Source organism: Dama dama, chromosome 1 (genome assembly GCF_033118175.1).
Source record: "Dama dama isolate Ldn47 chromosome 1, ASM3311817v1, whole genome shotgun sequence".
Taxonomy (NCBI): Eukaryota; Metazoa; Chordata; class Mammalia; order Artiodactyla; family Cervidae; genus Dama; species Dama dama.
Window position 1 is genome coordinate 78,177,097 of NC_083681.1, and position 52,985 is coordinate 78,230,081.

General features: G+C 37.8%; 2 protein-coding genes and 2 pseudogenes across 2 annotated transcripts in view; all 4 read left to right on the top strand.

Annotated features, from left to right (window-relative positions):
• Positions 1 to 5,844: 5,844 nt before the first annotated feature.
• On the top strand, positions 5,845 to 24,266 carry LOC133067115 (uncharacterized; annotated as a pseudogene).
• Positions 24,267 to 28,291: 4,025 nt separating this feature from the next.
• LOC133056023 (olfactory receptor 5M5-like) lies at positions 28,292 to 29,164 on the top strand. The gene has a single exon (XM_061141111.1). The coding sequence runs from the start codon at positions 28,292 to 28,294 to the stop codon at positions 29,162 to 29,164; it is 873 nt and encodes a 290-aa protein (XP_060997094.1).
• Positions 29,165 to 34,926: 5,762 nt separating this feature from the next.
• Positions 34,927 to 42,947, top strand: LOC133067217 (olfactory receptor 5M11-like; annotated as a pseudogene).
• Positions 42,948 to 52,817: 9,870 nt separating this feature from the next.
• LOC133067327 (olfactory receptor 5M5-like) overlaps positions 52,818 to 52,985 on the top strand; it is a 957-nt gene continuing 789 nt past the window's right edge. Inside the window, exon 1 of the mRNA XM_061158486.1 lies at positions 52,818 to 52,985. This exon is cut by the window's right edge and continues 789 nt beyond it. Within this exon, the coding sequence (XP_061014469.1) occupies positions 52,818 to 52,985 (168 nt within the window).

The window sequence follows — 52,985 nt, forward strand, 5'->3', positions numbered from 1 at the left end:
AATAATACCACACATATATTAAGACACAAGACCAAACAGCATTGTCATTGCTCTATAAAATTAGCAAAAGGCAGATCATTCTGTCTACATTACCCATAGTCACCAAACATGTGAACTTGCTTGTTGGATTGTTTCTTTTGTATTTTTTATTCAAATTATATAGAAATGAAGATCTTTAGGAATCTCAGGTTATGGCTCCAAGCTATGTCTTTAGATAATAGTACTGGCCCAATAGAATCCTCATTCATAAGATTGTTGATGTAAATCCTAAATATCCTACAGAATATTTTCATTATATATTTTAAGTGTTTTAATCTACTTATATTCCTATCATAAACTAGTTTTGAGGTTTCGCTTTTTTGGTTTTGTTATGAACCATTTCCAGTACACATCCCAAATATAAAGCAACATAAAGACTGCCAGTGTCAGGAGAACTAGCAATTAATATACCACACAATGCCATGTTTTTCATCTTTTAGATTTTTATTTTCTCTTGGAGCGTAGTTGATTAGCACTGTTGTGTTAATTTCCGGCGCACAGCAAGGTGACTCGGTTACCTATGCATGGATCTACACTTTTCCCATTGCTTCCCCATTTAGATTACTGTAGAGTAGTGAACAGTCTTCCCTGTGCTATAACGGCAGGTCCCCCATTTCACTGTTTCAGAAACTCAGATCCTCACCTCTGCATGTCATGGACACCAGTGCTCACCTTTGGCATCGCCTCTTGAGGCGTATCTGGGGGAAAGGCTATGACACTGCTCAGGTCCCATCTCTTCTAAGCGTGCTTCAGTGTCAAAAGGACTCTGAAAATAAAAAAGTCAAAATAAACATACTGGACATAACCAGCAAAAAACAAACAAAAAATAAACAGCTAAATATATGTGAATATCAGACAAATCAAACTTTTAGACTTTACACATCATAGAAGGGATAGAAAGTATAAATGATAAAAGGAATAATACCAGTTCAGTACTTGATAAGACCTAAGAATATAGTCTCAATAGTTTTAAAAACTACAAATCTACATCATCTTTCTAGATTTTCATGTATGAAAATTCAAACATCTGTAAGGACACTGAAGATCTGATAAAAGAAAATTCACTGGTACTAATTAATACTAAGAACCTACACAATTTGTAAGTTTATCTGAGCTAATGATGTGTAGCTATTAAGCCTAAGGCTGGCACATATTGATTACTCAATGCCTATTGAGTGAGTGAGTGAGTGAGTGAAGTTGCTCAGTCGTCTCCGACTCTTTGCGACCCCATGTACTGTAGCCTACCAGGATCCTCCCTCCATGGGATTCTCCAAGCAAGAATACTGGAGTGGGTTGCCATTTCCTCCTCCAGGGGATCTTCCCAACTCAGGAATCGAACCTGGGTCCCCTGCATTGCAGGTAGACACACTGAGCCATCAGGGAAGCCTATAACTAATTACTCCCATCGTGTTTTCTTTCCTGTGACCTTTAAACAAGTTTGTCATTATTCCAAATCCTCTCTCTGTAGCCTTTCAGTTTGAGGGCTGAGATTATGCATTCAATGAAATGCAGATTTACCTGAGAGTGGGAAAACGAAGAGGTTTTACAGTCCTCAATAAATACACATTGCACACTCCTTGAAGTATTTAGGACACATTGATTCATAACTGTTATCTCCAGGGACCATGCTAGCTTTGGAAATGACACCTCTGCTCACAAAGGTTTGAATTCTAGCAGCGACACTAGAAACATAAGTGAGTAATGAAAGCAGAGTGTGTTAGTCAAGGGTAGAGCAGAGAGGTAGACAGCATGGTGAATGGCGGTCAAACTCTGTGGAGGCAAAACAAAATTATACTCATTAACAGAAGAGAATGTAATGGAAAGAATTTAACTTAATAAAGAGAACACAGACAGAGTTAGAGAAATCAATCCAAGTAGTTGAAGCACCTCGAGGCTAGGTTCAGAAGGTAAATAAATCCCAGTCCTGAAGCAGCCAACACAAAGGCCACTGTCAGAAGTCCAATGAAACTAGGTTCAGGAAGAACATCCCAGGCTGCCTCTCAGCACACGCCTCAGCAGGAATTTTCCTTGGAAGAATGCAGCCACCTTAGCCCTTCATTGTGAAACTGGGGGGAAATGAGAAAGACGTTTGGATACTTTTCTCTTATGCTCTCACCTCTGTTATGCTCCTGGTTTCTCCCACTGGCCAAACTTGGAAATTTGATACCAAAGGAGCTCTAGTGATGGAATCTAAGGATTAAATTTCAGGTGGGCAAAAAAAATGTAGAGAAAAAAGGCATTAGGTCTAGATGGGCTAGGCTGACAAAGGAAGAATCACCAGCCCATTTATATTATCTGTATTTCCACCATATTCTCTTTGCTAAATATTTATTATTATAACTGTTTAAAATATAAAGAACAAGGTTTAGAATCAGGATATAAGTAGTCCAACTAATTAAAGTTGCCTGATTTTCCAGTGGTTTTCCTATATCATGCACTCTTCTATCTTGCATGTTGAAAATTTAAACACAATAAAATGAACTGCTGAAGATTTGTGAATATCAGAAACAGCTTTTAGATTTTATGTATTAGAGAAGGGATAGAAACTATAAATTATATTAGGAAAAAAACTAGTTTATTGCTTCACATAATCTAATAATATAAAGTCAATGTTTAGATAACTACAGAAAGAAAGTGAAAAATCCCCAAACATCTCTCTTATGTTCTACATATGAAATAATAAAACATGTGTGGAGATATTGAAGATCTGAATAAAGCAGAACAATCAACTAGATTGATGTAACAGAACCATTTTCTACTCAACTCCCATATCTTCTGAGAGCTTCCCAACACTATAATCTTCCCCAGCCTCAGGAGGAGATGCCAAAGGTGAGCAATGGGGGCCAAGACAAGGAGAGATGTGCAACTGAGACAAAAGTGTCATTATGAGAAAACGTAAAGATGACTTGTTATGCTTAGACAAGTGCTTTTTAAGTTATTTTCTATTTCTGTCTGTGAGATGTTAACACTTCATGATAAAAAGTAATAAATGAAAGCAAAATATCACTTTTAAAGTGGGATGCATATTGGTAACAAAACCAAAAGAAATATTTTTTTAAAAATCTAAAGGAAACTTGGCATTTCTGTCAAAAGTTTTATGAATTAGGATACCATTGGACCAGTATGCATATCTAATTTAGTATAACTTAATATCTACACAATATGGAGAGCTTAATATATCCCCCAATCAGCTCAAAATATCAAGACATTTAGGCTTAAGTTAAACAAACAATGAGTCCCACTGCTTTACCATTTCAGGAGGTTTGATTCCCTGATGATATTGGAGTGTGGCATGAAGTCATGTCTGCAATGAACTTAAGATTTTAAAAAAACTGAAACACTCATGTTTGTTTATAGCCTAAATGGTTTTCTATGAAAAATAATTGAAACTTAGGGAGCTGGTCCGTGTGTGACATTCTGGTGTACACTTCTCAGGTTCTTCACATCAGTGCTGTCCCTGGGAAATCACTCTCCTCTCACAGGTAGGACTTGGTATTGTTAAAATATATTTGGGAAATTAGACATAGATACTTTAATCAATAAAAATAAAATTATGGCCTGAAATCTATTCTCATAAATTAGCAAATGCCTTTATAAACAATTCTAAAGTGAATCAATAAAAAAATCTGAGTTTGCATAAAAAAATAACAGCACATATTTAGAATAAGTACAATGTGAGAAACACTCTTCATTGAAAGTTGTATGAAAATCATTATTATTTTATAATTCAGGCAAAGTTCTTCTTTAACAGTCAGTTTTCTTCTCTTTCTCTGCAATGTGGGTAAAAAGCATTAGTGGTGCCTAGATCATCGGCTGAGTCATTGCTGTCACTGAGTCCTTGCTGCCATGAAAGCGGAAAAAGTGAGTGTGCTCGTCACTCAGTCATGTCCAACCTTCGCCTGGACCGTAGCTCACCAGGCTCCTCTGTCCATGGGCTTCTCGGGGTAAGAGTCCTGGAGTGGGTGGCCATTCCCTGCTCGGGAGAGTCTTCCCGAACCAGGGATTGAACCCATGTCTCCTGCATTGCAGGCATTTCTTAGCCATCTGGGCAACCAGTGAAGTCCACTTTCTCCTATATTGCCCCCTCTAATTGCCACCAACTCTCACCTGGTGCAAGTGATATGATATGTTTCCACCCACAAAAGTGGGTGGACTGCATAGTTCATTGGGTCACAAAGAGTTGGACACGACTGAGTGACTTTCACTTTCACCTGCATTTTACCACCCTGGCCAATAAATTCAAGTATCTCAGTAGGGTAATGAACTAGTGTGAATGGGTGAGAAAGCAGGGGTGGTTCTTCATTTACAAAGTGCTTTAAACGTGATCTGTGTCCATCCCAGCACTGTAGCTTTTAATGAGTCGCTGTAACAATGACGTACCTGGTCATTTCCTGCTATTGAACAAAAGTATAGATTTTTCCAGCATTGCCTTTATGGTCTCCTTTATCATTCACAAAAGTTGAGACGTGCACCTTATGATTTTTCACATAATATCAGTCTTATAGATAATATGATTTTTATTATCAGTGTGACCATTTACATGTTTTAGAGAACTTGAATCAAATTTCTATCATAGAGTTTATTCTTACCCTCTGCAAGAGTTAAAATGAGGGATAGTTTCAGCAAAATCGTTATGGTTTGGGGATGTGTCTGATAATCATTTTAAAATAAATGTCTCTTCCCCTAAGAGGAAACTTTTAATACATTATTTTTCCCTATTACTCCCTCCTTTAATATTTAATATCAATGATATATATGTGTGTGTTTGTATAAAAATATACACACATTTTTGTGTAATGTATGCTTATCTGTTTTTATAGAAAAAAGAATTGACTTAATTTTGTGTCCCATTAACCAATTTATGCCCTCAATAATTGGCTATAATATACAAAGCTAAGGATATCCTGAGATGTCTTAAAAGTGAAACAAGCTTTGGTGATGTGAGGGCCGCTTGAGGCAGGCAAGAATAGATAAAGTGAACAGGCATCACTTTCTGTTGTGATGGGAGGGATTAACTTAAAACGACCCTGAGGTTAGAGTGGCAGGTAGACAGACACTGGTTATGTAAGTATTCATCTGTTCTACTTCCTTAAGTCCATCCAGCTGAGAAAATGCATGAGCTTCATTGACTTTTTAGACACTGCACCAAAATTATACTGAAAACAAAGGATCATAATTTCAAAGAAAAGCAATGTTTAAAGGAAATGTCAATGACCAATTCATGAGAATGAATTGCAGAAGAGGTAAAATATTTTCATATAGGAAAAGACTTGTGGAAAAGCATTTGAAAATATGACTACTTTTATGTAAAGGAACTCTACATTAAGTTAGCTATTGAAAACACCAAATGCATGCTAGGATATTTCTGTGTGTGTGTGTGTGTGTGTGTGTGTGTGTGTGTTTTAAGAATTTTTCAATGTGGACAAATTTTAAAGTATTTACTAAATTTCTTATAATGTGGCTTCTGTTTTATATTTTGTTTTTTTGTCAATGAGTCATGTGGGATCTTAGCTTCTTATTAGGGGATCAAACCCTCACCCCTTGCATTGTAGAACCACTGGATTGCCAGAGAAGTCTCCTAGGTTATTTGTTTAAGTTAATTATTTTAATTGGATGCTAGTTATTTTACAATATTAGAGTGGTTTTTGCCATACGTTGACATGAATCAGCCCTTTATACAACATGTATTTACAAGTTTGAGAGAGGTAGGCATCAGATAACACCGTGTGAGTTGGGGGGGGGGGGAAGGACCAATTAATTTTTATTTCCTTTATTTTAGAAATCTTTGGAAGCTGAGCAAACACAATGTTAAAGGAAAACTACACAGAGGTGACTGAGTTTATTCTCCTGGAACTGACAGATTGAACTGAGTTGCAGCCTGTCCTTTTTGTGGTCTTCCTAGTCATCTACCTGATCACAGTCTTCGGCAATGTGAGCATGATTTTGTTAATCAGAGCTGACTCAAAGCTTCATATACCAATGTACTTCTTCCTCAGCCACCTCTCCTTTGTAGATCTCTGCTATGATACCACTGTCACTCTTCAGATGCTGGTCAATCTCTCATCTAAGGGAAAAAAAACATTTCCTTCCTTGATTGCTTTATACAGTTTGACTTTTTCATTTCCTTGAGGCTCACAGATAGATATATTCTCACAGCAATGGCTTATGACTGTTACATAGCCATCTGCAAACCCTTGGCAGCAAAATGTCCCAAGGTGTCTGCCTCTCTCGTTGCTACTTCTTATGTTTATGGCTTTACAAATGGTCTTACCTAGACCATCCTGATGCTCCATCTCTCCTACTGTGGACCCAATGAAATCAACCACTTTTACTATGTGGACCCACCTCTCTTAGTCCTAGCCTGCTCAGATACTTATGTCAGTGAAACTGCCATGTTTGTGGTGGCTGGTTCCAACCTCATATTTTCTCTCACCATCATCCGAATCTCCAACATTTTCATCTTTACAGCCATCCTGCAAATGTATTCTCCAGAAGGGAGGCACAAGGCCCTCTCTACCTGTGGGTCTCAACTAACAGTTGTCACCATGTTTTATGGGACACTGTTCTGGATGTATCTAAGGCCACCTTCAGTGGCATCTGTAGAGCAGACCAAAATTGCAGCTGTTTTTTATGTCTTTGTGAGTCCTATGCTAAACCCTTTGATCTACAGCCTTCAGAACAAAGATGTTAAAAGAGCAATAAGGAAAGTGTTTCAGGAGAAATCATTTGTCAAATTGGGTACATATTTAGTCAGAGGTATGTAATATAATTGTATCCTCTGACCAGTTAGAGAAAATTTTGAACTAATAAGTCACTTTTTCTCATTGACTTGTCCTTTTCTTCTGTAATTCACCTATGAGACTGGAAAGAATTTGTCCAGTCACTAGCCTGTGTTACTTTAGTGTATTTAAAATGACTACAACATTGGGTGGAGAAGGAAATGGCAACCCACTCCAGTATTCTTGCCTGGAGAATTGCATGGACAGAGGATCAGCACCAGTCCTTCCGATGAACACCCAGGACTTATCTCCTTCAGAATGGACTGGTTGGATCTCCTTGCAGTCCAAGGGTCTCTCAAGAGTCTTCTCCAACACCACAGTTCAAAAGCATCAATTTTTCAGCACTCAGCTTTCTTCACAGTCCAACTCTCACATCCATACATGACCACTGGAAAAACCATAGCCTTGATCAGACGGACTTTTGTTGGCAAAGTAATTTCTCTGCTTTTTAATATGCTATCTAGGTTGGTCATAACTTCCCTTCCAAGGAGTAAGTGTCTTTTAATTTCATGGCTGCACTCACCATCTGCAGTGATTTTGGAGCCCCAAAAAATAAAGTCTAACACTGTTTCCACTGTCTCCCCATCAATTTCCCACGAGTGATGGGACCAGATGCCATGATCTTAGTTTTCTGAATGTTGAACTTTAAGCCAACTTTTCACTCTCCTCCTTCACTTTCATCAAGAGGCTTTTTAGTTCCTCTTCACTTTCTGCCATAAGGGTGGTATCATCTGCATATCTGAGGTTATTGACATTTCTCCTGGCAATCTTGATTCCAGCTTGTGCTTCTTCCAGCCCAGCATTTCTGATAATGTACTCTGCATGTAAGTTAAATAAGCAGGGTGATGATATACAGCCCTGAGGTACTCCTTTTCCTATTTGGAACCAGTCTGTTGTTCCATGTCAGTTCTAACTGTTGCTTCCTGACCTGCATACAGGTTTCTCAAGAGGCAGATCAGGTGGTCTGGTATTCCCATCTCTTTCATAATTTTCCACAGTTTACTGTGATCCACACAGTCGAAGGCTTTGGCGTAGTCAATAAAGCAGAAATGGATGTTTTTCTGGAACTCTCTTGCTTTTTTGATGATCCAGCGGATATTGGCAATTTGATCTCTGGTTTCTCTGCCTTTTCTAAAACCAGCTTGAACATCTGGAAGTTCTTGGTTCATGTATTGCTGAAGCCTGGCTTGGAGAATTTTGAGCATTACTTTACTAGCGTGTGAGATGAGTGCAATTGTGCAGTAGTTTGAGCATTCTTTGGGATTGCCTTTCTTTGGGATTGGAATGAAAATGGACCTTTTCCAGTCCTGTGGCCACTGCTGAGTTTTCCAAATTTGCTGGCTTATGGAGTGCAGCACTTTCACAACATCATCTTTCAGGATTTGAAATAGCTCAACTGGAATTCCATCACATCCTCTAGGTTTGTTCGTAGTGATGCTTTCTAAGGCCCACTTGGCTTCACATTCCAGGATGTCTGGCTCTAGGTGAGTGACACACCATTGTGATTATCTGGGTCATGAAGATCTTTTTTTGTACACTTCTGTGTATTCTTGCCACCTCTTCTTAATATTTTCTGCTTCTGTTAGGTCCATACAATTTCTGTCCTGTATTGAGCCCATTTTTGCATGAAATGTTCCCTTACTCTCTCTAATTTTCTTGAAGAGATCTCTGGTCTTTCCCATTCTGTTGTTTTCCTCTATCTCTTTGCATTGATCACTGAGGAAGGCTTTCTTATCTCTCCTGGCTATTCTTTGGAACTCTGCATTCAAATCAGAATATCTTTCCTTTTCTCCTTGGCTTTTTGCTTCTCTTCTTTTCACAGCTATTTGTAAGGCCTCCTCAGACAACCATTTTGCCTTTTTGCATTTCTTTTCCATGGGGATGGTCTTGATCCCTGTCTCCTGTACAATGTCACGAACCTCTGTCCATAGTTCATCAGGCTATCTGTCTATCAGATCTAGTCCCTTAAATCTATTTCTCACTTCCACTGTCTATTCATAAGGGATTTGATTTAGGTCATACCTGAATGGTCTAGTGGTTATCCCTACTCTCTTCAGTTTAAGTCTGAATTTGGCAATAAGGAGTTCATGATCTGAGCCACAGTCAGCCCCAGGTCTTGTTTTTACTGACTTTATCGAGCTTCTCCATCTTTGACTGCAAAGAAGGAGAAATGGCTACCCATTTCAATATTCTTGCCAGTGAAATTTCTATGGACAGAGAAGCCTGCTGGCTACATCCATGGGGCTGCAAAGAGTGAGAATCAACTTAGTGAATGAGCACACATACTACACAAGTATTTAACACTTGATTTGGGGTGCAATTTTACTTTCTATTTTCCATTTAAAAAATAATTTTGTAGGTTTTAGGACACTTTCCTTTTTCCCTTCATACTTCATTGGCAGCTCTGCTTACACACTGTGTTGCAGAAATGGCAAGCTGCATGCAGATCCAACTTGTGCAGTTAGCATGCTTCTGTTCTCAGAAGCCCATTAATTACATTTCATGCTCTGCTCTCATTGTCTTGAAATGCTTGATAGCTTTTAAACAATGATTGAGAACATTTTCCTTTGTAGTGGATCTTGTCTATGGTGTACAATATCCTAGTTCTAAGTTTAATAATTTGTAGATTTCTAATTATACAGTGGAAGTGACAAATAGATTCAAGGGACAAGATCTGATAGGCAGAGTGTCTGGAGAATTATGGACAGAGGTTCCATAGTACAGGAGGCAGTTACTTTTTCTTTTTCCCCAAGAAAAAGAAATGCAACAAGGCAAAAGTTTTAGGAGGCTTTACAAATAGATCAGAAGAGAAGTGAAAGACAAAGGAGAAAAGGAACGATTTATCCATGTGAAAGTAGAGTTCCAGAGAACAGCAAGGAGAGATACGAAAGTCTTCCTAAGTACACAAGGCAGAGAAATAGAGGAAACCAATAGATTGGGAAAGACTAGAGAGAGCTTCAAGAAAATTAGAGACACCAAGGGGACATTTTATGCAAAGATGAGCACAAAAAAGGACAGAAATGTTAAGGACCTAACAGAATCAAAAGATTTGAAGAAGAGGTGCAAAATTACACAGAAGAACTCTACAGAAAAGGTCTTAATGACTCAGATAGCCATCATGGTGTGATCACTTACCTAGAGTTAGATCCTGGAGTGTGAAGTCAAGTGGGTCTTAGGAAGCATTACCATGAACAAAGCTAGTGGAGGTGAAGAAGCTCCAGCTGAACAGTCTCATTCCTAAGAGATGATATTCTTAAAATGCTGCACCTAAAAGGCCAGCAAATTTGGAAAACTCAGCAGTGGTCACAGGACTGGAAAAGGTCAGATTTAATTCCAATCCCAAAGACGGCCAATGCCAAGAAATGTTCAAACTGCCACACAATTACACTCATTTCACATGCTAGCAACCTATTGTTCAAAATCCTTCAAGCTAAGTTTCAGGAGTATAGGGACTGAGAACTTCTACAAGCACAAGCTGAATTTAGAAAAAGTAGAGGAACCAGAGATCGAATTGCCAACATCCATCAGATCATACAAAAACAAAAGCAATTCCAGAAAAACATACACTTCTGCTTCATTGACTATGCCAAAGCCTTTGACTGTGTAGTTACAACAAGCTGTTGAAAGCTTTCACAGAGATGAGAATACCAGAACAATACCAGAACACCTTACCTGCCTCCTGAGACATATGTATGCAGGTCAAGAAGCAACAGTTAGAACTGACATGGAACAGCAAACAGGTTCAACATTTGGAAAGGAGTATGATAAAGCTGTGATAAAGTTGTGTGTTGTCACCCTGCTTATTTAACTTATTTGTGGAGCATATCACGCAAAATGCTGGACTGGCTGAAGCACAAGCTGAAATCAGGATTGCCCAGAGAAATAACAATACCCTCAGATATGCAGGTGACACCACCCTTATGGCAGAAGGCAAAGAGAAACTGAAGACCTTCTTGATGAAGGTTAAAGAGAAAAGTGAAAAAACTGGCTTAAAACTCATATTCCAATAGCTAAGATCATGTGGTCGGGTCCCATCACTTCATAGCAAATAGATGGGGATAAAATAGAAATGATGACATCTTATTTTCTTGGGCTCCAAAACCACTGTTGACAGTGACTGTAGCCATGAAATTAAAAGATCCTTGTTCCTTGCAAGAAAAGGTTTGAGAAACCTAGACAACATATTTAAAAGCAGCAACATCACTTTGTCAACAAAGATCAATATTGACAATGCTATGGTTTCTCCAGTAGTCATTTACAGATGTTTGAGCTAGACCATAAAGAAGACTGAGTGCTTAAGAACTGATGCTTTTGAACTGTGGTGCTAGAGAACACTTTTGAAGAGTCCCTTGGACAGCCAGGAAATCAAACCAGTCAATCCTAAAAGAAATCAATCTTGGATATCCATTGGAAAGACTGATGTTGAACTGAAGGTTCTAAACTTCGGTCTCCTAATATAAAGACCCTGATGCTGGGAAAGATTGAGGTCAGGAAGAGAAGGGGGTGAGAAAGGATAAGATGGTTGGATGACGTTGCGGACTCAATGGACATGAGTTTGAGCAAAGTCAGGGAGATCGTGAAGGACAGGGAAGCCAGGCATGATGCAGTCCATGGGGTCACAGAGTCAGACGTGAATGAGCCACTGAATAACAACTATTTATACATGTAAACATTTTACGTTATGTCTTTTTATTATTTTTATTGGCTGAACCATTCTTTAAAATCCGTAGTGCTTTGAATTTTTCTAAAGGGTCATACACACGATTTTATATATGCTCATAACAACTTCTTTTTCCCCTAATGCTGTATTGCATTCCCCTGCTTTCTTCTCCCACTGGTAACCACTAATTGGATCTATATCTGTGACTCTGGTTCTTTTCTGTTTACTTCACAATATTGCTGTATTTTTTATATTCCACCTATTTGTGATATCATACAGCATTTCTTTTTGTCTCTTTCTGCCCTATTTTAGTAGCTCAATGCCCTCCAATACATCCATGTTGCCACAAACAGCAAAACTGCATTCACATACAATGGGTCCTTTACATGTGAACTTTCAAGTTGTGAACTTTCAAAGATGTGAATGTGTGTTCACAGGGCCAATCACAACTGACTCTGCTTTTGTGTACTCTGCTGTACTTACTGCAGAGAGTATACTGGTACTGTACCTTTCTTTATTTCAAGTCAAACACGCCTGGAAGCAACCATAAACACACTGGGACGTGAAGCACACTTCAGATACTCTCCACTTACACCTACTTACTTACAGGCGATGGGTAACAGTCAGACACCCTGTGTGGTCTTGGCTCTGGAAAGGGGAGGAGGGAGCAGTAGATATCTCAGTGCTCTGCTGTGCCTGGGTGATTCCAGTTGTCAAAATAAGGGGACAGAAAAACACTTCAAAGACACATTCTCAAATCCAATTTTATCTGTGATAATCCCAGTAATGTTAATCTCTGATTCCTGTGTTTAGTCTGCAAGTGATCCGTGATCCAGAAGGATGGTGATTCAATGGCCCTTTTAGGACCCAGCAATACTGAAGCCAGAAATGCATATTCTACTGCAGCATTTATTGAATAACTAGCGTCTGACACCCTGGTGTGGGTAAGGATGAGAGACAAAATTTTACTCAGATGTGTTAACTAAAGAGAATTTAATGGAAAAATTTATAAAGAGAATGCAGTCAGAGTTAAAGAAATCAGTCCAAGAAGCTGAAGTCTCTGGAGGCTAAGTCTAGAAAGCAATTTTCTTCCCAGACCTGATGAGGCCAACACAAGTGCTACTGTCAGGAGTCCAGTGAAACTAGATCCAGGAAGAACGCCCCAGCCCACCTTCTCAACCCACACCTCAGCAGGAATTTTCCTTGGATGGATGCAGCCACCCTAGCACTTTGTTATGAAACTGGGAGAAAAATGGAAAATAAATTTGGATACTTTCCTCTTACTCTCCCCTGTGTTATGCTCTTGATCTCTCCCATTGGCCAAACTCAGAACTAGTTACCCTAGGGGCTCTACTGATGGAATCTAAGGAATAAACTACAAGGGAACAACAGCTGCAGCAACAATGTAGAGAAAAAAGACAATAGATCTAGAAGGGCTGGTCTGACAAAGGAAGAATCAGCAGCACATTTATATTATGTCTACCCACAGAGTTCCCATCACTATGTGTTTATTATTATAGCTGTCTAAAATACTAAGAACAAGATTCAGAATCAGGAAATAGGTAGTCCAAATGCAACAAAAGTTGTCTGATCATCTCATGGTTTACCTATATCATGAACTCTTCCATCTTTCTTCTTGTAAACAGGATAACTTAACCTGTTCCCCAAATCAAGTCTCAAAATATCAAGACATTTAGGCATAAGTTAAAACAAATAATGGATCCCATTGCTTCACCATTTCAGGAGATTTTATTCCCTGATCATACTAGGGAGTGGCAAGAAGTTATGTCCTCAATGGACTTATTATTAAAAGAGTAAAACACTTGTTTATAGCCTAAATGATTTAAGGTGAGAAATAATTGAACCCTAAGGAATTGTTTCCTCTGTAACAATATTGGTATAAAATCCTAAGGTTCTTCATTTCCATGCTGTCACTGGGAAATCACTCTTCTTTCACAGGTAGGACTAGTTTTCATTAAAATAGTGTGGAATCTAGAAATAAATAATTTAATTAAAAAAATCATTGCCCGAAGCCTCTTCTCTTAAAATAGCAAATGCCTTTGTTGACAATTCTTAAATGAATTTTAATAAAATTTCTGCATTAACATAGAAAATAGCAATATATATTTAGAATAAATACAGTGGAAGAAACATTCTTCACTGAATTTTGCATGAAAGTCATTATTATTGTATAAACTAGGCAAAGTTCATTTAAAAGTTATTTTTCTTTATAAAGAACATTATATAGAACATTACAACATACTAACACATATATATGGAATTTAGAAAGATGGTAATGATAACCCTATATGCAAAACAGAAAAAGAGACACAGATGTACAGAACAGACTTTTGGACTCTGTGGGAGAAGGTGAGGGTGGGATATTTTAAGAGAACAGCATCAAAACATGTATATTATCTAGGGTGAAACAGATCACCAGCCCAGGTGGGATGCATGAGACAAGTGCTCGGGCCTGGTGCACTGGGAAGACCCAGAGGGATCGGGTAGTGAGGGAGGTGGGAGGGGGGATTGGGATGGGGAATACATGTAAATCCATGGCTGATTCATGTCAGTGTAAACCCACTACAATGTTGTGAAGTGATTGGCCTCCAGCTAGTGAGAATAAATGAAGGAAAAAAAAAAGTTGTTTTTCTTCTTTTTCTCTATAATGGACGTAAAAGAAGAACTAGCTGTGCCTGGATCATTAGCTAAGTAATTACTGCTTATTGAGTACTTTCTGCTGTGAAAATGAAAAACAAAGTGAAAGTGTTAGTCAGTCAGTCATGTTTAACCCTTTGCTAGCTCATGGACTGTCACCCACTCAACTCCTCTGTCTAAGGAATTCTCCAGGCCAGAATCCTGTAGTGCGTAGCCACTCCTTTCTGTAGAGGGTCTTCCCAACACAGGGATTGAACCTGTGTCTGCTGGTGCAGGTAAATTCTTTACCATCTGAACCACCAGGGAAGCCCCCTTTCTGCTACCCTGCCCTTCCTAATTGCTATCTTTCACCTGATGAAGGTGATATGTTCCCCACCCCCCCAAAAGAAAAAGGTTGTCATAAATGCATGCATCAACTATAAGACACAATTCAAGTCTGTGAAATGCTATCAGTTCAGTTCAGTTCAGTTCAGTCATTCAGTCTTGTCTGACCCTTTGTGACCCCATGGACTGCAGCACACCAGGCCACCCTGTCCATCACCAACTCCCAGAGTTTACTCAAACTCATGTCCATTGAGTAAGTGATGCCATCTCCATTGGTGCCATTTCAGTTGGTGAAACGCTATAATGTAACTCAAATTCAGGCCTCATTTCTAAGTACTGGGCTAGGTGTTTTGAACAGTTGCCTCATGGACAGGTAAGTGCAAAATCTCATTAGGTGAAAATTGCCACCCTCATGAACATACACATGCAAAAAACTGAACAGGTTTATATTCTGGCACTTTTCTACTACTAAAAATATTTATAAATATACTGTGGAGTAGCATCTTAATGGTAAAAACATATCAACGGTCACATCATGACACAGCCTCAGAGCGAGGGTGATTGTCGAGAGTACAGAGATTGCCATTCCTCAAAGCCATTTCTTCCACTTCTGTCTGAGTTTTTCTTGCCCAGTCTTCTAAGATCCTGTGTTCTGTGTTTGAAAATAAAGGTCATGACCATAAAGTACTCAGGTAAATAATCTGGAATGTTCATTGCTTGCACTGTCTCATTTCTGCACAGTGAAAATTGAATGGAGATGCTAATTATTTGCAGTTTTGACTGAGGAGTCAATAAATACATAATAAAGACACAATCCTTACCCTAAAATATGTTTATTTACTACAAGAAGAACTATAATGTTCAGTTCAGTAGCTCAGTCGTGTCTGACACTTTGCACCCTTGGACTGCAGCACACCAGGCTTTCGTGTCCATTATCAGCTCCCGGAGTTTACTCAAACTCATGTCTATCAAGTTGGTGATGCCATCCAACCGTCTCATTCTCTGTCATCCCCTTCTCCTCCTGCCTTCAGTTTTTCCCAGAATCAGGGTCTTTTCCAATGAGTCAGTTCTTTGCATCAGGTGGCCAAAGGAGTGGAGTTTCTGTTTCAGCATCAGTCCTTCCAATGAATAACTATAATCTTAGAAACTTATAAAAGGAAAACCAAATGATTGTCATCTTAATTGATTTAGATGACTTCTCTTTCATTTTCCAACCCTAGTCAATAAGTTCACATATCTCAGGAGGGTAGTGAAATAGTGTAAATGGCAAAAAAGGAGGGCTGGTTCATGTACAAAGTGATTTAAATGTGACCCATATCCATTCTTGGCACTGGAGCTATTAATAAGTGTCATTATAACAATGACATACCTGGTTATGTGCTATTGAAAGAAAGTGCAGATTTTTTAGCATGGACTTCATGGTCTCCCTTAGCATGCATAAATTTTGAGAAATGTACTTTATGCTTTCTTACATACTTTCTCAATTTTATGGGCAATATAATTATTATTATCAGTGTTATCTTTTACATGTTTAAAGAACTTAGAATTCCTATTGTAGAGTATATCCTTATTCTCTGAAAGAGTTAAAATGAGGTGGAGTTGCGATAAAATCATTACAGGTTGGGGATGTGTCTGTCAATCACCTTATAATAATTGTCTCTTCTCCTAAGAGGAAACTTTTCATGCATTACTTTCCCCCAATAATACATTTAATGCATTATTACTTCTCCAACAATATGTTTAATGCATTTAATATGTTATTGATCCCCAAATAATATGTTTAATACATTATTACTCCCTCATTTAATACCACTGATACATGTGCATGTATAAAAATATACACATATCATTTATGTACTATATGCTCACCTGCTTTTACACAAAAAAACTGGCTTATCTGTGCCCCAGGAACCAACTTTTGCCCTCGATAATTGGCTGTAATATAGTTCAGTTCAGTTCAGTTCTGTCGCTCAGTCGTGTCTGACTCTTTGCGACCCCATGAACCGCAGCACACTGTAATAGAGAAAGACAACGATATCCTGAGATGTTTTAAAAGTTAAGTGAGATTTGGTGAGGGCCACCAGAGAGAGGCAAGAGTGGATAAAATGAACATACATCGCAAGGTTGAGGGACTATTTCTAAAATGACCCTGAGGTTAGAGTGGCAGGTAGACAGACACTGGTCCTTTAAAGATATGTCTATTCCACTTACTTAAGCCCATTCAGCTGTTAAACAAATGAGTTTCACGTACTGATGCTTTAGATACCATATCAAAATTATACTAAAAACAAGGGATCATAATTTCAAAGGGAAACAATATTTAAAGGAATTATCAGTGGTCAATTCACGCTAATGTTTTGCAGAAAAGTTAAAAGCTTTTCAACTAGGAAAAGAATAGCACAGATCATTTGAAAATGATTACCTTTCTTTTTTTTTCATTTATTTTTATTAGTTGGAGGCTAATTACTTTACAATATTGTAGTGGTTTTTGTCATACATTGACATGAATTAGCCGTGGATTTACATGTATTCCCCATCCTGATCCCCCCTCCCACCTCCTTCTCTACCTGATCCCTCTGGATCTTCCCAGGGCACCAGGCCCGATTGCCTTTCTGTAAAGAAACTGAATTAAGTTAGATATCAAAAATACATAGTTCATGCTTATTAGCTTATTTCTGTCTTTAATTTCTGATGTGGCCCATTTATAAAATCTTTACTGAATTTATTATTAGTAAGTATATAGTTCTATGTTTTGGTTTTTTGGCCATGAGGCATCTGGGATCTTAGCTGGGAATGAAACACACATGGACTGCATTAGAAGGTGAGATTGTAACCACTGGATCACCAGGGAAGTCCCCTAAGTTATTTCTTTATACCACATGTATTTACGAGGTATAGGCAGCAGATGACATGATGTAAGGAATGGAGAAATGACAAAAGACCAATTCATTTTTATTTCCTTTTCTTTAGACATCACTGGAAGCTGAGCAACACGATGTTCAAGGAAAACTACACAGAGGTGACTGAGTTTATCCTCCTGGGACTGACAGATCGAGCTGAGTTGCAGCCTGTCCTTTTTGTGGTCTTCCTAGTCATCTACCTGACCACAGTCTTCGGCAATGTGAGCATGATTTTGTTAATCAGAGCTGACTCAAAGCTTCAGACTCCGATGTACTTCTTCCTCAGCCACCTCTCCTTTGTAGATCTCTGTTCTGCCACCAATGTCACTCCTCAGATACTGGTTCATTTCTTATCTGAGAGAAAAACTATTTCCTTCCTTGGTTGCTTTATACAGTTTGACTTTTCCATGTCCTTGGGGATCACAGGTGGCTATATTCTTACAGTGATGGCTTATGACCGCTACGTGGCCATCAGCAAACCCCTGTTATATGGCAGCGAAATGTCCCGAGGTGTCTGTATCTCCCTTGTTGCTGCTCCTTATATTTACGGCTTTGCATATGGTCTTGCTCAGACCATCCTGATGCTCCACCTCTCCTTCTGTGGACCCAAGGAAATCAACCACTTTTACTGTGCGGACCCACCGCTCCTAGTCCTGGCCTGCTCAGACACTTATGTCAAAGAGACTTCCATGCTCATTGTGGCTGGATCCAACCTCACGTGTTCTCTCACCATCATCCTCATCTCCTACATTTTCATCTTTCGAGCCATTCTGCATATCCGCTCTGTAGAAGAGAGGTGCAAAGCCTTCTCCACCTGTGGGTCTCACCTGACCACTGTCTTTGTATCTTATGGGACACGGTTTTGCCTGTATGTGAGGCCCCCTTCCAAGACCTCTGTAGAACAGGGTAAAATTATAGCTGTTTTTGCTGTTTTTGTGAGTCCTATGCTAAACCCTTTCATCTACAGCCTTCGGAACAAAGATGTTAAAAGAGTAATAAAGAAAGTGATTCAAGAGAAATTGTTGGTCAATTCGGGTACACATTTGATCAATGGTATGTAATATTTTGTATTCTCTGAAAATTGGAATATTAAATTAATAAGTCACTTTTTGTCATTGGCTCATTTTCTTTTGTAAATCACTTACAAGACTTGAAAGAAAGTGTAAGGTCATTACCTTGTATTTCACTGTATTTAAAATGAATATCACATAGATATTCAATGATAAGACCAGACAGCATTGTTATTGCTCTGTAAAGTTAATAAAGGCCAGATAATTCTACCCACAGTATTTATAAGAGTTAAAAGTTACAAAAGTCAGAATAACCAAATGATGCTAAGGCAATAATTTGTTAGACATGGGAGGCTTAATAATTTCCAAACTATTTTTCAAAACTTGTCATATCAGGAGGAAAAGTTTTTTCTTGTTTCTTTGTTTGATTGTTTCTTTCCTTAGTGTACATTATACATCAGTTAAAATCTTTGAGTATCTTAAGGTACTTCTATAAGAAATATATTTAGGTATTAGTACTGACCTATTTCTGGTGAAGGAAATGGCAATCCACTCGTGTTCCTGCCTGGAGAATCCCATGGCCAAAAGAGCCTGGTGAGCCCCAGTCCATGAGGTCACAAAAAGTCAAACATGACTGAGCACTAAAACACACACGCACTGGTCTCTTTGGGCTTCCCTGTGGCTCAGACGGTAAAGAATCTGCCTGCAAAGCAGGAGACCTGGGTTCTATCTCTGAGTTGGGAAATTCCCCTGGAGGAGGGCATGGCAATGCACTCCAGTATTCTTCCCTGGAGATCACCTTGGACAGAGGAGCCTAGTGGGCTACAGTCCATGGTGTCCCAAAGAGTCGGACATGACTAAGCAACTAACCCCACAGTGGGATTCTCATTCATAAAACTTTTGACAGAAATCTCCATTAATCAGTAAGTCTACTTTGTAATGAAATAACAGAAGGATCTTAGAATACATTCTGCTTCTAACTTATGTGACATCATTTGGAAGTATAAACTTGATTCTTGACAATACCTTTTATTTATGAATGAACTTTAAATATTATTATTATATATGAATGTAATTATCATTATATTAAATGCTTATTTAATATCAATATTCCTTTAACTTTAGTGAACTTTGTCAATGTATCTCTCACTTTTCTCTTTTCTTCCACACTTCAGGTTTAGTTTTCTTTTGTATAATATATACCCTTATATTCAATTATTTCAGTGAGAATTTGCATGAGACTAATTCTCCTCTTGTATTTATCTGAAAATTTCTTGCTTTAACTTTTTTTCATTTATTTTTATTAGTTGAAGGCTAATTACTTTACAATATTGAAGTGGGTTTTTCTTGCTTTAAGTGTAACTCTCAAAGAATGTATTTGGATATAAAGGTAGATACACAAAAACTTTCTTTTCAGCCCTGAAAATATTCCATCATTTGTCTTCCATTAGTTTTAGTAATATAGACGGTAGCACTATCAGATAATCTGTATTTCTCTGTAGGTAAAATATTGTATTTTTATAATTTGCTAATTTTCAGTTTCAGCATTTGTCTTTGTTGGGATTTAGTTATATTTATCTTCTTACATTTTAATTGCCTCCTTGGCTGATCTTTCCAAGCCATATCCTCTTAGTATATGCTCTCAAAATATCATATAACTTTAGATGATTGAAGTTTTCACAATTGCAATTTTAACAGTATTTCTGTGATTGGTTTAGTGTATTTTATCCCCAGGATTGTCATCTTCAAGTTGACTTAGGTCCATGTTTGACTTTGCTCACTAATTTAAAGTCCGTATATATCCCAAAACCTAGAATACAGGTGGTTCAGTAAATATCATTTGATTTCATAAACTCACTATGCCTTTTGCATTATAACTGAGTATTTCAAGCTCTAATCTCTTCAACTTTCTAGCATGATTTTCAGTGAAAGTGAAAGTTAGCTGCACAGTCTTGTCCTACTCTTTGCGATCCCATGGATTGTATCCTACTGGGCTCCCCTGTCCATGGAATTCTCCAGGCAAGGAATGGGTTGCCATTTCCTTCTCCAGGGGATCTTCATGACCCATGGATTGAACCCAGGTCTCCTTTATTGCAGGCAGATTCTTTACCAACTGAGTCACTAAGGAAATCCTCTAATTCTTAATAATTTAAAACCCTATTGTAAACTGTAAGGCTTCATCCCTCCCACCATAAAGAAGACATGCTTAAAGGACACAAAATATCTTTTGACTTTCTCTTAGACACTCTTCATTAAGCATATGGTGACAAATAGAATACTCTCCCTGGATATTTGTTAGTTATGTGGATGAAGGAATGAATGAATTGATGGATAAATAAATGCCACAATATCCAGAGGATGTGAATATTTTGTAACCTTGTCACACTTCTTTCCTAAATTGCTTGATTAAAAAACAAACAAACAAACAAACAAACAAAAACAAAACACACAAAAAACCTATCTATTAGCCTGTTTGAATCCCAGTCTCACAATTCATTAGTTATCTCGCCCAGAGAAAGTTAGTTATACTCTACTAACCTCAGTTTCTAATCTGAAAAATGAAGACAGTAGTACGAATGGCCCGTGGATTTGTGAGGATTAATTAAGCTGATCCGTGTAAAGTGGTAAGCCTGCTGCTGGCATATGCTAAGGATTCAGTGCCTATGATCTATACAAGCAATTACTCCAATTATGTTTTCTTTCCTATAATATTTAAACAAGAGAGTCACTTATCCCAAATTATCTCCCTATAGAGTTTCAGTTTCGAGGGATAAGGATGTCTTCAAAGAATTCATAATTACCTGAGAGCGAAAAGCCAAGATTTTTTGTACAGTCATTGAATTAAATGCACACTGCACTTTCCTTAAATTATTCAGCATATATTTGCTCTTCAATTATTATCTCCAAAACCTTACTAGCTGTGGGTATCAGATTCTTGTTGAAAGTGTTTGCAGGCTATTAGTAGCAACAGAAATATTAGTAGGTAGTGGAAGCAGTATGTAAGCCAAGGATATGGCCAAGTGGTAATATAGCACGCAGTATGGAGGTTAATGGATTCAAGGGATTAGATCTGATAGAGTGCATGGAGAACTATGGTCCAGGGTTTGTGACATTGCAGAGGAGGTGGTGATCAAAACCATCCCCAAGAAGAAGTGCAAAAAGGCAAAATGGTTGTCTGAGGAGGCCTTACAAATAGCTGAGGAAAGGAGGGAAGTAAAAGGCAAAGGTGACTAGGAAAGATATATCCATCTTAATACAGAGTTCTGAAGAATAGCAAGGAAAGATAAGAAAACATTCCTAAGGATCAGTGCAGAGAAATAGAGGAAAACAGTAGAATGGGAAAGACTAGAAATCTCCTCAAGAAAATTAGATACCAAGGAAACATTTGATGCAATGATGGGCACAATAAAGGACAGAAATAGTAAGGATCTAACTGAATTAGAAGAGATTAAGAAGAAGTGGCAAAAATACACAGAAGAACTGTACAGAAAAGGTCTTAATGACTCAGATACCCATCATGGTGTGATCACTCACCTAGAGTTAGACATCCTGGAGTGTGAAGTCTAGTAGGCCTTAGGAAGCATTACTATGAACAAAGCTAGAGGAGGTGAAGAAATTCCAGGTGAGCTATTTCAAATCCTGAAAGATGATGTCGTTAAAATGCTGTCCTTAAAAGGCCAGCAAATTTGGAAAACTCAGCAGTGGCTACAAGACTGGAAAAGGTCAGTTTTCATTCCAATGCCAAAGATGGCCAATGCCAAAAAATGTTCAAACTGCCACACAATTACACTCATTTCACATGCTAGCAAATTAATGTTCAAAATCACTCAAGCTAAGTTTCAAGAGTATGGGAACTGAGAACTTCCACATGTAAAGCTGAATTTAGAAAAGATAGAGGAACCAGAGATCAAATTGACAACATCCATTGGATCAGAGAGTAAGCTAGGCAATTGCAGAAAAACGTATACTTCTGCTTCACTGACTATGCCAAAGCCTTTGACTGTGTAGTCACAGCAAACTGTGGAAAACTTTCAAAGAGATGAGAATACCAGAACAATACCAGAACACCTTACCTGCCTCCTGAGAAATATGCATGCAGATCAAGGAACAACAGTTAGAACCAGACATGGAATAGCAAACAGGTTCAGCATTTGGAAAGGAGTATGATAAAGCTATATATTGTCACCCTGCTTATTTAACTCATTTGCGGAGTACATCATGCAACATGCTGGACTGGCTGAAGCACCAGCTGAAATCAAGATTGCCCAGAGAAATAACAATACCCTCAGACATGCAGGTGACACCACCCTTATGGCAGAAGGCAAAGAGAAACTGAGGACCTTCTTGATGAAGGTTAAAGAGAAGAGTGAAACAAAATGGCTTAAAACTCATATTTCAAAAGCTAAGATCATGTCGTCGGGTCCCATCACTTCAGAGCAAATAAATGGGGAAAAAATAGAAACGATGACAGATTTTATTTTCTTGGGCTCTAAAATCACTGTTGACTGTGACTGTAGTCATGAAATTAAACGATCCTTGCTCCTTGCAAGAAAAGGTTTGACATATCTAGACGATATATTAAAAAGCAGAAACATCAGTTTGTCAACAAAGATTAATATTGACGATGCTATGGTTTCCCCAATAGTCATTTATGGATGTTTGAGCTAGACCATAAACAAGACTGAGTGCTGAAGAACTGATGCTTTTGAACTGTGGTGCTACAGAACACTATTGAAGAGTCCCTTGGACAGCCAGGAGATCAAACCAATCAATCCTAAAAGAAATCAATCTTGGATATCCATTGGAAGGACTGATGTTGAAGCTGAAGGTCCAAAGCTTTGGTCACCTGATGTGAAGACCCTGATGCTGGGAAAGATTGAGGTCAGGAATGAAGGGGGTGACAGAGGATAAGATGGTTGGATGACTTTGCGGACTCAATGGACATGAGTTTGAACAAACTCAGGGAGAGAGTGAAGGACAGGGAAGCCAGGCATGCTGCAGTCCATGGGGTCACAGAGTCAGACATGAATGAGCAACTGAACAACTGTTTATACATATATAAGTTTTATGTTATGTTATTCTATTATTTTTACTGACTGAACCATTCTTTAAAATCCATAGTGCTTTGAAACTTTCAAAAGGGTCATACACATGATTTTATATTTTCTCATAACAACTTCTTTTTCACCTAATGCTGTATTGCATTCCTCTGCTTCCCTCTCCCCACTGGTAACCACTAGTTGGCTCTGTATCTGTGACTCTGGTTCTTTTTTGATCACTTCACCATATTGTTGTATTTTTATGTTCCACCTATTTGTGATATCATGCAGCATTTCTTTTTGTCTCTTTCTGCCCTATTTTAGTAGCTCAATGCCCTCCAATACATCCATGTTGCCACAAACAGCAGAACTGCATTCACATACAATGGGTCCTTTACATGTGAACTTTCAAGTTGTGAACCTTCAAAGATGTGCATGTGTGTTCACAGGGCCAGTCACGTAAGTCAGCTCACACGGCTGGCCTACGTTACCTGCGTGCGTCCTCCACCACTGACTGCTTCTGTGTGCTCTGCTGCCCGGTGCTGCGGACAGTGCGCCGGTGCCGCATGTTTATTCCAAGTCAAACACGCCTGGAAGCAACCATAAACACACTGGGACATGAAGCACACTTCAGATGCTCTCCACTGACGCCTACTTACTTACAGGCGATGGGTAACAGTCAGACACCCCGCGTGGTCTTGGCTCTGGAAAGGGGAGGAGGGAGCAGTAGATATCTCACTGCTCTGCTGTGCCTGGGTGATTCCAGTTGTCAAAAAAAAGGAGACAGAAAAACACGTCAAAGACACATTCTCAAATCCAATTTTATCTGTGATAATCCCAGTAATGTTAATCTCTGATTCCTGTGTTTAGTCTGCAAGTGATCCGTGATCCAGAAGGATGGTGATTCAAGGACCCCTTTAGCATCCAGCAATACTGAAGCCAGAAATGCATATTCTACTGCAGCATTTATTGAATAACTAACGTGTGACACCCTGGTGTGGATAAGGATGAGAGACAAAATTCTACACAGATATGTTAATTAAAGAGAATTTAATGGAACAAATTTATAAAGAGAATGCAGTCAGAGTTAAAGAAATCAGTCCAAGAAGTTGAAGTCTCTGGAGGCTAAGTCTAGAAAGCAATTTTCTTCCCAGATCTGACGAGGCCAACACAAGTGCTACTGTCAGGAGTCCAGTGAAACTAGATCCAGGAAGAATGCCCCAGCCCACCTTCTCAACCCACACCTCAGCAGGAATTTTCCTTGGAAGGATGCAGCCACCCTAGCACTTCATTATAAAACTGGGAGAAAAATGGAAAATAAATTTGGATACTTTCCTCTTACTCTCCCCTGTGTTATGCTCTTGATCTCTCCCATTGGCCAAACTCAGAACTAGTTACCCTAGGGGCTCTACTGATGGAATCTAAGGAATAAACTACAAGGGAACAACAGCTGCAGCAACAATGTAGAGAAAAAAGACAATAGATCTAGAAGGGCTGGTCTGACAAAGAAAGAATCAGCAGCACATTTATATTATGTCTACCCACAGAGTTCCCATCACTATGTGTTTATTATTATAGCTATCTAAGATACTAAGAACAGGGTTCAGAATCAGGACATAAGTAGTCCAAATGCAACAAAAGTTGTCTGATCATCCGATGGTTCACCTATATCATGATCTCTTCCATCTTTCTTCTTGTAAACAGGAGAACTTAGTGTGTTCCCCAAGTCAAGTCTCAAAATATCAAGACATTTAGGCATAAGTTAAAATAAATAATGAATCACATTGCTTCACTATTTCAGGAGATTTTATTCCCTGATAACATTGGGGATTGGCAAGAAGTTATGTCCTCAATGGATTTAAGATTATAAAAAGAGTGAAACACTTGTTTATAGCCTAAATGATTTTATGTGAGAAATAATTGAACCCTAGAGAGCTGGTTCCTCTGTGACAATAATAGTATAAACTCCTTAGGTTCTTCACTTCCATGCTATCACTGGGAAATCACTCTTGTTTCACAGGTAGGACTAGTTATTATTAAAATTTTTTGAAATCCCAAAATAAATATTTTAATGAATAAAATCGTGGCCTGAAACCTAGTCTCATAAATTATGAAATGTCTTTTTTAACTGTCCTTAAATGAATTTTAGTAAAAGTTCTGCATTAGCTTAGAAAAGAATAGTACAGATTTAGAATAAATACAATGGAAGAAAAATTCTTCATTGAATGTTGTATGAAAATCATTATTATTTTATAAGCTAGGAAAAGTTCTTTTAAATGTTATTTTTCTTCTTTTTCCCTATAATGGGGGTAAAAGAAGATTTAGCTGTGCCTAGATCATCAGCTAAGTAATTACTGCTTTTTGATTACTTTTTGCAATAAAAGTGAAAAAATAAGTGAAAGCATTAGCTCCTCAGTCATGTCTAACTCTTTGCTACCCCATGGGCTGTCATCCACTGGTTTCCTCTGTCTATGGAATTCTCTAGCCAAGAATATTGGGATGGGTAACCACTCCTTTCTGTAGAGGATCTCCCCAACTCAGGAATTGAACTGGTGTCTCCTGCATTGCAGGCAAATTCTTTACCATCTGAGCCATCAGGGAAGCCCCCTTTCTGCTCTCCTGCTCTCTGATTGCCAACTTTCACCTGAAGGTGATATGTTTCCCATAAAAAAAGATGTAATAAACACACACATCAAATATAAGACACACATATAAATTTGAGAAATGCTGTAATGTAACTCAGATTCAGGCGTCATTTCTAAATACTGGACTAGGTGTTTTGGACACTTACCTCAAGGAGAGGTAAGTGCAAGATCTCATTAGTTGAAAATTACCACCCTCATTAACATATAGATGCAAAAACTGAATAGGTTTAAATTCTGGTATCTTTCTACACTAAAAACATTTATAAGTGTACTGTGGAGTAGCATCTTCAGGGAAAAAGCAATAGATCAAATGCCACATGACAGAGTCTCAGAGTGAGGGTGACTGTCAAGAGTACAAAGATTGCTATTCCTCAGAGCCATTTAGTCCACTTCTCTCTGAGCATTTCTTGCCCAATCATGTGAAGATACTGTGTTCTGTTGTTTGAAAAGAAAGATCATGACCATAAAGTACTCAGGTAAATGATCAGGAATGTTCATTGCTTGCACTGTCTCATTTCTGCACAGTGAAAATTGAATGGAGATGATGATTGAGGACTCAATAAATACAGGTTAAAGACATAATCCATACCCTAAAGTACATTTACTTATTATAAGAAGAACTAGAGTCTTAGGAACTCTACATGGAAGACCAAATGATTATGATTTCATTGATTTAGATGACTTCAGTTTTATTTTACCACCCTAGTCAATAAGCTCACATATCTCAGGAGGATACTGAGTTAGTGCAAATGGGCAAAAAAGCAGCGGTGGTTCATTTACAAAGTGCCTTAAATGTGATCCGTGTCCATCCTTGGCACTGTAGCAATTAGTATGTGTCGTTATAACAACGACGTACCTGGTTATGTGCTATTGAAAGAAAGCGTAGATTTTTCTAGCGTGGCCTTCATGGTCTCCTTTATCATACACAAAAGTTGAGAAATGCACTTTATGATTTCTTACATGCTTCTCAATTTTATGGGCAGTATGGTTATTATTATTAGTGTTATCTTTCACATGTTTTAAGAACTTAAATAGAATTCTTATTTTAGAGATTATCCTTATTCTTTGAAAGAGTTAAAATGAGGTGGAGTTACAATAAAATCATTACAGTTTGGGGATATGTCTGTCAATGATGTTAAAATAATTGTCTCTTCTCCTAAGAGGAAATTTCTAATACATTACTTTCTCCCAACATTTAATATGTTATTACTTATCCAACATTATGTTTAATATATTTAATACATTATTACTTCCACAATAATATGTTTAATACATTATTACTCCCTAATTTAATATTTAATACCATATCTACATGGGTTTGTATAAAAACATACACATATTATTTATGTACTATATACTTACCTGGTTTTACATCAAAAAACAGGTTTATTTTGTGCCCTATGAACCAACTTTTGCCCTCAATAATTGACTGTAATATAGTAAGCTAAGGGTATCCTGAGATATCTTAAAAGTTAAGTAAGATTTGGTGAGGGCCACAGAGAAAAGCAAGAGTGGATAAAATGAACATACATCACAAGGTGAGGGACGACCTTTAAAGTGACCTTGAGGTTAGAGTGGCAGGCAGACAGACACTGGTTCTATAAACATCTGTCTATTCCACTCATGCAAGTCCACTCAGCTGTGGAAAAAAATGAGTTTCCATTATTGATACTTTAGATACCACATTAAAATTATACTGAAAACAAAGGATCATAATTTTGCAGAGAAGCAATGTTTTAGGAATTATGTGATCAATTCATGCTAACATTTTATAGAAAAGATGAAAGTTTTCAACTATGAAAAGAATAGCAAAGAAGCATTTGAAAATATGATTGCCTTTATGTAAAGAAACTCTATATTAAGTTAGATATTGAAAATACATAGTTCATGCTTACTAGCATATTTCAGCTTTTAAAGTACTTTCTGATGTGGCACATATATAAAATTTTTACTGAATTTGTTGCATTATTACTATTGTTTTATGTGTTGGTTTTTTGGCCATGAGGCGTCTGGGATCTTAGTTGTCTTACTGGGGATCAAACACTCACGTGCTGCCTTAGAATATGAAGTTTTAACTACTGGATCACCAGGGAAGGCCCCTCCATTATTTCATTATACCACATGTATTTACAAGTTTGAAAGGACTAGGCATCAGATGACACGATGTGAGGAATGGAAAAATGACAATGGCAAAATTCCCTTTTATTTCCTTTACTTTAGATATCACTGGAAACACAATGTTCAAGGAAAGCTACACAGAGGTGACTGAGTTTATCCTCCTGGGGCTGACAGATGGAGCTGAGTTGCAGCCTGTCCTTTTTGTGGTCTTCCTAGTCATCTACCTGACCACAGTCTTCGGCAATGTGAGCATGATTTTGTTAATCAGAGCTGACTCAAAGCTTCAGACTCCGATGTACTTCTTCCTCAGCCACCTCTCCTTTGTAGATCTCTGTTATGCAACCACTGTCACGCCTCAGATGCTGGTCAATCTCTTATCTGAGAGAAAAACTATTTCCTTCCTTGGTTGCTTTATACAGTTCAACTTTTTCATTTCCTTGGGGATCACGGATTACTATATGCTCACAGTGATGGCCTATGACCACTACATGGCCATCTGCAAACACTTGTTATATGGCAGCAAAATGTCCCGAGGTGTCTGCATCTCCCTTGTTGCTGCTCCTTATATTTACGGCTTTGCAAATGGTCTTGCACAGACCATTCTGATGCTCCGCCTCTCCTTCTGTGGACCCAAGGAAATCAACCACTTCTACTGTGCGGACCCACCGCTCCTAGTCGTGGCCTGCTCAGACACTTATGTCAAAGAGACTGCCATGTTCCTGGTGGCTGGTTCCAATCTCACATGTTCTCTCACCATCATCCTCATCTCCTACATTTTCATCTTTAGAGCAATTCTGCGTATCCGCTCTGCAGAAGGGAGGCGCAAGGCCTTCTCCACCTGTGGGTCTCACCTCACAGCTGTCTCTGTGTTTTATGGGACACTGTTCTGCATGTATCTGCGGCCTCCTTCCGAGACCTCTGTAGAGCAGGGCAAAGTTGTAGCTGTTTTTTTATATTTTTGTGAGTCCTATGCTAAACCCTTTGATCTATAGCCTTCGGAACAAAGATGTTAAAAGAGTAATAAAGAAAGTGATTCAAGAAAAACTGTTTGTCAAACCAGGCACACATTTGTTCAGCAGTATGTAATATTTTGTATTCTCTGACAAATTAGATAGAACATTAAGTTAGTAAGCCACTTATTGTCATTGGCTTATTTTTTCCTTTTGCAATTCACTTACCAGACTTGAAAGAATGTGTCAGGTCATTACCTTGTGATATTTCACTGTATTTAAAATGAATGTTACATAGAAGTTCAATGACAAGACCAGACAGCATTGTTATTGGTCTGTAAAATGAATAAAGCCAGATAATTCTACCCATAATACTCATAAGAGTAAAAGTTATAAAAGTCAAATTTCCAAATGCTGCTAAGGCAATAATAATTGCCTTAGCAATAATTTGTTAGATATAGGAGGCTTAATAATTTCCAAACTACTTTTCAAAACTCGTCAACCATATCAGAAGGAAAAGTTTTTGTGCGTTTCGTTGTTTTTTTCTTTATGTACATTGCATGTCAGTTAAAATCTTTGAGTACTTTAAGTTACTTCTCTAAGAAATATATTTAGGTATTAGTATTGGCCTATTTCTGGAAAAGGAAATGTCAAACCACTCCAGTATTCTTGCCTGGAGAATCCCATGGCCAGAAGAACCTACTGAGCCCTGGTCTATGGGGTCACAAAACATCAGACAGGACTAAGTGACTAAGACACACACATGCACACAAACACACACATGCATACTGGTCTATTTAGGCTTCTCTGCTGGGTCAGATGTTAAAGAATATGCCTGCAAACAGGGAGTTGGGTTCAATTTCTGGGTTAAAAAGTTCCCCTGGAGGAGGGCATGGCAACCCACTCCAGTATTCTTCGCTGGAGAATCCCCATGGACAGAGGAGCCTAGTGGGCTATGGCCATGAGGTCACAAAGAGTCGGACATGACTGAGCGATTAACCACACAGTGGGATTCTCATTCATAAAACTTTTGACAGAAATCTCCATTAACCAGTAAGTCTACTTTGTAGTGAAATAACAGAAGGATCTTAGAATATTTTGATTCTGGTTACATTCTGCTTCTAACTGATGTGGCATAATTTGAAAGTATAGACTTAATTATTGATAATAACTTATTTAAAAATGAACTTTAAATATTATTAGTATATATGAATGTAATTATAAGTATATTGAATGTTTATTTAATATCAATATTCCTTTAACTTTAGTGAACTTTGTCAGTGACTCTCTCACTGTTCTCTTTCCTCCCACACTTCAGGTTTAGTTTTCTTCTGTGTAATATATACCCTTATATTCAGTTATTTCAGTGAGAATTTGTGTGAGATTAATTCTCCTTTTCATTTTTCTGAGAATTTCTTGTTTTAAGTTTAATTCTCAAATAATTTATTGGGATATAAATGTAGATACACAGATACTTAATTTTATACCTAAAAATATTCCATTATCTGTCTTCCATTAGTTTTAGTAATACAGATGGCTGCACTATCAGATAATTTGTATTTCTCTGTATGTAAAATACTGTATTTTTATATTTTGCTAGTTTTCAGTTTCAGCATTTGTCTTTGTTGGAATTTAGTTATATTTATCTTCTTACATTTCCATTGCCTCCTTGGCTGATCTTCCCAAGTCATATCCTCTTAGTATATGCTCTCAAAATATCATATAACTTTAGATGATCTAAGTTTTCACAGTTGTAATTTTAACACTATTTTTGTGATTGGTTTAGTTTATTTTATCCCCAGGATCGTCATCTTCAAGCTGACTAGGTCCATGTTTAGCTTTGCTCACTAATTTAAAGTCAGTATACATCCCAAAACCTAGAACACAGGTGGTTCAGTAAATATCACTTGGTTTAATAAACTGTCACTATGCCTTTGCATTATAATTGAGTAATTCAAGCTCTAATCTGTTCAACTTTCCAACACGATTTTCACTGAAAGTGAAAGTTAGCCGCACAGTCATGTCCTGCTCTTTGTGATCCTATGGGCTGTATCCTACTGGCCTCCTCCATCCGTGGAATTCTCCTGGCAAGTGTACTGGAGTGGGTTGCCATTTCCTTCTCCAGGGGATCTTCCCGACCCGAGGACTGAACCCAGGTCTGCTGCACTGCAGGCAGATTCTTTACCAACTGAGCCACTAAGTCCTCTAATTCTTTATTTAAAACCAGACTGTACAACTGTAATGCCTTATCCCTCCCACAATAAAGAAGACACATGCTTTAAGGACACAAAAGATCTTTTGACTTTCTCTTAGACACTCTTCATTAAGCATATGGTGACAAATAGGATGCTCTCCCTGGGTATTTGTTAGTTATGTGGATGAAGGAATTAATGGATTGATGGATAAATGAATGCCACAATATCCAGAGGCTGTTTAATATTATGTAAACTTGTCACATTTCTTTCCAACTGCTTGATATTAAAAAAAAAATCTGTTAGCCTGTTTGAATCCCAGAACAATGCATTACTTAACTCTCCCAGAGAAAGTTAATTGTACTCTACTAACCTCAGTTTCCAATCTAAAAAATGAAGACAATAGTACTAATGGCCCATGGATTGGTGAGGATTAATTAAGCTAATACTTGTAAAATGATAACCCCAATGCTGGCATATACTAAGTATTTAGTGCCTATGATCTAAGTAATTAATAATTAATTACTAAGTAATCTAAGTATTACTCCAATTCTGTTTTCTTCCCTATAGTTTTTAAAGAAGACAGGCACTTATCCCATATCATCTCCCTATAGATTTTAGTTTCAGGGGATAACGATATGTCTTCAATGAACGCAAAATTACCTGAGAGGGAAAAGCCAAGATTTGTTGTACAGTCACTGAATTAAGTACACACTTCACTCTCCTTATTCAGCACATATTTGCTCTGCAGTTGTTATCTCCAGGGACCTTCCTAGCTGTGGGTATCACTTCCATGCCAAAAATGTTTGCAGTCTACTGTTGGCAACAGAAGTGTTAGTAGGTAATGAAAGCAGTGTATTAGCCAAGGATAGGGCAGAGTGGTAATACGGCATGCGGTATGTAGGTAACAGATTCAAGGGATTAGGTCTGATAGACAGAGTGCCTGGAGAACTATGGACAAGGATTCATAACATTGTACTGGAGGCGGTGGTCAAAACCATTTCCAAGAAGAAACGCAAAAAGGCAAAATGGTTGTTTGAGGAGGCCTTACAAATAGCTGATGAAAGAAGGGAAGTGAAGGGCAAAGGAGGAAAGGAAAGATATATCCATCTGAATACAGAGTTCTGAAGAATAGCAAGGAGAGATAAGAATGCATTCTCAAGTGATCAGTGCAAAGAAATAGAGGAAAACAATAGAATAGGAAAGATTAGAGATCTCTTCAAGAAAATTAGAGATACCAAGGGACTATTTCATGCAAAGATGAGCACAATAAAGGACAGAAGTGTTATGGACCTAACAGATGCAGAAGATATTAAGAATAGGTGGCAAGAATACACAGAAGAACTATACGAAAAAGATCTTCATTACCCAGATAATCACAATGGTATGATCACTCAGCTAGAGCCAGACATTCTGGAATGCGAAGTCAAGCAGGCCTCAGAAAGTATCACTATCATCACCATGAACGAACTAGTAGAGGTGATGGAATCCCAGGTGAGCTATTTAAAATCCTAAAAGATGATACTATTCAATCATTGCAGTCAGTATGCCAGCAAATTTGGAAAATTCAACAGTGCCTAGGACTGGAAAAGGTCAGTTTTCATTCCATTTAAAAGAAAGGCAATGATAAGAATGTTCAAACTACTGCACAATTGTGCTCATCTCACATGTTAGCAAAGCAATGTTCAAAATTCTCCAAGCTAGGCTTCAATAGTATGTGAGCCACGAACTTCCAGATGTTCAAGCTGGATTTAGAAAAGGCAGAGGAACCAGAGATCAAATTGCCAACATCCATCAGATTGTAGAAAAAGCAAGGCAATTCCAGAAAAACATGTATTTCTGCTTCATTGATGATGCTAAAGCCTTTGACTGTGTGCATCACAACAAATTGTGGAAAATTCTCATATGGGAATACCAGGTCACCTTATATGCCTCCTGGGAAACCTGTATACAGGTCAAGAAGCAGCAGTTAGAACCAGACATGGAAAAACAGACTGGTTTCAAATTGGGAAAGGAATATGTCAATGCTGTATATTGTCGTCCTGCTTATTTAACTAATATGCAGAGTACATTATGCAAAATGCCAGATTGGGTGAAACACAAGCTGGAGGCAAGAATGCAGGAAGAAATATCAATAACCTCAGATATGCAGATAATACCACCCTTATGACAGAAAGTGAAGAGGAACTAAAGAGACTCTTGATGAAAGTGAAAGAGGAGAGTGAAAAACCTGGCTTAAAACTCAACATTCAAAAAGCTAAGATCATGGCATCCAGTCTCGTTCAGTTCAGTTCAGTTGCTCAGTCATGTCTGATTCTTCACTGCAAAGTGTGACTTCAGCCATTAAATTTTAAAATGCTTGCTCCTTGGAATAAAAGCTGTGACCAACCTAGACAGCATATGAAAAAAGCAGAGACATTATTTTGATGACAAAGGTCTGTCTAGTCAAAGCTATGGTTTTTCCAGTAGTCATGTATGGATTTGAGAGTTGGAACATAAGGAAAGGTGAGCACTGAAGAGTTGACGCTTTTGAACTGTGGTGTTGGAGAAGACTCTTGGGAGTCCCTTGGACTGCAAGATCAACCAGTCCATCCTAAAGGAGATCAGCCCTGAATATTCATTGGAAGGACTGATGCTGAAGCTGAAGCTCCAATACTTTGGCCACCTGATGTGAAGAACTGACTCATTGGAAAAGACCCTGATGCTGGGAAAGACTGAAGGTAGGAGGAGAAGGGGATGACAGAGGATGAGATGGTTGGATGGCATCACTGACTCAATGGTCGTGAATTTGAACAAGCTCTGGGATTTGATAATGAACAGGGAAGCCTGGCGTTCTCCAGTCCATGGGGTCACAAAGAGTTGAACATGGCTGAGTGACTGAACTCAATTGGACTGAACTGGTGGAGGTTAAATTCAGTTCTGTGGAAGCAAAAAACATCATTTGAGAAGAACTCAATTTAAACCTTTTCCTAGAGTCAGGATCAATTTGAACTGGATGAGAACAAAGAGTATGGTATTTCATGCTCACATTATTTTTTCTTTTCTTTTAAAAATTAGTATGTAAATATGTGGTTAGAAATCACAGTACAATAATGAACTAGAATTTACCCCTGGAGAACTAATACATGAGTAGAAAGTGTATCTCCTTTAGTGATGTAATGTGCTAAAGAATAAATTAGAATATATAGGGTGTTTGGGAAGTGTGAAACAGAAGGGGATTAATTCAATCTCAGGTATAATGGGAGAAGAGTGAGAAATGTGTCACAAGGGACCAGCCTTGAAGTTGGCCTTATAAGATAAGTAGAGTTGCAGAAGAAAAAATAGTGCAAGGAGATAGGGATTAAGCAGCTCACTTGTGACTATGAACATAGCTATGGCTAGAAGCATAGTTATCTATAGATACAGCCATAGATACAAGAATAGGCAAGAGATGGAAATAAAATAATAGTTCAGTATTAAAGAAACTGAAACAATGGCTTAATAGAAGTAAAACAGCAGTGTATGACAGTATTCATTTTGAATAACATCTGGAGGTTTAGAAAAATCATTTTAATTATAATAAAATGTGGGCCTTCATATCTCCTTTGATTGAATTTGTTTCAAATGCAGAAAATGCCACTCACCAATGACACTGCACTAAGAGAATTCATTCTCCTGGGCCTCATGGATCGCCCAGAGCTCCAGTCTCTCCTCTATGTGCTGTTTCTGGTCATTTACCTTGTCACCGTCCTAGGCAACCTGGGCACGATGGTGTTAATCAGACCAGACTCTCGCTTTCCCACACCCATGTACTTCTCCCTCACGCTACTCATTAGGCTTGCTTGCTCTCAAACTCATGCGAAAGGGCTTGCTTTGCTCGTATTAGCAGGCTTCAACCTCTGCCTCTCCCTCATCATCATCCTGGGGTCTCACGCCTTCATTCTTGCCACCATCCTCAGGATCAAGTCAGCAGAAGGAAGGTGCAAGGCCTTCTCCACCCGTGGTTCCCACGTGACAGTTGTAGCCCTATTTTATGGGACAGTCTTCTGCACATATTTAAGATCACCAACAGATAAGAATGCTGAGGAATCCAAGATAATAGCTGTTTTCTACACCTTTGCAAACCCAGTACTTAATCCATTGATCTACAGCCTGAAGAACAAAGATGTAAAATAAGTGCTGAAGAGAGTCTTCAGAAGAAATATGGTCACTCAGATGGCAATGCTTCCAGTTTCCAATAAACGATAACTCCTAAACTTTGACTCAAATGCCTTAGCATTATCATGATGGGTTTTCAGGTTCTTTATGGCTACATCTTTATGGCAAAATATCTCACCAAAAGGTACTCAGCTCTGGAACAATGAACCACACTTAATCATCTAGGCTCTTGCCTTTTAATATGTTGTCCATGAACCAGAAGAAACAGCGTAAGTTTGGAGGTCTCAGCTCCACTGGGGCCAGGTTCATGTGTAGCTTTGCTCACTGTTTGAAGTTAACATTTTTCACAAAACCTGTGAATAAGATGATTTTCAATAAATATTTCTTGAATTATTTTTATAACCCTTTCTTATTATGGAGAATTAAGTACAACCCCTACACACTACCACTTTCCAGAATGGTCTTCAAGAATTCTAAACAATCTAAAATCCTATTGTGTGACTTTAAATATGCATATCTCATCTTTCCCACCGTGAAAAGGAAGTGGTTTAAGGGCACAAACCATCATTTAAGTTTCTATTGTACTCTCTACATTCACAGCAAAGTGCAAACAGAAGTTTTTCCTTGAAAATTTATTAACTCTATGGATTAATGAATAAATGAATGAATGAATGATTGACTCTGCTCAGAATGTGGCATTGCGTGAGCTTGCCAGATGTCTTTCCTAAACAACGTGAAATCAGAGACTGTTTATTAATCTGTTTAAACCCCGTCTCACAATGTATTAATAGCAGTTTGACAGAGAAAGTTAATCATCCTCTGCTGTCCTCTGTTTCCCTTTTGTAAAGTGAATATAATAATACCAAGGACCCAGAGTTTGTGAGGATTGACTGATCTGATCCATGTAAAGTGGTGAGGCCAATGCCTGGCACATATTAAGGATTTAATGCCTATTACCCAGAATTAATTATTTCCATTCACTTTTTTTCCTGCAGTTTTTAAAAAAGAGAGTCACTCACCCCATATCATCTCCCTAGAGAATTTCAAGTGTGAGGGATGAGGTTGTGCATTCAATAAATGCAAACGTACCTGGGAAGCAATATACAAGAAGAAAAGAAATGCAATATATTTGCTGACTTATACACTGCACACACTCCCTAAATTATTCATCAATATTTGTTAACTTTTTTATTTTTTTTTTTGGCCACATCATGAGACACATGGTGTGTGGGATCTTGATTTTCCGCATCAATGTCTGTTGATCAAGTATTATTCTCCAGGGCAGATGCTAAACTGTGGAAATCACAGTTCTTCCAGATAAGAGCTTGTGGTCTAGTGGTGGCAACAGAAATATTAGTAGGTGATGAAAACGGAGTGTGTCAGCCAAGGATGGGACAGAGCGGTAAGACGGAGTGGAGGGCAGTGGTCAAACCCAGTTCTGTGGCGGCAAGAGAGCATCCTTTGAGAGTAATTCCATGTGAGCATTTCCTAGTATTAAGATTAACATGAACCAGAGGAGGACAAGGAAAACACTGACTGGAAAGAAACTGAAGTAAGAATTTCAAAAAAAGATGAGAGAGGGAAAAGGGACAAACTGTGACTTCAGGCTGAGGATGGGCAGCTTCCCCTCCCACAACTGGAAAAGTGGTTTTCAAAGTATCTTTGACAGTTATTATTTCATTTAAATGCTTTCTTCTCTGCAATCACCCTCTCTCTTTTTTTCTTAGTTTTCTAATTTTATTGAAGCTTTCAATGGTTAAGTCAAAGATCTCTCTTGGTAAATGTCACATTGCACTTGAAAATATGTGGATTATTTTCAAATATCTTTTGATATCAATTTCTAACATAACTCTACAGTGATAAGAAAACAGACTTGGTATGGTTTCAATACCTTCAGACCCGGAAAATTTTGTACCTTCATTTATGTTCCTGGATATGTTCCAGTGTCTCTTAGTTTATAGTTTGTGGGAACTTGAATAGAGTTTGTACCTTACTGTTGTGTGAAAATTGTATAAATCTTAATTATGTTGCATTGGTTCATGGTGTTTTTAGGTCTACTATATCCTTTTATGTTCCTATATATTCATTTTATTAATTTTTGAGAGTTTGATATTAAAACTCCAACTAAAAATCATATTTTTCTACTTGAAAATAATTGTAAAATATAGTAGAACTACATGTCACTTCATTCTGTATTTCCCAAGTCTCCTGTATATGTGTTATCACACTTTTTTAATGTAAAAAGGAAAGAGAAAAAGAAAAACTAATCAATTGGGTACAGGAAGGCAGAAATTCAAAAGCTACCCTGCCACTTACTAGCCATGTGGCATAGAGTTTACTGTTCCTTTAGTGGAGAGTCTGGTTCTTTAGCTGAAATGACAGGTGGGAGTCCTTACCTCCAAGTGTCATTTTGAGGAATCAATTAAATTGCCTATGGGAAAGTGTCCCACACATAAGAAGTACTCAATAAAGTGATTGCTAAACACCTCATCTATTTCATAGCCCTGCTCTTGCCTACCCTTGCTCAAGATATGGATGTCCATTAGAAAGGATATTGCTAAGAGCTCTAAATTTTATAAGAGGATGTTTCAGTATAAAAGAAAAAAAAAAAACAAAATAAGTCTATCTTCAAAATGTGAACTTTAAATCATTGCTTGCCTTCCACGTAACTCTCAGGTCAAATAATGAATTAGAAAATATGAAAAAATATGTCTGAAACATATGATTAGCTCTTTGATCCCACAGTGATACAGTGAATCTCCAAAGGGCTGATTCCCAATGACACACTCATTTCTGCTGCCAAGTACTTCTGAGATTTGCCGTAAGAACAGGCTCCTACCTCCCAAATCCTGCAAGAAATACATTGATGGTATTCAGCTTAGAGAGGCATCAACGAACTTTCCTAAGCAGACGTTGAGAAAATAGGTTCATATCCAAAACAGAAGTAAGTCTTTGTGTGTCTTATTTTTAAGTCAAGAAGAGATTACTGTAAAGTCTCCAACAGGTCCACCAACTTTTACACTGTTTGCTCAAGATACACACATGCAAATCTTTATGTTTCAGTTGCTGTTGTTCAGGCACCTAGTCATGTCTGACTTTTTGCAACACCATGGATTGCAGTGCACTAGGCTTCACTGTTCTTCACTATCTCCTGGAGTTTGCTCACACTCATGTTCATTGAGTCTGTGATGCTATCCAACCTTCTCTTCTGTTGCCCCCTTCTCTTCCTGTCCTCAATCTAGAGCCCTAGCCCACTGAGCTGGGTTCCTCTCTAGGGTGATCTCACCAGGGCTGAGCTCTTGCTTTCTGGATTCTGTCTCCTTCTTTTCTTTTTTCCTTCCATTTCTTTTTGCAGAAGAGAGGATACTCTCCTGCTCCATATACCCTATTGTCGGTTCTGCTGGCCTGAGTGCTGTAGGAATGGATGATTTTGTGTACATGTAACTAATGCAGTTTTAGGGCTCTGTTTTCAGAAACTTTACAGATTAAATATAATGTTCTTCCTCACTGTCTTGAAATCCTTCATTATTTTTGAACAAGGATGCTGTATATTTTCTCTGTTACTGGATTGTGTCCATTGTGTAGATTGTCCTAGTTACCCAGGTTTAACAATTTGTAGCTTTCTACTGTCCTTGAGCTGCTCCTTTGCTGTTTCTCCCTCCATCAGAGACGGGCTCTCCATGGCTGCGACATAGTAAACCCACAAGTGCCCCATTCAGAAGATGCTCACCTGTCATTCTAGGCTAACAAAGGTAGCCAGGTCAGCTGTGATTTTCCTTCTTACTCTCCAAAGATGTTTTGGTATCTCTCCACCTATCAGCACTCCTGCTGCCCTCCAGTCAGGGTATGCCTGGATTCACACAGGTCACTGAGACTCTGAATCAAGACCTTTTCAGTTCCCAGAAGCAATCATTATGTGACATGTAATAAACAACTCCTTCTGCAGTAGTAGACTGGTCCTTCAGTCTAATTTCCTGGCATGTCTTAATAAATCTGAAATTTCTGATCTTTTTCTTTCTAGCATTTTCTCTTCTGGTAACTATCTATTCTTTCTGGGATTCTAGGGTACTGAAGAACAGGAAAAATCTCCTAAGCCACCCTGTTGCTGGCATATAAGAAGATAACCTGATTTCAGCTTATTTATTGGTAGACACTTCTTACAGGAAAGCTGAAATAAACCACCAATTAACTTCTTTTCCTCCAGTGAATATTGTGATATCTTGATAAAATCTCATAGGCAGAGATAAATCAGTCTCTCAATGAAGTGAAACATTTGTGCTTTAGAGGAAGTATCAGCTCTGACTTTCTGCATTCCTCTGTATGAATTCTGCACGTGCAAATATAGGCCTCAGTTCAGTCACTCAGTCATGTCTGACTCTTTGTGATGCCATAGACTGCAGCAGGCAGGCTTCCCTGTCCATCACCAACTCCCGGGGTTTATTCAAACTCATGTCCATTGAGTCTGTGATGCCATCCAACCATCTCAGCCTTTGTCGTCCCCTTCTCCCCCCACTTTCAATGTTTTCCAGAATCAGGGTCTTTTCCAATGAGCCAGTTCTTCGCATGAGGTGGCCAAAGTATTGGAGTTTCAGCTTCAGCGTCAGTCCTTCCAAGGAACACCCAGGACTGATTTCCTTTAGGATGGACTGGTTGGATCTCCTTGCAGTCCAAGGGACTCTCAAGAATCTTCTCCAACACCACAGTTCAAAAGCATCAATTCTTTGGTGCTCAGCTTTCTTTAGAGTGCAACTCTCACATTCATACATGACTACTGGAAAAACCACAGCTTTGACTACATGGACCTTTATTGGCAAAGTAATGTCTCTGCTTTTTAATATACTGTCTAGATTGGTCATAACTTTTCTTCCAAGGAGCAAGCATGTTTTAATTTCATGGCAGCAGTCACCATCTGCGGTGATTTTGGAGCCTCCCAAAATAAAATCTGTCACTGTTTCCATTCTTTCCCCATCTATTAGCCATGAAGTGATGGGACCAGATGCCATGATCTTAGTTTCCTGAATGATGAGTTTAAAGGCAACTTTTTCACTCTATTCTTTCACTTTCAAGAGGCTTTTTAGTTCTTCTTCAGTTTCTTCCATAAGGATGGTGTCATCTGAATATCTGATGTTATTGATATTTCTCCTGGCAATCGTGATTCCACCTTGTGCTTCATCCAGCCTAGCATTTCTCATGATGTACTTGTCATAAAAGTTAAATAAGCAAGGTGACAATATTCAGCCTTTATATACTCCTTTCCAGATTTGGAACCTGTGTGTTTTTCCATGTCCAGTTCACATAGGCCTATAGGTTTCCAAATATATCACACATGGTATCTTTGCCTCTGGTCCTTATCCTTCCTAGAATATTCTCCTTTGAATTGTCTGATTGATTTTTCTTTCTCTTCCAGCTTGTTATTTAAAAAGTCACTTTTATGTAAGTTCATTGTTAACGTTGCTGTTTGAAATTTAAACAACATTTCCTTCATTTTCTTTCTTTTCCTCCATGCCAGAGTCATTTGAAACACTATTGATTTATTGTGGTATTATCTTTCTGTGTTCACTAGAATGTGAATGCCAGAAGGGCAGGGATTTTGAAGCTTTGGTTCATTTCTCCATCTACAGTGCATAAATACACAATGTAGTAATTATCAGTAAATACCTTTTGGATTACTTTGTGATGTCCATAAAGATTTTAGAGTGAAATAAAACAGATATTATTATTCCCATTTAAAATAAGAAAATGAAGTGCCCTCTAGGTAAAAATAATTATCTATTATTAGTAACTACTATTATCATATTCCATAAATGTATATTAAGTACTTAATATACAATGGAAGGGAACTATAGGTACAAAAGTGCTTTTTTTAAAACTGTTTCTGGATCATAACTACAGTAAGTTTTAGTGACTCATTTGGTAATGAGACAAGAATTGGGCAAGTTAAAAAAAATGAAGTGTGAGAGAAATAAAAACATAAAAGCCTCTGGGGAGTACAAAAGAGGGGACTCAGCACTTATTTAGAAGTGAAGATGAGAGTAAGCTACAAATTGTCATATGTCTAGATAGATGGAGTCATGTTTAATAACCTAAATACTTCTTTTCTTTATGAAAACACTCTGTCATCGCTGTAGACCATCCTCAAAATACTATGTGAGAATTCATTTCATCTAACAATTCTTTGTTCATTGATTTGTCATGTGTTTATAGGACTCTAGTGATTTTGCCTTTGTGTTTTGGTTTGTAATTATATTTTTAAAGTGTGATTCTGGGAACATCTGTGTTAGGATCGTCTGGATAAGTGTTAAGTGTGAGATCCCACTGTCCCATGTGACTTTCTGACACAGATGTTCTGTAGATTATCTTGATTAACAAGCTTCTTGGAGCTATTGTTTTGTCAAGCAGTGTATAAGCCCCTGTTTTTCCTATGAAAGATATAACATTGTGAATCTTTCTGTGGGGATTCAAAGATGAATAAAATATTACAAGTAGCTTGGTATTTCATGCTGATGCTATTTTTTTCTTTTCTTTTTTAAAGTAGTGTATAAATTTGCCCTTAGAAATCAAAGAACAGTAATGAAGAATAATGTACTCTGCCCTTGAAGAACTAGCATATAAATAGCAAGTGGATCCTAAAATGAAAGGATCCTAAAATGGAAGGCTACACCTCTACTGCAGCCCCACTGATGCTGACTGTGATGTTATCAGAGAAGAAGACCATCAGCTTTGCTGGCTGCTTTGTACAATGTTACCTTTTTGTAGCACTTCTCCTCACTGAGTTTTACATGCTGGCAGCAATGGCCTATGACCACTACATGCCCATATGAAACCCTCTGCACTACAGTGTGAAGATGGCCAGGTGCGTCTGCATAAGTTTGGCCACATTCCATTAAGTCTACGGTTTCTCAGATGGAATCTTCCAGGCCATCCTGACCTTCCACTTGACCTTCTTTAGATCCAACATCATCAACCATTTCTACTGTGCTGACCCGCCACTCATTAAGCTTTCTTGCTCTGATACTTATGTCAAAGAGCATGCCATGTTGATATCTGCAGGCTTCAACTTCGCCAGCTCCCTCATCATCATCCTGATTTCTTATGTCTTAATTCTCACTGCAATCCTCAGGATCAAATCAGCAGAAGGAAGGCGCAAGGCATTTTCCACCTGTGATTCCCAGATGACAGCTGTAAACCTATTTTATGGGACACTCTTTTGCATGTATTTAAGACCACCAACAGACAAGACTGTGGAAGAATCCAAGATAATAGCTGTTTTCTAAGCTTTTGTAAGTTCAGTACTTAATCCATTGATCTACAGTCTGAGGAACAGGATGTAAAACAAGCATTGAAGAGAGTCCTCAGAAGAAATATAGTCACTGAGATGGCCATGCCTCAATTTCCATTAAACTGTAACTCTGAATCTTTCGCTCAAATATCTTTAACATTTATAAGATCAATTTTCATATTCTTTGTGTCTGTGTTTCAATTGTTCTTCAGACTGAGAATAAATAAGCTGTACTTAGTCTGGACTGCTGCCCTTCAATATGTTTACCTGGGTTAGCGGTAGTAACATTTCCTTGGATATTGTTAGAAATGAAGCGTAGAATTCTGCACCTCAGATCAACTATTTCAAAACTGCTTTTAGAATCAAATTTTAGGTACTTTGAAGTCATTACATTTTGAGGAGCCCCCTTCTAATTGAAAATTCCTACTAGGTGTTCCCTGGAGCACTGGTATGTTCTTACTGCTTACAGTAGTAAACAGGATACACATGCTCTGAGCTCAGTTCTTTGAATTTATTCTCTTTTTATTACCATCTATTTTGAGGGGCTAAGAATCTTTAAGAAGACCAACCTTCTGTACTCTTCCCCTAACTTACTAAGTAAAACTGTGAACCATGGGTCACGGTAGTGTTTTTCTGGTTCTTATGAATGCACTTGTTTGATGATCAGTTTGGAATGAGAAGAGAGAAGAATATAATCATCATTCTTTTCCCAGACAGCTGTTTGTGGATCTGATTTGAGGCCTCTGATCTGTAGGGACCTACTTTCTCCCTCAGCTCTGCAAGTGTGAATACACATACTCAGGTCTAGGGAAAGAAAAAATGCTTTTTGTGTCATTGATCTGAAAAATTTAGATTATTTGGGATTAGCTTTTACTTTCTTTTCTGGATTTTTAAACACAAATTTGAAATATTGATTTGAGTCTTGTTTCTTTTCTTATATAAAATCTTTATATATTTCACATATGTATTGCTTGAGCTGAAAGTCATTCACTTAGCTATATTTTTATCCCTGAGTTTGCAATATATTCTTTTCTTTTTTTTCTGTGCCTTTGTTAACTTGTGAACTATTTAGATGACAGTGTTAAATGAACATATACTTGGGATATAAAGAGATATTTCTTTATCACGTGTTTTTAATTTATCTCTGTTGTCAGAGATGATATATCTTATGATTTTAACTTTGAAAATTTATTAGGACTATGTTTGTCCAGCTTTATTGTTTGTATTTGACATAAACTATTGTATAAGCTTAAGATGTGATATTGTATATATTTTGATATATTGTATTACAAAATGATTATCATAATAATATTAGTTGTCACATCTATCATCTCACACAAGTACAATTTTTTGTTGTTATTGTTTCGTGGTGAAAACCTTTAACATCCACCCTCTTAACACTTCTGCATGTACATCATATAGTTAAGTGTTGTCACTATGTTGTACATTCGATTCCCTGAATTTGTCTTATAGCTGGAAGTTTGTTCCTTTGGCCAGCTTCTTCCCATTTCCCTAACCTCCAGGTCCTGATAATCATAGCTCCATTCTATACTTCTGTGAGTCCAATATTGTAGATTCCACAAAAATACCAGAGTTTTAATTCTTTTCGTTCTTTGTTTGACTTGTTACCCTTAATGTAATACCCTCAAGGATAATTCATGTTGTAGCAAATGGGAGTTACCCTCTTTTATTTTTACTGAATAATATACCATTGTATATGTCTTTATATATATATGTGTGTGTGTGTGTGTGTGTGTGTGTATTTATATAATATAACCAATAGTAAGAGCTTTGATTTCAATATATCCTTCAGATGATATGTTCTATTGAAAGATTCACCTGTCTCCAAATTTTCCAGTTAGACTAAGAACTACTTAAGCACATGGTTTATACCATTTTTATCTTTGTCTTAAATGTCTTGAATAAGATAATAATTGAATATTTGGTAAACTGGAAGAAAATGCAGTCATGCTATCTTCACCTTTATCCTGCATATTTTATTTTGTAGTCTAATAAATAGCATTGCTAAATTACATGCTCACCAGGTTTCCATAAAATATTACTTTCCAACACCTGGGCCTCACATGTTGCACCGACTTTATTACAACTCATTATGATATCTTGTCCAAGGGATTTTTCTCCCTGTAATTTAATCACTCTTATAATTTAATCACTTTATTCTGGATATGAAAGTCTTTTTAACAAGCATTCACTCAGTAGTAGTTTAGGGGAAAGCACTTACAAAAACACCATTCAGACTGAAATGATAACACAGAAACATCATACTGTATGAATTCTGTAACCATTTTATATCTTTATTAATTGTTCTATTGACCCAATTGAAAAAAAGTGGTGATCCATAATGCAAAAATCTCTTGATAATCCAAAGCCATAAGTTCAAAATAACTAAAAAATGATGCAATATCATGGTGGAAATGCCAAAACTCTAATGAGTATAAATCCATATAAATTAAGATTTCTCAGGAGATTTCTCTTGCAATAACACTGAAATTATTTCTTCAGAGTGTGCTGAAAAATGCTTTAGGGACAAAAGCTCCAAATTATAAGGTGAGTATAAATCATTCTTAACAAACTCATCACTTGGGCTACTAGTATCTCTGAGAGAATCTTTCCTTGGGTCAGGTAGGAATGAAAATTCTGACTTCTGTACCTACACTTTCTCTCACTGTTTCAGCTTTGGATCTTCATCCAGTAGGAGTCAGATGACAACAAAAGCAGTTTTGAAAGATATCTTAATTTCTTAGCTAGTTAAAATGAGTCTCTGTGCATATATTTCTTATTTAGATTGATCTGTGTTTACACTCATCATTTTACAAATAGTATTATTTTTATTCATTCAGTAATTTAACAGGCATTGAGTAACCATATTACAATGAGCACTTGACAATCATATAAACCTTTTTAGAATAATATCTGTTGAAAAAATATCCCACCCCCCTCCCAGAAAAAAAAAAAAAAAAAAAACTGCATGAATTAATTTAAAAGAGAGACAGATTCAACAGGAATTATACTCATTCTAGCAAAAAAATAAAACTCATCTAAAATTATTTAGATAAAGTCTGATATTGAATAGATGAGGACTCTGAAGTCCATGGGAGAAAGTCATCAATGGCAAGATAAAAAGATTATTTTCTAAATGAAGACAAGAGAGATTTACTAATATAGCATTGGGTAGTACAAAACCACTGTGTGTACTGTAACCAGATAATGTACCTTGTCCTTACATTTGTGAGATATTGGACTGGAAAAACAAAGGAGGGAGAAGAGGGGGAGTTTATTATGGCACAATAGACAAGGGCGGCTCTCCTTGGGAAATTTATATTTCCCATCTGAGTTCATAAACTATATGACTTCTCTGTCCTCTTCATTTACTGTCTTGAGATGCCTGAGTCCATCAACTATATGACTTATCTGTCTTCTTCATTTACTGTCTTAAAATATCATCACTTTGGAGAAGGAAATGGCAACCCACTCCAGTTTTCTTGCCTGGAAAAGTCAATGGAAAGAGGAGACTGGCGGGCTGCAGTTCACGGGGTTACATGACTAAGCACGTGTGCACGAGGGTGGAGGGAGATGAGTTGGCAGCAATAAAGTGGTAGAACTAAAAAAAAAAAAAAAAATCATCACTTGCCAATCTATTCTTAGAGACTTATCTATGTCTTTATGACCAGTTGAGATAGTTTCTAGACTGAAACTGAATTTCAATAACTCTTACTTCCATTTTCTGTTGTCCTTTTCTTGGCTTCAGTATACCCTATTCTCCTACTCATTTCATCTTAAAAGCCCACAAACTTGTAGCCTTGGGCACTTAAAGTTTTTAGCAAATGTGACAACCGTTCAAAATTAGTCTGCTACATTATTTTAAATGGACCCGGAAGGGGGCAAGCTTTACTCCTATAAACTTTCAGTAGTCTTCCAGGTAACAGTGTCACTTGAAGAGGTGACCTTTGTACCTTCACTGATTGATATTTTTGTTGTGGTGGTTTGCTTTTCTTGGTGAGGGAGAAGAAGAAATTCTTGGAATTCCAAGATACTACCGTATATTTACTATGTTTATCAATTTACCATAAATGGCACCTCTGGTTTTTGGATCAATAATTCCTCTTAAATTGCAAGTAAAGCTTTTTTTCTTACATCTGTACGTAGCAAAGTATAAACACATAAGGATATCAATATCCTTGTGAATCAAATTCATTGGGATAAACAAATCTATATTTTCTCTGTTACCTAGCTTATTCTGGTTTGTTCCAACCCAGAGGAAAACAGTTTCACATTATTGAACCAGTGAAACCTAATGTGGAGTTTTATTTCAATTATATCTCTTTAGAAAAGAAAAGTAACTTAGACTTTCAAAATATGGTTACTACCTACCTTGACCACTAATGATCCAGAATTTCAAACTGGATGTTAAAACAAAAAAATATGGATATCACTGTCCCATGAGAAAACTGTTTTTAGAAGGATGTCTAGTTCCTTGCCTTACTGAAATTTACTTAATGTTTGTGTGTGATATTTCCCCAACAGAGAGCGAAATATTCATGGTTATTTTAAAACTAGTTCAGCAGTGTTTCCAATAATTTTTCTCCAAACTTTAAACTTTTTGTTTCGTATTGAGGTACAGCTGATACAATAATTTAATACAAATTACTTAGTATTCCATATCAGAAAAGGAGTTAAAAAATGAAAGTGTTGTGGAGGATAAATTTAGTTACCACTTTGATAAGTATCAAGTAAATAATATTTCTAACCACAGGAAATACTGGGTGCAGTAAAAATTAAATGGAAAGCTATCAAAGGTCATTTTCATAGGCATTGGACATGAGTCTTTGACATATCTCAAGCACTATAAGCATTTGCTTATGGAAACAGAACTAATCTTGAATTGAATTTATATTAAAAGTTCAGATATTTTCAGTGCGGGGAAAAAAAAGGCTTTAGCTCTAAAGCAACGACTGAATTTATCAAAAATCTTTAATGCCATTTTTATTTGTAAGATGCAGGTTTAAGTTTTCAAAGAATTTTTAACTGAGATGTTGAGAATTATGTTTCCCAGTTACCACAGGCTGTTAAAGTGTGGGTGAGACAAAAAAATGTAATTAGAGCACTCTTGATAATAGTGTGTGTCATGGATGGCAAAATAGAGGTGAAAAAAGAGAGAGGAGGAGAAACTCAGGCAGATATGGTTTTAAAAGAGCTTAGTATTACTAATTTCAACACAGACAATTTAAAATGTGTGAAAATTATAAATGTTTGAAAGTGCTTAAAATATTTGCCTTCACAGTCACTGTAGTGCACAGGCTTAGCCGCCCGCAGCATGTGGGGTCGCCGACCAGGGATCAAACCATCTCCGCTGCGCTGACAGGCAGATTCTTTACCACTGAGGCACCCGGGAAGCCCTGCTGAATAGTTTTGAAAATAGTAATATAAAAAACTCGGGTTAGAGGAAACCATGTTTATCTCTGCCCCATTATCCTCGTTATTAATACATCTTCTTTATCTCAGTCGCAGGAATTTTATAAAGGTAAAAGAAAACAGAAAAGCATAATTGCTTTGTAAAATTGAATCAACCATGTGCATGGAGGAAGTACTACTATCAAAATATAGCTTTTTCCCCCCTTAAATTGTGGAGTGTGGTCATTGAACCTATTTAAAGGAAAGAGTAGGAAGTAGTCATATTAAATTCTCTTTCATTTTTGATTATATCTGTTTTTGTCTTTTGTTGTTCAGTCGCTAAGTCTCTTGCAACACCATGAAGTGCAGCATGCCGGTCTTCTCTGTCCATACTAGCTCCGAGTTTGGTCAAACTCGTGTCCATTGAGTCAGTGATGCCATTCAGCCGTCTCATCCTCTGTTGCCCTCTTCTCCTCTTGCCTTCAGTTTTTCCCAGTATATGGATCTTTTCCATTAAGTCAGCTCTTTGCATCTGGTGGCCAAAGTATTGGAGCTTCAGCTTCAGCATCTGTCCTTCCAATGATTATTCAGGACTGATTTCCTTTAGGATGGACTAATTTGATCTCCTTGCTGTCCAAGGGACTCTCAAGAGTTTCCAGCACAGTAGTTCAAAAGTGCCAATTCTTCCAAGCTCAGCCTTCTTTATGGTCCAACTCTCACATCCATGCATGATTACTGGAAAACCATAGCTTTATCTATAGGAGTCCTTGTTGTATTTTTGTCTTTATTAGTTATTAAATGTAATACAGTGACCAAACAGGTGCTAGTATTTAGGGCATAAGTGTAGAGATTTAAAGATTAAATAAGTATCTTTACATCATTGAAATGGAAGCTTTGTATATTCTAAATGAATATTTTCCAAATGGACTTGTCATTCTGGTGAGTGAAAGAATTAGTCTCTCGGTCGTGCCTGACTCTTTGTGCCCCCTTGATTGCGTTGTCCATGGGATTTCCAGGCAAGAATACTGGTGTGGGTTGCCATTTCATACTCCAGGAAATCTTCCCCACCCAGGGACTGAACCCGGGTCTACCTATATTGCAAGCCAGAGAAACCCAAGTGCTCTGGAAAGAATACTCCTGTTATTCACATAAATTATGATTCTCCAATTATTGTATTTTACCCCCAAAGACCAAAGCTATAGATTTAAACCCTGCAAATTATTTCTTTGACAAATTAACAGAAAATGTTGAATCTAATCCATCTCCATAATTTGGGTGTAACACATACATTACAGAAAAATTCAGAGATATGCTACCTTGTAGCTTTCCAGGGTATTCACACTTCTTAGCATATTGTGGGGACTTTCAGTTTATTTGACTGTTTGCCAATAAAATAAAAACATTTTATTTAAAATGTTTTCTTTTGTACTATAAAAAATTCATCCTTGAAAATATGGGTATGGGTTTATCTGATTTCTCTTGAAAGCCTTTTGTCTCTGCATTTTCACTCTATCTTGAAAGTACTCTTTACCCTTGTCCTTGTAGAAAATACTTAGTTTTCCTTCAAGCTCTTGTTAAATGTTATTATTCTTTGATCCATATACTGATTCTAGAACACGATGAATTACTCCATTCAAATCTTTATTATTGAACTAATCACTTCTAATGTTATTTTTCTCTTAATTTATCTCCTTTACCATGAAGACACCAAACAGATCTTTTGAGGCAAGCACTGTTACCATTTACCTTTATTTCCCTGCAAAGTGACTCGCATACATGTAGGGTTGACTGGTGTTTGTGTACAAAGATTACCTTATTATAGTGACTAACTCATATGCCATCTTGGAAGTATCACAGAATTAAAGTAGCTAATTTCTGAGGGTACTTCAGTCAACCTCTAGCAATATATTGTTATCTGCATTTCAATAGATCAAGCACACAGATTTCTTTTGTTATGCTCTGTTTAAGAATAGGTTTAAAATTCAGATTATTTGCCAATACTGTATCTTGTAAGTTTTATATAGAAAACAATAAATTCTAATATCTTTTTAAATTTGGAAGCTCTTAAGATCTTAGCTCGTAAGACTTCCCTGATGGCTCAGACGGTAAAGCATCTGCCTACAATGTGGGAGACCTGGGTTCAATCCCGGGGTCAGGAAGATCCTCTGGAGAAGGAAATGGCAACCGACTCCAGTACTCTTGCCTGGAAAATCCCATAGATAGAGGAGCGTGATAGGCTACAGTCCATGGGGTCACAAAGATTCAAACACAGTTGAGCGACTTCACTTCACTTCAGTTCACTTAAGATCTTAGATGGTTCAGATGATAAATAATCTGTCTGCAATGTGGGAGACTCAGGTTCAATCTCTGAGTCAGAAATACCCCCTGAAGTAGGGAATGGCAACCCACTCCAGTATTCCTGCCCAGAGAATTTCATGGCAGAGGAGTATGGTGGGCTACAGTCCTTGAGGTTGCAAAGAGTGACACAACTGAGAGATTCACACACACACACACACACACACACACACACACACACACAGGATCTTAGAACACACAACTTGGAATGACCAGTTAAAATTAGACCATCCTGAGTGGCTGCTGACCATTTATCTTGGGAACCACCACCTAGCTCACTTAAGTTCATTCTTATAATCACTCTGACTGGCTTCCCAGATGGCACAAGGGGTAAAGAACCTATCTGCCAATGCAGAAAATTTAACAGACACGGGTTCCGTCCTTGGGTCAGGAAGATCCCCTGGAGGAGGGCGTGGCAACACACTCCAGTATTCTGGACTGGAATATTCCATGACAGAGGAGCCTGCTGGGCTGTAGTCCAGGGGGTCTGACCCACAAAGAGTCAGATATGACTAAAGCGAGTTGGCACACAGGCACATACTCACCCTTATTATCTAAATGGCTCCCACAGGAATTTCAGTTTTTGCTTCTTATCTTATGTAGTATGTAGCTTATAAAAAACATGACAACATAGAGAATCCACAATCAAAATATATTGAATCTGTAATGAGAAGTCTGGAACAAGAATTCCTCATTTTGTTCTTTCATTATCATCTATATTGTCTGAACTGATAGTATTTTCCTGAAAGTATAATCCTTTCATTATAATTAGTATCATGTAAACTCTGCATTAAGAATGATTCTATCTCTATTGATTCGTTTTTTGTTGTTGCTATTGTTGTTGTTTTTTAACTTCTGGACATTGTAAGTCTGTAAAGATAATTGAACTATTTATTATACAAATTGACCTATATAGAAATGATTGAACTATATGCTACTAGGAAGGTTAGAGTCAAATTTCTGTTCCACTAATAGCACAAAGTTACCAAATTTTGTATGCTATAAACTCCTTACGTGCTATCTTGGGTAAATGAAAAATGAATAAATAAATGGGTAAGCAAACAAAACTATGATCTAAGTTTTTGCCACTTCTCTTTTCCCCATCCAAGTCTCTCTTGTTTTATTCATGTAAACTCTTCTGAATGAAAAACTCTTCCTCTAATTCACACAGGACTTCGTTATTTCCAAATCTGGAGTCTTTGCCTTTGGTCTGTTCACATAGGAATGCTACATCCTCCTGTATTGAAGGGATATACTAGGAAAATGGGACATCCCCGGTGGCTGAGACTGTAAGGACTCTGGCTGCAATGTGGAAGACTCAGGTTTGATTCCTGGGTTTGGAAGATCCCCCAGAGAGGAGAATGACTACTCAGACTAGTATGCTTGCCTGGAGAATTCCATGAACAAAGGAGGCTGGCAGGCTCTAGTTCATGGGTTAGCAAAGAGTTAGAGATGAGTGATCAGTAAAATAGGCCTCAGTAATTTTTCTTCAAATTCCTATTGTGCGGGACTCTCTAATACTCAGTGGTAAAGAATCCACTGGTCAATGCAGGAGTCACAGTTTCAATCCCTGGGACAGAAATATCCTCTTAAGAAGGAAATGGCAACCCACTCCAGTATTCTTGCCTGGGAAATGCTATGGACAGAGAAGCCTGGTAGGCTATAGCCCATGGGGTCACAGAAGAGTTGAGCATGACTTAGCAGCTAAACAATAACAACAGTACAGTAAGTGGGAATACAACTCTCAAAGTTTGAATTTCTAAGTGTGCACATAATGGAAGCTTCCATGGTGGTCCAGTGGTTAAGACTCTGTGTTTCCACTGCAGGGGGCACAGGCCAGGTCCCTAATCCCTGGTCAGGTAACTAAGGTCCTGCATGTAGCATGACTAATAAACAAATAAATATGCACATACTGTTAAAGACTGCAAAAGTGTTTCCAAACATGTTCACCATTTTGTCCAGAACCATCCCTGGGTCCAGTGATGAATCAACAATTTTATAGCAATCTGTAAGTAACAGTTGGTGGTTGAAGCCATTTTAAGATAAACTTTGGGTCATAATTCCCACGTTCCAAAATAAGGTGGAGACACAGGAGCCATTCTGTTTAGGAATCATCTGCACATTGTATACCCAGCTATTAGGGGTTATGACCTTATTCAAAGTCTTACCTCCTACAGTCTTAGACTATGTCTGATAATAGCTATGTGTGAGGATGACTGGGGGTAGAAGAAAAAGAGAGAAAGGGAATACAAGAAAAAGAGAGGAGAAATGTATGATGGACTTCTCATTCACTTCTTATTTTAATCTATCTAAGTGAACAATGCTGGCACCTAAGAAAATGGGCAGAGGAAATTCCACCTTGGTGACTGAATTTGTCCTCTTGGGATTAACAAATCGTCCAGATCTTCAGCCCATCCTCTTTGTGCTGTTCCTGGGGATCTATCTGATCATCGCGGGAGGGAATCTTGGGATATTGCTATTGATCAGG

Bases quoted from the DNA above. Each gene is read 5' to 3' on its own strand.
- LOC133056023 (XM_061141111.1), top strand. From the start codon at position 28,292: ATGTTCAAGGAAAGCTACACAGAGGTGACTGAGTTTATCCTCCTGGGG.